Consider the following 58,510-nt stretch of genomic DNA (forward strand, 5'->3'; position numbering starts at 1 on the left):
GATCAACGTATTTTGACGGGACTTGATTTTTAGGAGTCCTGAATAGTCGCCGAGTCCAATGATACCAAACATGCCAGATTTCGCCTTACGGTTAGCCCTGCGCAGCAAAACAGCACTTAAAAAACACGCGCGAATATCTCCGCGAGCGTAATTCTGATCGACTCGAAAACATCATAGGAAGAATATTGCATTACCTTCTGAACAAAAAGTTCTATTGGCGTTGTATTAAAATTTTCATCAGAAATGGCCGAAAATTGCAAAAAACGAAAAATTACCTTTAAATTTTCTGTTTTTACACATAAATGCTTATAACTTCGTAACGCAAAGAGATTTTTTCACCATATTTGATACGCTGATGTACGACCACAGTCTGAGGCTACACAAAAAAAATTGTATGGTTGCACCACTAGTTGGCCTTATAATTGAACAAAACCTTTGAAATCAAGCCACCCTATGGTCATACAACTGTTTCTTCACTAAACTAAAGTGTATAGTCATAAAACTAGCTAGATGTAACACAGTTATGACCTGAGGTTGCATGCACGAATTTTGTCATTGCGCCACCTACTGGTTTTGAGATAGAATATGGCATTTTTGCCTAAAACTACTCCAACAGTACATCTAAAATCTTGGGTCATCATGTATTATTCCTTTCATGGCTTGGAGATCATTGATGCATGCCAATTAACTCCTTAGCAACCAATTAGGATACCTTATCAATCCTTTTTACAAGAGCTATATCTCTGCATGAGAACATCGTAGAGACATGGGGGTGGTCTCTTTTGACTCATTAACACCACTGTAACATTTTGTGAGCTGAGAATTGCCACTGCAAGCACCACTCACATTTTCTTCAGTGTTCTAGTTGTCAATGCTCCTCGAAAAGAGAGGGAGAGATGACACTGAATGAAAACACAGCTTTTTTGCTGATAACTGTTATATTATTTAGTCTGAAATCAAGAGATTTTCCCAGGTTCTTTAAACTGCTCATCCGAATTCAACTTTACTTTCTTATGTGCCCTTTTTGGCTTGACCCCGGCATTGCTGCTTGCAGCTATATTGGCAATTGTTTCTGTTAATACATTTTTCTTCTTCCGCCATTGCGGTCTATGGCAGCCCATAGAACCGTACGTAGGAAAGTTATGAAATTTGGCACACTGACAGAGGACAGTCCAAATAATATCCACTGCAATTTTGGAGTCTCTATCTCAAACCCGCTAGCGCCACCAACAGTCCAAAGTTGCACTTACGTTTTTGCTTATAACTTCTGATCCGTAAGTCCTAGAAACGAAATTCTTGTTTCCTCTGATTCCTTGGCTCAAGACGATTCGATTAAACCCTATGACGTTATTTTCCGTCATGAAAATTTTTCCGCCATTTTGAATTATTCGTAAAACCTACTTTTGCGAACTCGTCCTAGAGTTTTTACCCGATTGTCGTGAAAATTGGTATGTAGCATCTAGAGACCCTCACGGCAAAAAGTTATCAAAAGAATTTCGATAAACCAATCCGTTGTCGTATAGCGCGTCAACAAAATTTTCTTAGAGCGCAAAAAAACAGATTTTAGGCTGTATCTTCGTCAAACTTAGGCCTATTGACACGACACTTGGTACTTGTGATGCCAGTCAGGAACTTTCGTCGCAGCGCAACCTAGTGGCCAGACAGATGTTTTTACACCTATAACTTTGGCTGTGATCAACGTATTTTGACGGGACTTGATTTTTAGGAATCCTGAATAGTCGCCGAGTCCAACGATACCAAACATGCCAGATTTCGCCTTACGGTTAGCCCTGCGCAGCAAAACAGCACTTAAAACACATGCGCGAATATCTCCGCGAGCGTAATTCCGATCGACTCGAAAACACCATAGGAAGAACATTGCATTACCTTCTGAACAAAAAGTTCTATTGGCGTTATATTAAAATTTTCATCAGAAATGGCCGAAAATTGCAAAAAACGAAAAATTACCTTTAAATTTTCAGTTTTTACACATAAATGGTTATAACTTCGTAACGCAAAGAGATTTTTTCACCATTTTTGATACGCTGATGTACGACCACAGTCTGAGGCTACACAAAAAAAATTGTATGCTTGCACCACTAGTTGGCCTTATAATTGAACAAAACCTTTGAAATCAAGCCACCCTATGGTCATACAACTTTTTCTTCACTAAACTAAAGTGTATAGTCATAAAACTAGCTAGATGTAACACAGTTATGAACTGAGGTTGCATGCACAACTTTGTCATCATTGGTGCATGCCAATTAATTCCTTAGCAACCAATAAGGATACCTTATCAATCCTTTTTATAAGAGCTATATCTCTGCATCAGAACATAGTAGAGACATGGGGGTGGTCTCTTTTGAATCATTAACACCACTGTAACATTTTGTGAGCTGAGAATTGCCACTGCAAGCACCACTCACATTTTCTTCAGTGTTCTAGTTGTCAATGCTCCTCGAGAAGAGAGGGAGAGATGACACTGAATGAAAACACAGCTTTTTTGCTGAAAACTGTTATATTATTTAGTCTGAAATCAAGAGATTTTCCCAGGTTCTTTAAACTGCTCATCCGAATTCAACTTTACTTTCTTATGTGCCCTTTTTGGCTTGACCCCGGCATTGCTGCTTGCAGCTATATTTATTATTATTATTATTATTTTTCTTCCTCGTTCTTCCGCCGAAAGTCAATGGCAGCCCATAGAACCGTACATAGGAAAGTTATGAATTTTGGCACACATGTAGAGGACAGTCTCAGAAGTTACTATAGCAACATTGGTGTGTCTGACTCAAACCCTCTAGCGCCACCAACAGTCCAAAAATCCACTTATGTTCATGCTCATAACTTCTGACCCATGAGTCCTAGAAACAAAATTCTTGTTTCCTCTGAATCCTTGACTCATGGTGATTCAAATGCACACATTGATGTCATTTGTGTCATGCACATCTTTCCGCCATTTTGAATTTTTTGAAAAACCTACTTTTTCGAACTCCTCCTAGACCGTTTGTCCGATTTGCATGTCCTTTGGTATGTAGCATCTAGAGACACCCAAGACAAAAAGTTATCAAAAGCTTTTTGATAGACCAATGCGTTCTCATATAAATTGACAAAATATATGGCGGTGAGCACGCCAAAACGGACGTGAGGCCTTATCTTCGCAAAACTTTATTGTATCGACACGAAAATTGGTATATGTCATAACAGTCATGACCTGAGGGTGCCTGCAACGTTTCGTCACAGCGCCACCTAGTGGTTACGAGATTCGAAAAATGCTTATTTTCGCTTATAACTACTTCAAACTTGAGTCTAAAATCATGAAGGTGGTCTTGTTAGATTCCTTGAGGCATGCCGAGTCAAACGATACCAAACGGTTTTCGCTCGGCCATTTTGGGTGTCGGCCATTTTGAATTTTCTCATTAAGCTCAGTATTTCACAAACAGAATGGCGTATCGCTACGAAATTTGGCATGGTTCATCAGTGACATGTTCTGAGCGCACCTATAAATCTTTAGGACGGCGCCACCTAGTGGTCAGGATATGTAAAACAATTTTTTTAAATCTTTATATCATTTGATTAAATTGCCACTATGACATAAGACTTCACTCTATTGATTCCTTGGCTCATGCTGAGTCCGACTGTACCAAATATGTCTGAGTCAAACCTACTTCCTGTCGGCCATTTTGAATTATATTGAACAGCTACTTTTTCGAACTCCTTCTAGAGCGCTCGTGTGATTGGCTTGATTTTTGGTATGCATCGTCTATAGACACTCTATACAAAAAGTTATCCGTATATTATATATATTATCCGTATAACGCATCAAAGAATGCGAGAGCGAGCACGTCAAAATGTGTTTGAGCCTGTATCTTCGCAAAACTTATGCGTATTAATATGAGACTTGGTAAATGTCATAACAGTGATGCCCTGAGGGTGCATGCACCATTTCGCCACACTGCCCCCTACTGGTCACGATATATAAAAAAATGTCTATTTTTGCTTATAACTACTGCAAATTTGAATGTAAAATTATGAGACTGGTCTTGTTAGATTTCATGAGGCATGCCGAGTCAAACGATACCAAATGGTTTTTGGTCGGCCATTTTGTGTGTCGGCCATTTTGAATTTTTCTTTAAGTTTAAGTATTTCAGAAACGCAATTGCGTATTGTTATGAAACTTGGTATGGTTCATCAGCAACATGTTCTGGGAGGACTTGTAAACTTTTCGGTGCCCCCTAGTGGTCAAGAGATTTGAAGCTATATCTCTGCATCTCTTTATCGTATTTACACCAAATTTGGTGGGTGTCATCACAAACAAGACCTGAGTCACAATTTATTTTTTGGTCAGTGCCCCCTAGTGGTCAAGTCATTTAAGGCTATATCTCTGCATCTCTTTATTGTATTCACACCAAATTTGGTGGGTGTCATCACAATCAAGACCTGAGTCACAATTTATTTTTGGGCAGTGCCCCCTAGTGGTCAAGTCATTTAAGGCTATATCTCCGTATCGCTTTATTGTATTTACACTAAATTTGGTTTGTGTCATCACAGTCATGACCTGAGGCACCATCTATTCTTTCAGCACAGTGCCACCTAGTGGTCTCAAGATACGAATAAATTGTTTTTTTCATAAAACTAATGCAAACTTAGATGTTAAATCATGGCAGTCATCACGTATGAATCATTTTTTGCCATGTTTGGCTTGACCCCGGTATCGCTGCTTGCAGCTATATTGGCAATTGTTTTTGTTAGTAAATTTTTCTTCTTCCGCCATTGCGGTCTATGGCAGCCCATAGAACCGTACGTAGGAAAGTTATGAAATTTGGCACACTGATAAAGGACAGTCCATTGTGTCCCCACAGCAAATTTGGAATCCCTATCTCCAACCCTCTAGCGCCACCAACAGTCCAAAGTTGCACTTATGTTTTTGCTTATAACTTCTGATCCATAAGCCCTAGAAACAAAATTCTTGTTACCTATGATTCCTTGGCTCAAGACGATTCGATTGGACCCTATGACGTCATTTTCCGTCATGAAAATGTTTCCGCCATTTTGAATTATTCGTAAAACCTACTTTTTCGAACTCGTCCTAGAGCTTTTGTCCGATTGCCACAAAAATTGGTATGTATCATCTAGAGACACTCATGGCAAAAAGTTATCAAAAGAATTTCGATACACCAATCCGTTGTCGTATACGGCCTTAACGAATTTTACGTGGACCACAAAAAAACAGATTTTAGGCTGTATCTTCGACAAACTTAGGCCTATTGACACGACACTTGGTACTTGTGATGCCAGTCAGGAACTGAGGGAGCATGCACAGTTTCGTCGCAGCGCCACCTAGTGGCCAGACAAATGTTTTATACACCTATAACTTTGGCTGCGATCAATGTATTTTGACGGGACTTGATTTTTTGGAGTCCTGAGCAGTCGCCGAGTTCAACGATACCAAACATGCCAGATTTCGCCTTACGGTTAGCCCTGTGCATCAAAATAGCACTTAAAAAACATGCGCGAATATCTCCGCGAGCGTTATTCCGATCGACTCGAAAACACCATAGGAAGAACATTGCATTACCTTCTGAACAAAAAGTTCTATTGGCGTTATATTAAAATTTTCATCAGAAATGGCCGAAAATTGCAAAAAACGAAAAATTTCCTTTAAATTTGTGTTTTTTACACATAAATGGTTATAACTTCGCAACGAAAAGAGATTTTTTCACCAGATTTGATACGCTGATGTATGAGCAGAGTCTGAGGCCACACAAATAAATTGGTATGCCTGAACCACTAGGTGGCCCTATAATTGAACAAAATCTTTCATATCAAGCAAGCCCTATGGTCATACAACTGTTTCTTCACTAAACTAAAGTGTATAGTCATAAAACTAGCTAGATGTAACACAGTTATGAACTGAGGTTGCATGCACAACTTTGTCATTGCGCCACCTAGTGGTTTTGAGATAGAAATATGGTATTTTTGCCTAAAACTACTCCAACAGTACATCTAAAATCTTGGGTCATCATGTATTATTCCTTTCATGGCTTGGAGATCATTGGTGCATGCCAATTAACTCCTTAGCAACCAATTAGGATACCTTATCAATCCATTTTACAAGAGCTATATCTCTGCATCAGAACATCGTAGAGACATGGGGGTGGTCTCTTTGGACTCATTAACACCACTGTAACATTTTGTGAGCTGAGAATTGCCACTGAAAGCACCACTCACATTTTCTTCAGTGTTCTGATTGTCAATGCTCCTCGAGAAGAGAGGGAGAGATTAAACTGAATGAAAACACAGCTTTTTTGCTGAAAACTGTTATATTATTTAGTCTGAAATCAAGAGATTTTCCCAGGTTCTTTAAACTGCTCATCCGAATTCAACTTTACTTTCTTATGTGCCCTTTTTGGCTTGACCCCGGCATTGCTGCTTGCAGCTATATTGGTAATTGTTTCTGTTAATAAATTTTTTTTCTTCCGCCATTGCGGTCTATGGCAGCCCGTAGAACCGTACGTAGGAAAGTTATATAATTTGGCACACTCACAGAGGACAGTCCACATAATATCCACAGCAAATTTGGAGTCTCTATCTCAAACCCGCTAGCGCCACCAACAGTCCAAAGTTGCACTTACGTTTTTGCTTATAACTTCTGATCCGTATGTCCTAGAAACGAAATTCTTGTTTCCTCTGATTCCTTGGCTCAAGACGATTCGACTGGACCCTATGACGTCATTTTCCGTCATGAAATTTTTTTCGCCATTTTGAATAATTTGTTAAACCTACTTTTGCGAACTCGTCCTAGAGTTTTTACCCGATTGCCACGAAAATCGGTGTGCAGCATCTAGAGACACTCACGGAAAAAAGTTATCAAAAGAATTTCGAATAACCAATCCGTTGTTGTATAGCGTGTCAACGAATTTTACGTAGAGCGCAAAAAACAGATTTTAGGCTGTATCTTCGCCAAACTTAGGCCTATTGACACGACACTTGGTAATTGAGATGCCAGTCAGGATATGAGGGAGCATGCACAGTTTCGTTGTAGCGCCACCTAGTGGTCAGACATATGCTTTACATGCCTATAACTTTGGCTGTGATCAACGTATTTTTACGAGTCTTGTTTCTTTGATGTCCTGAATAGTTGCCGAGTCCAACGATACCAAACATGCCAGATTTCGCCTTACGGTTAGCCCTGCACAGCAAAACAGCACTTAAAAAACATGCGCGAATATCTCCGCGAGCGTTATTCCGATCGACTCGAAAATGCCATAGGAAGAACATTGCATTACCTTCTGAACAAAAAACTCTATTGGCGTTATATTAAAATTTTCATCAGAAATGGCCGAAAATTGCAAAAAACGAAAAATTACCTTTACATTTTGTGTTTTTTACACATAAATGGTTATAACTTCGCAACGAAAAGAGATTCTTTCACCAGATTTGATACGCTGATGTATGAGCAGAGTCTGAGGCCACACAAAAAATTGGTATGCCTGAACCACTAGGTGGCCCTATAATTGAACAAAATATTTCATATCAAGCAAGCCCTATTGTCATACAACTATTTCTTTGCTGAACTAAAGTGTATAGTCATGAAACTAGCTAGATGTAATGCAGATATGACCCGAGGTTGCATGCACGATTCTGTCATAGCGCCACCTAGTGGTTTGGAGATAGAAAATAGCTATATTTGCCTAAAACTACTGCAACAACACATCTAAAACCATGAGTCATCATGGATTCTTCATTTCATATGGCTTGGTCTATAATCACTGGTGGATGTGAATTTACTCTCTAGCAACCAATGAGAATACCTTATGAACCGTTTTGAAAGAGCTTTTTCTCTGCATCAGAACATCGTAGAGACATGGGGATGGTCTCTTTTGACTGATTTAACTTGTTGTAACATGTTGTGACCCATGTTATGCCACTGCAAACATCACTCACATATCCTTCTGTGCTCTAATGTTCCATGACTGTCAATAACAGAAGGATTATTGCAGTGGATTAGAACATAGATTATTTTTGTTGATTACTTTTGCATTTTTTCATCTGAAATCATTAGGTTTACCTAGGTTCTTTGGTCTGCTTATCCAAACTCAACTTTACAGCCTTCTGTGCCCTTTTCGGCTTGACCCCGGTATCGCTGCTTGCAGCTATATTTAGGGGTCAAGCCCCGAAGGGGCGTAGAACCCTATTGTTATTGTTAGTTTTCTTATTATTATTATTATTATTATTAGGGGTCAAGCCCCGAAGGGGCGTAGAACCCTATTGTTATTGTTAGTTTTCTTATTATTATTATTATTATTATTATTAGGGGTCAAGCCACGAAGTGGCGTAGACACCTATTGTTATTGTTAGTTTTCTTATTATTATTCATCCTAGTTCTTCCGCCATTGAAGTCAATGGCAGCCCATAGAACCGTACGTAGGAAAGTTATGTAATTTGGCACACATGTAGAGGACAGTCTTAGAAGTTACTATAGCAACATTGGTGTGTCTAACTCAAACCCTCTAGCGCCACCAACAGTCCAAAAATCCACTTATGTTCATGCTCATAACTTCTGACCCGTGAGTCCTAGACAATAAATTCTTGTTTCCTCTGAATCCTTGGCTCATGATGATTCAATTGCACACATTGATGTCATTTGTGTCATGCACATCTTTCCGCCATTTTGAATTTTCCGTAAAACCTACTTTTTCGAACTCCTCCTAGAGCGTTTGTCCGATTTGCATGTCATTTGGTATGTAGCATCTAGAGACACCCCAGACAAAAAGTTATCAAAAGCTTTTTGATAGACCAATGCGTTCTCATATAAATTGACAACATATATGGCGGCGAGCACGCCAAAACGGACGTGTGGCCTTATCTTCGCAAAACTTTATTCTATCGACACGTAACTTGGTATATGTCATAACAGTCATGACCTGAGGGTGCCTGCAACGTTTCGTCACAGCGCCACCTAGTGGTCACGAGATTCGAAAAATGCCTATTTTCGCTTATAACTACTTCAAACTTGAGTCTAAAATCATGAAGGTGGTCTTGTTAGATTCCTTGAGGCATGCCGAGTCAAACGATACCAAACGGTTTTCGGCGGGCCATTTTGGGTGTCGGCCATTTTGAATTTTCTCATTAAGTTCAGTATTTCACAAACAGAATGGCGTGTCGCTACGAAATTTGGCATGGTTCATCAGTGACATGTTCTGAGCGCACCTATAAATCTTTAGGACGGCGCCACCTAGTGGTCAGGATATGTAAAAAAATTTTTTTAATCTTTATATCATTTGATTAAATTGCCACTATGACATAAGACTTCACTCTATTGATACCTTGGCTCATGCTGAGTCCAACTGTACCAAATATGTTTGAGTCAAACCTACTTCCTGTCGGCCATTTTGAATTATATTGAACAGCTACTTTTTCGAACTCCTCCTAGAGCGCTCGTGTTATTGGCTTGATTTTTGGTATGCATCATCTAGAGACACTCTAGACAAAGAGTTATCAAAAGATTTTCGGTAGACCTATCCGTTGTCGTATAACGCATCAAAGAATGCGAAGGCGAGCACGCCAAAATGTGTTTGAGCCTGTATCTTCGCAAAACTTTTGCGTATTAATATGAGACTTGGTATATGTCATAACAGTGATGACCTGAGGGTGCATGCACCATTTCGTCACACTGCCCCCTACTGGTCACGAGATATAAAAAATGTCTATTTTTGCTTATAACTACTGCAAATTTGAATGTAAAATTATGAGACTGGTCTTGTTAGATTTCATGAGGCATGCTGAGTCAAACAATACCAAATGGTTTTTGGTCGGCCATTTTGTGTGTCGGCCATTTTGAATTTTTCTTTAAGTTCAAGTATTTCAGAAACGCAATTGCGTATTGTTATGAAACTTGGTATGGTTCATCAGCAACATGTTCTGGGAGGACTTGTAAACTTTTTGGTGTCCCCTAGTGGTCAAGAGATTTGAAGCTATATCTCTGCATATCTTTATCGTATTTACACCAAATTTGGTGGGTGTCATCACAATCAAGACCTGAGTCACAATTTATTTTTTGGTCAGTGCCCCCTAGTGGTCAAGTCATTTAAGGCTATATCTCTGCATCTCTTTATTGTATTCACACCAAATTTGGTGGGTGTCATCACAATCAAGACCTGAGTCACAATTTATTTTTTGGTCAGTGCCCCCTAGTGGTCAAGTCATTTAAGGCTATATCTCCGTATCGCTTTGTTGTATTTACACTAAATTTGGTATGTGTCATCACAGTTATGACCTAAGGCACCATCTATTCTTTTGGCACAGTGCCACCTAGTGGTCTCAAGATACGAAAAAACTGCTTTTTTTCATAAAACTAATGCAAACTTAGATCTTAAATCATGGCAGTCATCACGTATGAATCATTTTTTGCCATATTTGGCTTGACCCCGGTATCGCTGCTTGCAGCTATATTTAGGGGTCAAGCCACGAAGTGGCGTAGACACCTATTGTTATTGTTAGTTTTCTTATTATTATTATTATTATTATTATATATTATTCTTCTTCTTGTTCTTCCGCCATTGAAGTCAATGGCAGCCCATAGAACCGTACATAGGAAAGTTATGAAATTTGGCACACATGTAGAGGACGGTCTTAGAAGTTACTATAGCAACATTGGTGTATCTGACTCAAACCCTCTAGCGCCACCAACAGTCCAAAAATCCACTTATGTTCATGCTCATAACTTCTGACCCGTGAGTCCTAGAAACTAAATTCTTGTTTCCTCTGAATCCTTGGCTCATGATGATTCAAATGCACACATTGATGTCATTTGTGTCATGCACATCTTTCCGCCATTTTGAATTTTTCATAAAACCTACTTTTTCGAACTCCTCCTAGACCGTTTGTCTGATTTGCATGTCCTTTGGTATGTAGCATCTAGAGACACCCAAGACAAAAAGTTATCAAAAGCTTTTTGATAGACCAATGCGTTCTCGTATAAATTGACAACATATATGGCGGCGAGAACGCCAAAACGGACGTGAGGCCTTATCTTCGCAAAACTTTATTGTATCGACACGAAACTTGGTATATGTCATAACAGTCATGACCTGAGGGTGCCTGCAACGTTTCGTCACAGCGCCACCTAGTGGTCACGAGATTCGAAAAATGCCTATTTTCGCTTATAACTACTTCAAACTTGAGTCTAAAATCATGGAGGTGGTCTTGTTAGATTCCTTGAAGCATGCCGAGTCAAACGATACCAAACGGTTTTCGGTCGGCCATTTTGGGTGTCGGCCATTTTGAATTTTCTCATTAAGTTCAGTATTTCACAAACAGAATGGCGTATCGCTACGAAATTTGGCATGGTTCATCAGTGACATGTTCTGAGCGCACCTATAAATCTTTAGGACGGCGCCACCTAGTGGTCAGGATATGTAAAAAAATTTTTTTAATCTTTATATCATTTGATTAAATTGCCACTATGACATAAGACTTCACTCTATTGATTCCTTGGCTCATGCTGAGTCCGACTGTACCAAATACGTCTGAGTCAAACCTACTTCCTGTCGGCCATTTTGAATTATATTGAACACCTACTTTTTCGAACTCCTCCTAGAGCGCTTGTGTGATTGGCTTGATTTTTGGTATGCATCATCTAGAGACACTCTAGACAAAAAGTTATCAAAAGATTTTCGGGAGACCTATCCGTTGTCGTATAACGCATCAAAGAATGCGAGGGCGAGCACGCCAAAATGTGTTTGAGCCTGTATCTTCGCAAAACTTTTGCGTATTAATATGAGACTTGGTATATGTCATAACAGTGATGACCTGAGGGTGCATGCACCATTTCGTCACACTGCCCCCTACTGGTCACGAGACATAAAAAATGTCTATTTTTGCTTATAACTACTGCAAATTTGAATGTAAAATTATGAGACTGGTCTTGTTAGATTTCGTGAGGCATGGCGAGTCAAACGATATCAAATGGTTTTTGGTCGGCCATTTTGTGTGTCGGCCACTTAGAATTTTTCTTTAAGTTCAAGTATTTCAGAAACGCAATTGCGTATTGTTATGAAACTTGGTATGGTTCATCAGCAACATGTTCTGGGAGGACTTGTAAACTTTCCGGTGCCCCCTAGTGGTCAAGAGATTTGAAGCTATATCTCTGCATCTCTTTATCGTATTTACACCAAATTTGGTGGGTGTCATCACAATCAAGACCTGAGTCACAATTTATTTTTTGGTCAGTGCCCCCTAGTGGTCAAGTCATTTAAGGCTATATCTCTCCATATCTTTATTGTATTTACACCAAATTTGGTGGGTGTCATCACAATCAAGACCTGAGTCACAATTTATTTTTTGGTCAGTGCCCCCTAGTGGTCAAGTCATTTAAGGCTATATCTCCGTATCGCTTTATTGTATTTACACTAAATTTGGTATGTGTCATCACAGTCATGACCTGAGGCACCATCTATTCTTTCGGCACAGTGCCACCTAGTGGTCTCAAGATACGAAAAAAATGCTTTTTTTCATAAAAATAATGCAAACTTAGATCTTAAACCATGACAGTCATCACATATGAATCATTTTTTGCCATGTTTGGCTTGACCCCGGTATCGCTGCTAGCAGCTATATTTATTATTATTATTAGGGGTCAAGCCCCGAAGGGGCGTAGAACCCTATTGTTATTGTTAGTTTTCTTATTATTATTATTATTATTATTATTATTATTATTATTATTTTTCTTCCTCGTTCTTCCGCCGAAAGTCAATGGCAGCCCATAGAACCGTACGTAGGAAAGTTATGAAATTTGGCACACTGATAGAGGACAGTCCAATGTGTCCCCACAGCAAATTTGGAGTCTCTATGTCTAACCCACTAGCGCCACCAACAGTCCAAAGTTGCACTTATGTTTTTGCTTATAACTTCTGATCCGTAAGCCCTAGAAACAAAATTCTTACTTCGTCTGATTCCTTGGCTCAAGACGATTCGATTGGCCCCTATGTCGTTGTTTTCCGTCATAAAAATTGTTCCGCCATTTTGAATTATTCGTAAAACCTACTTTTGCGAACTCGTCCTAGAGTTTTTACCCGATTGCCGCAAAAATTGGTATGTAGCATCTAGAGACCCTCACGGCAAAAAGTTATCAAAAGAATTTCGATAAACCAATCCGTTGTCGTATAGCGCGTCAACAAATTTTACATAGAGCGCAAAAAAACTGATTTTAGGCTGTATCTTCGTCAAACTTAGGCCTATTGACACGACACTTGGTACTTGTGATGCCAGTCAGGAACTGAGTGTGCATGCACAGTTTCGTCACAGCGCCACCTAGTGGCCAGACAGATGTTTTTTACACCTATAACTTTGGCTGTGATCAACGTATTTTGACGGGACTTGATTTTTAGGAGTCTTGAAAAGTCGCCGAGTCCAACGATACCAAACATGCCAGATTTCGCTTTACGGTTAGCCCTGCGCAGCAAAACAGCACTTAAAAAACATGCGCGAATATCTCCGCGAGCGTTATTCCGATCGACTCGAAAACACCATAGGAAGAACATTGCATTACCTTCTGAACAAAAAGTTCTATTGGCATTATATTAAAATTTTCATCAGAAAGGGCCGAAAATTGCAAAAAACGAAAAATTACCTTTTACAATTTGTGTTTTTATACATAAATGGTTATAACTTCGCAACGAAAAGACATTTTTTCACCAGATTTGATACGCTGATGTATGAGCAGAGTCTGAGGCCACACAAAAAAATTGGTATGCCTGAACCACTAGGTGGCCCTATAATTGAACAAAATCTTTCATATCAAGCAAGCCCTATGGTCATACAACTATTTCTTCACTAAACTAAAGTGTATAGTCATAAAACTAGCTAGATGTAACACAGTTATGAACTGAGGTTGCATGCACAACTTTGTCATTGCGCCACCTAGTGGTTTTGAGATAGAAATATGGTATTTTTGCCTAAAACTACTCCAACAGTACATCTAAAATCTTGGGTCATCATGTATTATTCCTTTCATGGCTTGGAGAACATTGGTGCATGCCAATTAACTCCTTAGCAACCAATTAGGATACCTTATCATTCCTTTTTACAAGAGCTATATCTCTGCATCAGAACATCGTAGAGACATGGGGGCAGTCTCTTTTGACTCATTAACACCACTGTAACATTTTGTAAGCTGAGAATTGCCACTGCAAGCACCACTCACATTTTCTTCAGTGTTCTAGTTGTCAATGCTCCTCGAGAAGAGAGGGAGAGATGACACTGAATGAAAACACAGCTTTTTTGCTGATAACTGTTATATTATTTAGTCTGAAATCAAGAGATTTTCCCAGGTTCTTTAAACTGCTCATCCAAATTCAACTTTACATCCTTCTGTGCCCTTTTTGGCTTGACCCCGGCATTGCTGCTTGCAGCTATATTTAGGGGTCAAGCCCCGAAGGGGCGTAGAACCCTATTGTTATTGTTAGTTTTCTTATTATTAGGGGTCAAGCCACGAAGTGGCGTAGACACCTATTGTTATTGTTAGTTTTCTTATTATTATTATTATTATTATTATTATTATTATGTTTCCTCTTCCGCCATTGAAGTCAATGGCAGCCTATAGAATCGTACATAGGAAAGTTATGAAATTTGGCACACATGTACAGGACAGTCTTAGAAGTTACTATAGCAACATAGGTGTGTCTAACTCAAACCCTCTAGCGCCACCAACAGTCCAAAAGTCCACTTATGTTCATGCTCATAACTTCTGACCCGTGAGTCCTAGAAACTAAATTCTTGGTTCCTCTGAATCCTTTGCTCATGATGATTCAATTGCACACATTGATGACATTTGTGTCATGCTAATCTTTCCGCCATTTTGAATTTTCCGTAAAACCTACTTTTTCGAACTCCTCCTAGAGCGTTCGTCCGATTTGCATGTCCTTTGGTATGTAGCATCTAGAGCCACCCCAGACAAAAAGTTATCAAAAGCTTTTTGATAGACCAATGCGTTCTCGTATAAATTGACAACATATATGGCGGCGAGCACGCCAAAACGGACGTGAGGCCGTATCTTCGCAAAACTTTATTGTATCGACACGAAACTTGGTATATGTCATTACAGTCATGACCTGAGGGTGCCTGCAACGTTTCGTCGCAGCGCCACCTAGTGGTCACGAGATTCGAAAAATGCCTATTTTTGCTTATAACTTCTTTAAACTTGAGTCTAAAATCATGAAGGTGGTCTTGTTAGATTCCTTGAGGCATGCCGAGTCAAACGATACCAAACGGTTTTCGGTCGGCCATTTTGGGTGTCGGCCATTTTGAATTTTCTCATTAAGTTTAGTATTTCACAAACAGATTGGCGTATCGCTACGAAATTTGGCATGGTTCATCAGTGACATGTTCTGAGCGCACCTATAAATCTTTAGGACGGCGCCACCTAGTGGTCAGGATATGTAAAATACATTTTTAAAATCTTTATATCATTTGATTAAATTGCCACTATGACATAAGACTTCACTCTATTGATTCCTTGGGTCATGCTGAGTCCGACTGTACCAAATATGTCAGAGTCAAACCTACTTCCTGTCGGCCATTTTGATTTATATTGAACAGCTACTTTTTCGAACTCCTCCTAGAGCGCTCGTGTGATTGACTTGATTTTTGGTATGCATCATCTAGAGACACTCTAGACAAAAAGTTATCAAAAGATTTTCGGTAGACCTATCCGTTGTCGTATAACGCATCAAAGAATGCAAGGGCGAGCACGCCAAAATGTGTTTGAGCCTGTATCTTCGCAAAACTTTTGCGTATTAATATGAGACTTGGTATATGTCATAACAGTGATGACTTGAGGGTGCATGCACCATTTCGTCACACTGCCCCCTACTGGTCACGAGATATAAAAAATGTCTATTTTTGGTTATAACTACTGCAAATTTGAATGTAAAATTATGAGACTGGTCTTGTTAGATTTCATGAGGCATGCCGAGTCAAACGATACCAAATGGTTTTTGGTCAGCCATTTTGTGTGTCGGCCATTTTGAATTTTTCTTTAAGTTCAAGTATTTCAGAAACGCAATTGCGTATTGTTATGAAACTTGGTATGGTTCATCAGCAACATGTTCTGGGAGGACTTGTAAACTTTTCGGTGCCCCCTAGTGGTCAAGAGATTTGAAGCTATATCTCTGCATCTCTTTATCATATTTACACCAAATTTGGTGGGTGTCATCACAATCAAGACCTGAGTCACAATTAATTTTTTGGTCAGTGCCCCCTAGTGGTCAAGTCATTTAAGGCTATATCTCTGCATCTCTTCATTGTATTCACACCAAATTTGGTGGGTGTCATCACAATCAAGACCTGAGTCACAATTTATTTTTTGGTCAGTGCCCCCTAGTGGTCAAGTCATTTAAGGCTATATCTCCGTATCGCTTTATTGTATTTACACTAAATTTGAAATGTGTCATCACAGTGATGACCTGAGGCACCATCTATTCTTTCGGCACAGTGCCACCTAGTGGTCTCAAGATACGAAAAAATTGCTTTTTTTCATAAAACTAATGCAAACTTAGATGTTAAATCATGGCAGTCATCACGTATGAATCATTTTTTGCCATATTTGGCTTGACCCCGGTATCGCTGCTTGCAGCTATATTTATTATTATTATTATTATTATTATTTTTCTTCCTCGTTCTTCCGCCGAAAGTCAATGGCAGCCCATAGAACCGTACATAGGAAAGTTATGAATTTTGGCACACATGTAGAGGACAGTCTCAGAAGTTACTATAGCAACATTGGTGTGTCTGACTCAAACCCTCTAGCGCCACCAACAGTCCAAAAATCCACTTATGTTCATGCTCATAACTTCTGACCCATGAGGCCTAGAAACTAAATTCTTGTTTCCTCTGAATCCTTGGCTCATGATGATTCAAATGCACACATTGATGTCATTTGTGTCATAAACATCTTTCCGCCATTTTGAATTTTTCGTAAAACCTACTTTTTTGAACTCCTCCTAGACCGTTTGTCCGATTTGCATGTCCTTCGGTGTGTAGCATCTAGAGACACCCAAGACAAAAAGTTATCAAAAGCTTTTTGATAGACCAATGCGTTCTCATATAAATGACAACATATATGGCGGCGAGCACGCCAAAACGGACGTGAGGCTTTATCTTCGCAAAACTTTATTGTATCGACACTAAACTTGGTATATGTCATAACAGTCATGACCTGAGGGTGCCTGCAACGTTTCGTCACAGCACCACCTAGTGGTCACGAGATTCGAAAAATGCCTATTTTCGCTTATAACTACTTCAAACTTTAGTCTAAAATCATGAAGGTGGTCTTGTTAGATTCCTTGAGGCATGCCGAGTCAAACGATACCAAACCGTTTTCGGTCGGCCATTTTGTGTGTCGGCCATTTTGAAATTTCTCATTAAGTTCAGTATTTCACAAACAGAATGGGGTATCGCTACGAAATTTGGCATGGTTCATCAGTGACATGTTCTGAGCGCACCTATAAATCTTTAGGACGGCGCCACCTAGTGGTCAGGATATGTAAAAAATATTTTTTAAATCTTTATGTCATTTGATTAAATTGCCACTATGACATAAGACTTCACTCTATTGATTCCTTGGCTCATGCTGAGTCCAACTGTACCAAATATGTCTGAGTCAAACCTACTTCCTGTCGGCCATTTTGAATTATATTGAACACCTACTTTTTCGAACTCCTCCTAGAGCGCTTGTGTGATTGGCTTGATATTTGGTATGCATCATCTAGAGATACTCTAGACAAGAAGTTATCAAAAGATTTTCGTTAGACCTATCCGTTCTCGTATAACGCATCAAAGAATGCGAGGGCGAGCACGCCAAAATGTGTTTGAGCCTGTATCTTCGCAAAACTTTTGCGTATTAATATGAGACTTGGTATATGTCATAACAGTGATGACCTGAGGGTGCATGCACCATTTCGTCACACTGCCCCCTACTGGTCACGAGATATAAAAAAATGTCTACTTTAGCTTATAACTACTGCAAATTTGAATGTAAAATTATGAGACTGGTCTTGTTAGATTTCGTGAGGCATGGCGAGTCAAACGATACAAAATGGTTTTTGGTCGACCATTTTGTGTGTCGGCCATTTTGAATTTTTCTTTAAGTTCAAGTATTTCAGAAACGCAATTGCGTATTGTTATGAAACTTGGTATGGTTCATCAGCAACATGTTCTGGGAGGACTTGTAAACTTTCCGGTGCCCCCTAGTGGTCAAGAGATTTGAAGCTATATCTCTGCATCTCTTTATCGTATTTAAACCAAATTTGGTGGGTGTCATCACAATCAAGACCTGAGTCACAATTTATTTTTTGGTCAGTGCCCCCTAGTGGTCAAGTCATTTAAGGCTATATCTCTGCATCTCTTTATTGTATTTACACCAAATTTGGTGGTGTCATCACAATCAAGACCTGAGTCACAATTTATTTTTTGGTCAGTGCCCTCTAGTGGTCAAGTCATTTAAGGCTATATATCTGTATCGCTTTATCGTATTTACAGTAAAATTGGTATGTGTCATCACAGTCATGACCTGAGGCACCATCTATTCTTTCGGCACAGTGCCACCTAGTGGTCTCAAGATACGAAACAATTGCTTTTTTTTCATAAAACTAATGCAAACTTAGATCTTAAATCATGACAGTCATCACGTATGAATCATTTTTTGCCATGTTTGGCTTGACCCCGGTATCGCTGCTTGCAGCTATATTTATATATTATTCTTCTTCTTGTTCTTCCGCCATTGAAGTCAATGGCAGCCCATAGAACCGTACATAGGAAAGTTATGAAATTTGGCACACATGTAGAGGACGGTCTTAGAAGTTACTATAGCAACATTGGTGTGTCTGACTCAAACTCTCTAGCGCCACCAACAGTCCAAAAATCCACTTATGTTCATGCTCATAACTTCTGACCCGTGAGTCCTAGAAACTAAATTCTTGTTTCCTCTGAATCCTTGGCTCATGATGATTCAAATGCACACATTGATGTCATTTGTGTCATGCACATCTTTCCGCCATTTTGAATTTTTCGTAAAACCTACTTTTTCGAACTCCTCCTAGACCGTTTGTCCGATTTGCATGTCCTTTGGTATGTAGCATCTAGAGACACCCAAGACAAAAAGTTATCAAAAGCATTTTGATAGACCAATGCGTTCTCATATAAATTGACAACATATATGGCGGCGAGCACGCCAAAACGGACGTGAGGCCTTATCTTCGCAAAACTTTATTGTATCGACACGAAACTTGGTATATGTCATTACAGTCATGATCTGAGGGTGCCTGCAACGTTTCGTCACAGCGCCACCTAGTGGTCACGAGATTCGAAAAATGCCTATTTTCGCTTATAACTACTTCAAACTTGAGTCTAAAATCATGAAGGTGGTCTTGTTAGATTGCTTGAGGCATGCTGAGTCAAACGATACCAAACGGTTTTCGGTCGGCCATTTTGGGTGTCGGCCATTTTGAATTTTCTCATTAAGTTCAGTATTTCACAAACACAATGGCGTATCGCTACGAAATTTGGCATGGTTCATCAGTGACATGTTCTGAGCGCACCTATAAATCTTTAGGACGGCGCCACCTAGTGGTCAGGATATGTAAATTTTTTTTAAAAATCTTTATGTCATTTTATTAAATTGCCACTATGACATAAGACTTCACTCTATTGATTCCTTGGCTCATGCTGAGTCCGACTGTACCAAATATGTCTGAGTCAAACCTACTTCCTGTCGGCCATTTTGAATTATATTGAACACCTACTTTTTCGAACTCCTCCTAGAGCGCTTGTGTGATTGGCTTGATTTTTGGTATGCATCATCTAGAGACACTCTAGACAAAAAGTTATCAAAAGATTTTCGTTAGACCTATCCGTTCTCGTATAACGCATCAAAGAATGCGAGGGCGAGCACGCCAAAATGTGTTTGAGCCTGTATCTTCGCAAAACTTTTGCATATTAATATGAGACTTGGTATATGTCAAAACAGTGATGACCTGAGGGTGCATGCACCATTTCGTCACACTGCCCCCTACTGGTCACAAGATATAAAAAATGTCTATTTTTGCTTATAACTACTGCAAATTTGAATGTAAAATTATGAGACTGGTCTTGTTAGATTTCATGAGGCATGCCGAGTCAAACGATACCAAATGGTTTTTGGTCGGCCATTTTGTGTGTCGGCCATTTTGAATTTTTCTTTAAGTTCAAGTATTTCAGAAACGCAATTGCGTATTGTTATGAAACTTGGTATGGTTCATCAGCAACATGTTCTGGGAGGACTTGTAAACTTTCCGGCGCCCCCTAGTGGTCAAGAGATTTGAAGCTATATCTCTGCATCTCTTTATCGTATTAACACCAAATTTGGTGGGTGTCATCACAATCAAGACCTGAGTCACAATTAATTTTTTGGTCAGTGCCCCCTAGTGGTCAAGTCATTTAAGGCTATATCTCTGCATCTCTTTATTGTATTCACACCAAATTTGGTGGGTGTCATCACAATCAAGACCTGACTCACAATACATTTTTTGGTCAGTGCCCCCTAGTGGTAAAGTCATTTAAGGCTATATCTCCTTATCGCTTTATTGTATTTACACTAAATTTGGTATGTGTCATCACAGTCATGACCTGAGTCACCATCTATTCTTTCAGCACAGTGCCAACTAGTGGTCTCAAGATACAAAAAAATTGCTTTTTTTCATAAAACTAATGCAAACTTAGATGTTAAATCATGACAGTCATCACGTATGAATCATTTTTTGCCATGTTTGGCTTGACCCCGGTATCGCTGCTTGCAGCTATATTTAAGTGTTGTTACTTTCTCAAATAATTTGAAATACCTTTAATAAAATGCAACAGACACGTCAAAAGATTATACTTAACTTTATGTGCACAATACATAAAAAACTGACAACTAACAGAAGAGCTTGTTTTTCCTCACACAGAGGGTTCTGATATTTTCAGACATAAAAGAAAAAACAAACAAAAAATGTTTTTATTAATTTAATGTAATTAATTGTTTTTGCAGTGATATGGACCAAATGCTGCATGGCTTAACCCACCACTGTACTGTATTCATTTCATTTTAGGTGAATCTGTCCCCAAATGCATTAAAATATAATTTTATTAATTTGAATTATTATTATTATTGGATGATTGATTTTATTTTTCTAACACCTGGAGGAAACTTTAGAAAAAACATTATGAACTGAAGAATATTCATGAAGCTATTATAAAACTATTTGACAGAGTATAAACTCTTAAAGAGGACATATCATGAAAATCTGACTTTTTCCATGTTTAGGTGCTGGTAAAAAGTGGTCAGAAAAATATTCATGACACAATTATAATGGCCTTATGACAGGCAATGTCAAAACCAACCACATGACAGTTTAATGTTAACCCATAAAGATATAGTTTAAGTTTGATAATTAATTTGCTATGTCATGTGTTATTTTGTCTTAGTAATATCAAGTTGTCATAACAAAGACATCTCAAACAATGTTATCTTTACATTAAAAATTACATAATTGAACGAATGACACTTAATGACAGTTGTCATATTTGTGCATAAAAATCTCCTTCATGTTCATAACAGATGTCATGTCAGTCTTATGAACACAAATTTAAGTAAAGTGTTAATGTGTCTGTGACGTTTCAGCTCAAAAAACCCCACAGATCCTTTGCTATCATGTCCAAAATCACCCTATTTGGTGGGATCAAAAAAGATTTATGTCCAAACACCTTGTTAAAGTGGATTTTGCATAATATGTGCTCTTTAAAGAAATAAGTCATTTTTAAATGCATTTACATATGTTAGATTGCTAAAAATATCCACACAACGAAGACATCACTTTAGTTGTATAATTTATTAAAGTTCAGTGTTCTGTAAAATAAATATATGGTAAATAATAATAATAATTATTATAAAGATAAAGCAAAGATTTGTACAATCCAAACAAATGTAACAGAACCCCTGTTCACAGAAGTCTCACACATTCTTTACCAATCACACGCACGCATTCAGTGGCAATGTGTTTATGACAATCTGGTTCCTTAGTGAAGAATTACAAAAGTACATTAATACTGTCAGTAACCAGTGTGAAAACACATGAGAGTGCAAAGAAAAAGACAGATAATACAGAACCATCATGAGAAGATTATGAAACCATGACACTGAAAAGCTCAACGTCTACACACGCACGCACACACACACACACACGTGCACGCACGCACGCACACACACACACCTTTTCATGTTGTACATACATTGCATCACTTATAAGAAGCAGCATATGGAAAGGTATGAGAAACCCAAAAACACAGGATGCATCAATACACACATTCATACGCACCTGCGTAACCATAGCAATGATCCCATGTGTGTACATAATTCAAGTAGTGCGAGGGCTGTCTTTCGTACCCGTCTAAATTAATACTACGGTAAAATCAATTGTCCTCCAAACAGAAAAGTGCCACATGCAGATTTCTGCCTAAAAACACTGAAAATGAAATCCTTCTAAAACACATCTGTTAACTCTGTCAATCAAAGAGAAGCTCCACCCATCCTGAACTCCTGTGTCACAGATCAGTGACCGACAGGAGCAAACCAATGGGGAAGCAATGAAGAAGATCATAGACCAATAGGAGATTAGGAGGCCTGCTCGTCAGCAAAATTCAATTAGTTAAAGTGTAGTAGCCAATCAGAAAGCACTAGAGGAATCCAATGGGCCAATAGAAAGCGGTTATCATTTTCTCTTGAAGGTGCTCGGCCGTTTGGCCTGCCACAGGACACCGTGGATGGTCAGCGCGTCTACGCTGGCCGAGATGGACTTGGCGGGGATGACGGTGAACTGCTTGCGGTCCGAGCTGTATTTGTATAGTCTGTCGATCATCTTCCGGCTTATGGATCGCGGTCCGGTACCTTTGAGTTTAAGGATCTCCTCTGTTTCAGGTGAATACGTGTACAGAGCTCTGAATTGACATCCGCCGTCTCGGAAAAGAATGATCAGGTGGTTGCACTCGCAGCGTTCGATCTCCTGTGGATACAAGGCAACGATGGGATACGTACTAAACATGTGACTGTCTTTGTGTAAACCAGATTTTATATATATATATATATATATATATATATATATATATATATATATATATATATATATATATATATATATATATATATATATATATATATATATATAAATATATATAAAATAAACTCACTGGAATGTATATTTAATTGAATATATTTGTGTGTATATATAAAATATATACTAAAGTAGAATAGTGCATGATAGTAAAACCGAATGGTTCACCTCCAAAATTGAGTTTTTCTGGGATTCGTTGACTTTTCCTGCGAGACAGCAGTGAGCGATGGCGTTCTGGATAATTGGTTTGTTAGACTTTGCACTCGGCTCCTTAAATAATCTGGGCCCTGGGATTAAGCAAAGAAAAAACACAAAAACACAGCACTGGTTATTAATATTGCACAAATGTTAAAGTCTGTGTCAAGTCATTTTGGAGAATTGTTTCACATATATATGAAAAACCGCTCTGTTGCTGACACACTTGATTCTGAGGAACTACTTTGTTTGGCGGAAGAGTAATACTTGTACTAATATAATTACAACTTATTTGCTTTGTTTTATTTTATAAAATCCTCCTATGCATATGAAGTAACTGTTTTATAAAAGCAATAAGCCCCGCGAAGATGTGGTGTTACAGTGCATTTTATAACAGCTAAGGGGGTTTTAGGCACCCCGCTTTGCGGTTGCTTTATTATATAGATGAAAATCATGATTACTTGTCTGAATTACTCAAGTGTCAGTTCTGTTAATGTGCGTCCACACCGCCACTGGCGAAAGCATTAAAGTGGCCGGAAGCCATTCATTTTCAATAAGATTCATCAGCGAGCTCCGGCGCTGTGCGCCTTGGACGGGGTGAGCGTTGAGGAGAGTTGATATCAGGTCAACTTTATGGTAATGAGCTATGACGTGGTTCGGCAGCAACCAATCAGATGGTGGAACAGTTCGACGGAAACCAATCAAAAGTCGGAAAACAATTCCAGAGAATGCATTCAAGCACCAGAGCGTCCACTATTTTTCTACAAGCTTCATTGGCAGAGCAGAACACTGTTACTTTACCTTGAGTACTCTACCCATGACTGACATGATTATCAGTATACTGTGCATGGTAATGTCTCACCATTGTATTCTGCTACAGAAGTGATGGATGAAGCTGTTGATCCATTGTCCCAATCCCGCTCCATGTTCCGGCTCGCATTCCGACTTAACATGGGAAAAGATTCCACTGATTCCCCCCTGCAACATGCACACAGACACATTTAATGTAACTGGATAACATGCAGTCCACTGTTTCAACAGATTAAAGCAGTTAAGATGCGGGCAGCTGCTTATGTAAAGAGATTTTGGTAAACTTTGACAGATGTCACCTGTTTGAACTGGCTCCTCCTGACGCCACGCTGTCACCTTCAGTAGCAGCAGAAGCCAATGAGAGAGAAGATCCAGACGGAGCAGAACACAGACTAACCGCTGGATTGGTGAAAAGCGACATAGAGAGAGAGAGATAGACGTGACTTAACTTACTTAACTACCAATGTATCAGGTAACAGGCATGTGCACAGCCATAAATACAAAATATAAAGGCAAGAGACTTCTTACGAGCAGAACAGGAAGATTCGGCTCTGTGTAGTGATTTGGGGCGTAGCCTCCTGGGTCGTGGGTGTGGTTTGGCCACGCCCTGTTCCTCTAGTAGCTCTTGTTGTTTCCTGCGCAGATACTCCTGTTTGATCAGCTCCCGGCGAGCCTTTTCTTCCTCTTTACGAACACGATCCTCCTCAGCTTTACGTCTGTCACACAATAAACACATTTACTGCAGACTCCAAGAGAAACTTCTTCATTCTTATACACCAGTGATGACACACCTTCTTTTATTTACGTTTTCTCTTTATTGAGCGTTTTCTCTTAACTCCGGCAATCCGCATTTCTGTTATTACCCAACATATAAAAACCTGGAAGTTTTCCCTCAGGGCAAACAATTCAAACTCTGTGTATGTTTTGAATCTGAATTTGATGAGTCTGAATCTGATCTCTATCAAAAGTCCTTCACAAAAATGCAATTGTCTCAGCTTTTTGCTTAAAATTTTGTATTTTTGAAGGAACCAACCCAATAAAGGTAGGATGAGGTTTTTTTGGTTTGAAAGCAGAGAGTCTGTTCTTTCATTTGACATATTGAGAAGTTACAAAAAAATCACCCCCTCACAGATGTCATGAAGGGCTAAATTAACTATATAGACCAAAAACACTGTGTACCAGGCTGTAAACATATAATTTTTTACTCTAAAATTGGACATTTCAACATAGGGGTCTATGGGAATTGACTCCATTTTGATGCCTCTAGTGGCCAGTAGATGAATTGCAGTTTAAGTCTGAGAGATTGGAAGGTTGCTTCTCAGCTTATATATAGAAGAACATTTTCTGGAAGGCATTAAACTTTGGTAAAAATCATAAAAAATGCTGGTGCTGGCTGGCAACTTTTTTTTAAACGCTGGCAGGGAAAGAGTTAATTACATTGCATATTTACCTCTGCAATTGATTACTATGGTAGCAATTAATACCTAGCTTTGAAAGTAGAAGCCCAGGGCAAAATGACAAAGTGTATTGAAATGTGCATGACATGTATTAAATGAATTAAAATAGATTTATATAAATTATATATTCAAAATAAATTATCACTCATAAATCACATAACATTTTCAAAAAAAGACTTGCGAGACAAAAAATTTTTGGCGGCCGCAAAAAAATAAATGCAGGAAAAACCCTGCAAAAATATATAAAATATTTACAATAAAATAATTTGTAAGCTATCACGGGCCACATAAATGAAATAATTTGTAAGTTGTGGCGGCGGGCCACATAAAACAAAGTGGCAGGCCAAATTTGGCACACAAGCCTGAACTTTGACACCCCTGCACTAAATGGACTGTGATTGGTACCTGGCTTCATCCCGTTTGAGTTCTGACTCCACCTCCAGCTGCTCTTTGCGTTTTCGAGCCTCCTCTGCCTTGCGCTGCTGTTTGAGAAGAAACGCTGCCCTCTTCTTAGCCAAAAAGTCTTCTGCTTTCTGATCATCCTACATACACAACATCAAATCTTTTATTGTGATATGCAGACTAACCAGTCATTATAGCACGCTTTAAAGGATTAGTCCATAAAAAAAAAATCCAGATAATTTACTTACCACCATGTCATCCAAAATGTTGATGTCTTTTTTGTTCAGTCGAGAAGAAATTATGTTTTTTGAGGAAAACATTCCAGGATTTTCTCATTTTCATGGACTTTAATGGACCCCAACACATAACAGTTTTAATGCAGTTTAAAATTGCGGTTTCAAAGGACTCTTAACGATTTCAAACGAGGCATAAGGGTCTTATCTAGCGAAACAATTGTCATTCTTGACAAGAAAAATAAAAAATTCACTTTTAAACAACAACTTCTCGTCTTCCTCTGGTCGTGTGATGTGCCAGCGCAACCTCATGTAATACATCATCACATCAAGAGGTCACGGATGACGTATGCGAAAGTACGCCCCAGTGTTTACAAGTGTGGAGAAAGAGGACCGTTCAAGTTGTTAGATGTCGAATGATACTAATTAATGTCTTTGTGTCAGTTTATTGTTTAAAATGGTCCGCAAATGTGCGTAACACGTGACCTTTTCACGTCATTACGCAATTACGTGAGGTCGTGCTGGTGCGTCACAGGACCGGAGATAGACGAGAAGTTGTGGTATAAAAGTGCATATTTTTTATTTTTCTTGTCAAAAATGACAATCATTTCGCTATATAAGACCCTTATATGCCTCGTTTAAGATCATTAAGAGTCCTTTGAAACTCCGTTGAAACTGCAATTTTAAACTGCATTAAAACTGTTTCATGTTGGGGTCCATTAAAGGCCATTAAAATGAGAAAAATCCTGGAATGTTTTCCTCAAAAAATATAATTTCTTCTCGACTGAACAAAGAAAGACATCAACATTTTGGATGACATGGTGGTGAGTAAATTATCTGGATTTTTCTTTAGAAAATGGACTAATCCTTTAAGTTTAATATACAGCTTTATAACATGGTATAAAATAAAACAATAACCAATGAAAGACCTAGTGATTATACCATAGATAATGTGATTTCAAAGCATGATTATTCATTTTGTTATGCAATATTATAACATCATGAATAAACATTAGATTAGTATTATATATAAAAATGTACCTTAAAAAAGAAACCCAGTCCGGACTTCTGTTCACCATCCGGTTCTGGGCCGGTTTCTGATGGATCAGCCAGTTCAGAGAGGTCCACCTCAATCAACTGTGCTTTTGTTTTGTTTTCCTCAGACAGAACGGGAACGTTCTCTTTTCCAGAGCCACCAGACTCGCTCCTCTCCTGGATCAGAACGACAGGTGATGGTTCCACCACTGGGATATTCGTTTGGGACGAGTCGAGACTGTCGGCATGTCGGTCATGCGGTCTGAACGTGATATTTCGTGTAATTCCCTTGGAGCTTTTAATTCCAACCTCCTCCTCATTCTCGGCCCGGGGGGTCCTGCCGCCCGGCGAGGGCCTGGGGTCACCGCTGGTGGTCGGAGTGCTTGTTTTGGATGCAGGACGAATGTCCTTGCTCAGTTTGAGTTCGCTAGGTTTCGTCCGAGGTGTGCGACTCGAGCTAAGTCTTGGAGGACGCTTGGTTGCGGTGGAAATGGTCTCTGTGAAATGCACGGAGAGTCGGGACCTACCGTCATGCTGCTGCTCGGGTACATGCTCGCTTAAATGCGACACAGTGTTTGCTTTGGTTGCTTGAGTTTGTGTGGGCTCTTGTGGAGACTGAACAGTCTGTTTTATGAGCAAATCCTGCTGGACAGACAATTGCATCATTTGTTGCTGGATTGCTCCAATCGCGTCGTTCAGGAGCTCAATAGAGCGGCTACATTCGCTAAGATCGGGCTCTCCCCCTTCATCGTCCAAAACATCGCCCCTTGGGACACTCAAGCGATTGTCCTTATGCACTAATGATGGGGTTACAGGAACGTCTTTATCTTGACACTGCTCCCTCGCCTTTAAAGCCTCCACACATGCATCATCCTTCGCAAGTGCTTTCTCTTTAGGCGTGATTTCCTGTTTTAGTGGGTGTGGCAATGTGTCGCTCCTCCCCTTTTTAACAACCTGCAGGAATGCCGCTTTACCTAACTGCAAGCGTTGACGTGCCGACAGAGTTTCAATCTTCTTTTTTTGCGTTTCGATGGCACGCCGTTTTTCCTCCAATTGCATGCGCAGGTGGACAAGTTCAGAAGCGAGGCCGGGTCGAGCAGCGGCCACAGGTGTGCTCGGGCTCATGTCGGAGGGAAACTGGGAGCTTTCTGACCCATCAGGAGTGGTTGTTTGAGAGCTGGCGGTGCTATAGCAACCATCAGGCAGTCCGACTTTGTGTCTGCGACGTTCAGCAAAGCTCGTCATGCGTCCAGTGCACGTCGACGTGCTGCTGGCCTGAGATATCGTGCTGGGGCAAGGACTAGCACGCTCACTCTCGCCCTCCTTATCTTCCCGCTCTCGCAAGCAAACGTCCTCTTGAAGCTTTGCAGATTCCTCTTCCACGTCTCCCCTTCCCATGCACTTCCTCCCAGCATGCATCAGCAGTGCTTTGGCAAGTTCCTGGTCCTCCACTGCTTCTTCCTCGAATTCGGAGTCGGAAGTGATGTCCTCCCAGCCTCCCGCTGGGCTACCCCTCACACACTCGGTATCATCGTGCAAAAAGAAACCTCCAGAACGCCCGGGGGACTGCGTACACGTGTCTTCTTGCTCTATGCTGTTTATTGGCATAAATGTTCGGTTCGGCATGCATTCTGTGGGCGTGTACGACTTCCTGTGACCCCGCCCTTCACCGCTCTCTTCCCGTTTACTTATCCCCGTTTTCTCTTTGTTTGGCTGTAAAAGCGCAGGCTGTAACGGTTCTAAGAAGAAACTCTGAGGTCGGGCATCTCTGGATCCAGCCGCACCCTCAGGGTTAATTACAGCCGCTAGCTCCTCATCTTCCTCTTGGTTGTCATAGTGATGAGTCTGGAGCAAGGGCTGGCCGTTAATGCGGTGTCGTGGAGTGATGGAGATGACGTTGGATGCTAAACTGTCTTTACTGATGGAACGAGCCAAGCTGACATCATCGCCATATAAGCGTTCCCAATCCGTATCCATCTGTGAGATGGGTCTGATAGAGAAAACAAGAGGGGATGCTAAATGGGTTTATTTGTAAATGTACTGAGAGTGAATTTTACAAAGCACGTCTGGATTATATTTCATGATGCATTATGGTTAAAGTGAGTTAGTGTATTTTGTACGAGCAGTGCAGTGTTCATGGGTTTGACTCCAAGAACACCTACTGATAAGTATGAAAACTAAAAAAACATAAACATTGAATGCACTGTAGGTCGCAAAGCTAAAGCCAAACACATAAATATATTATTTCAGAATTTTCATGCCAATCAACCAGCCTCTACTTTTAATTAGCATTATTCATAGGCGGAGTCTGGAGCACCCAGTTATAATTTTGTCTGAGTTATTAATTAGGGCTGTGACAATACATCGGTATGAAGCAACCATTGATTTTATTTTTAACAATCCGATGAATCAATGCCACATAAAAATTTTTTATATGAGGTACCTTTATTTTGACACTCTCAAATTTTGTTTAAAAAACTTCCTTTTTTTTATTAAATTACCTCAGTGATTGTCACTATTGCACATTTTGGCACAAAATGCTGAAAGACTTTGATTGTTGCCATCATAAGACATTTTGCCCCTCATTATTAATTTTTTTTTATTTAAAAAAGTGTATTTTTTGTTAGTTTATTGTTGTAAAGTTGTTAATTAAATGTTCATGGTATATATTTGGTTGCATTTGTAAATAAAAATGTAACTGCTTAACTAGGCAGGTAATATCAAATATAGACAAATCAATCGAATCAAATCGCAAATGCACTGAAAAAGCGAAGATGTATGAGAAAAATCGCATCGCTGGCAAAGAAAATCAATATTTTATCACATCATAATGAACTGTCCGATTTACACCCCTACTATTAATAAATAAGAAATATGCGAATATGCATTATATTTGTCTAATCTTAACTCTTTCACTGCCATTAACTCGTCAATTAAAAGAAAACGCTTCCCTGCCAATTATGAGTTTTTCCAGCAATCCGTATTTCCACTATTATCCACCAGGTGGGGCTCTTAAACAACTTATAAAACCAAGAAGCATCCCATTAGGGCAAACAGTTCAAACTCTGTGTATGTTTTGATCATCACTCTGAATCTGATCTCAAACAAAAGTCCTTCACAAAAAAGCAATTATCTCAATTTGGTATTTTTTAAGGAACCTACCCATATTTGAGAGGTGATTAAAAATAGAACAAATGAATATAGGATTAAACTTTTTTTTCAATTTTTTTTATTTACTATATTGGAGGTTTATATATTTAAAGAAGAAAAATTTCTGGATGGCATTAAACTTTTGGTAAAATCATAAAAAATGCTGACACTGAGTGGCAACTTTTTTTTAAAATGCTGGCGAGGAAAGAGTTAATATTTGAGAAGGTAGAATGAGTAACGTAAGGCTAAAATTACGGAGCCCCTAAGGGGACATGGAGCAAAAATTAAATAAAGTTTAGTTTCATGTGCTCACGTGAAACTTTCATGTGCTCACGCGAAACCTTCATGTTCAGAATTTTTTTAAAAAGTTTAGATTTGCGTGCTCACGTGAAGCTATCGTGCGAGCACGTGAAACTATCACGTGCTCACTTGAAACTATCGCGCGCGCACGTGAAAGCGAAATTTTCACGTGCGCGCGCGATAGTTTCACGCGAGCACGTGAAACTAAACTTGAAAAAAAATACTGCACATGAAGGTTTTGCGTGAGCACATGAAACTAAACTTTAGATTTTTTTTACTCCAGTGTCACCTTAGTGGCTCGGTATAAAATAGTTTTTATTAATTTAAAATAAATTTAAAAACCATGAAGCCGCACTCTCTCTTAAAGTATTGTAGTACCCTTGTTTGCCAGTAGGTGCCAAAAAGACGCGAAACTCAGCCTATGACATTTTTTTTAAAAATCCAATAACATTAAAAATGTATTTCATGGCAGCTTTCATCTTCTTCATGAATAACTGGAACAAAACATTTTTTTAAAGTAAAATATCTGGAAACATTGAGAATTTAGGAAGAATATGTGATTTTTTTGGTCATACAAATTGTATTTTTTTATTTCTAAAAAAAGTTGCTCTTTTTAGGTAAATATCCAAGATGTGTACTGTATTCTATATAAATGTCACCTATTTACCAAGTTAAACCTCACCTATGCTTCCTTTCTACCCAGGCCAGCTGTGATCCAAGCATGAGTCCATCCATACGTGACAAAGAGTTTGACCTGTTCCTCAGATCTGAACGAAAGTGAAAGATAATGCAAGATCATTAAATATTTATTTATGCATAACACCGATCCAGTACTTCGAAAGAAAAGTGTCTACCTGAATTCTCTTCACCCCGATTGGCAGTCTGTGGTCTCTGTCGCAGTGGGAGGAGTGGGTGGGAGGGGCTGTGGGCGGGGCTTCCTTTCATTCTGATTAAAAAGACAGCAGCTTAATAAAACACAGTCATTTTGCAACAAACTGCTACACATAAGTGTCAACAAAACTAATTGTTTGAGAAAGATGGACAACATGATAGTGACTGCAACGTATACAATTACATTGAGAGATACATATGAGACATAACAACAAAGAGACTTACACAGATAATGACTCCTCAGGATGCAAATAGTACCTCGTATAACCATCAGGAGTGACGACTGTCGCCAGCGAATCAGCTGAAGGGGATGTTGTCATGAAGCTGCGTTTGGTGGCACTGGATATGGGCACATGTGCATGGGAACTCTTTGGCTGAAGAGATGCTCTTACTGTGAAATGAAAGTGAGAAAGTTTTACAAAGCTATTAATGACCAAAAAATAACTAAATCAACAGTGAAGATCACGTTGATCCAACAACAACTTGGTTCTTACCATCTTTAATCTCTTGAAGGTCTCTTGGTTTGACAAAGTCGGGCTTCACGACCTCAAACCACCAAAACAGCTCAGCAATAAAAACCATCACATTTTGCTGAAATAAAAAGACAGAGTTATAGTCTAATGAAAGCCCCGCTCTTTGTGTTAAGCTGACAGACAGGTGTGTGATCAGACCTTCAGTACAGGTGGACTGTAGATCAGATCTTCAGTGTGCAGATAGAAACATCTGTTCAGATATTCATTGGAGAACTCCTTCAGCAGATGGATGTTATAAACACTGTCTGACAGCGAGGGAACCTCTTTCAGGCATACGTCTAAAAAAAACACACAGGAAAAAATGGTATTTACCGGCAAGAACTGCATTTAATAATAAAGGGCACCTATTATGGCCCTTTCTACAAGATTTAAGTCTCAGGTGTGCCCAAAATGTGTCTGTGAAGATTCAGCTCAAAAAACTTCACAGATCATTTATTGTATTATGTCCAAAATGCCACCATTTTGGTTAAAGCAAAAATGCATTGTTTTTGTGCCTGTACCTTTAAATGCAAATGAGCTACAGCCAAAAGTGAAAATGAGCTCTTTCAGTTAAAGGTGCAGTGTGTAAATTTTAGCAGCATCCAGTGGTGAGGTTTCGAATTGTTGCATTGGTTTTGAAACACATAAAGTAGCTATGGTACCCGCCACTGGAAAAACATGTAATTGACGGAGACAACTTAGTAAAAAAAAGTTTGTCTGTTAAGGGCTTCTGTAGAAACATGGCGGCACAAAATGGCAACTTCCACGTAAGGGGACCCTCGGTGTGTGTAGATAAAAACGTCTCATTCTAAGGTAATTAAAACATAACAGTTCATTATAAAAAGGTCTTTACACACCCCTGATTATATAGTTTTGTATATTATTTTGCATTTCTGTCAAGAGATCCTTCTAAAAATTACACACTGCAGCTTTAAAATAGATCTGATTATTACAGTCTGAGACAATTGTATCTCACTATTGAGATATAGGGAAAACTATGGTAATACAGGACTGTCAGTCAGTGGCCGTGGGCAGGGCTTTATCAGTGTGACATCACATTAATAAGAAAATCCAAACAGCATGTCTAATGAGACTGCTTTGGTTTAAAGGGGATTAAAAAAGGGACTGGTGGATTTTTTCACAGTAGGTTTGTTGAGGTCAAACATGGCCAACACACATTTAAGTTTAAACAGTAAAAGACGATTTTGCATAATACATATACTCTTATTTACGACTCGAGGCTAAAGAAGTGTGTATGCACCGTCTAGTCTCATATATTCAGGGCAGTAGAAGTGGACGACTGTCAGCAGTGCCGCCCCATCACATACATCCTTCATCAAATCCTGCATCGCAGCCAGGTGAGGAAAAGGACGTCCAGACAGGTGATCTCTACGATACCGTACCTGAGACATAACAGAAAGATTTATGATCAATTTAACGCAGACAGTCCTTCCTAGACTACATGACACTCTCACAACAACACATGTTAAAAATATTTTCATGCAATTTTTATTTTTCAAAAAGTATCAAACATGTTGCAGCTTTGTGTTTATCACTGATACAGTGAAGTTGGATTTTACTGTCAAAATCTTGAGGTGAACTCGTGATGATGATGTGTGATTGGGTGTTTGGATATACAGATGGTTGAGATGCATGGTTGAAAGTGTGTGCATGTGTGTGAGGTCTTCTCGGGTCCAAAGAAATGTACCTGACCCGAAACGACCCGAATCACTTCTAAACCGTACCCGACGTGCATAAATCATTCTTCTTAAAAAAAAGACCTGACCCGAGACAAACCTGAGATAATTAAACCCGAGTCCAACCCAGTCAGACAAAAAGAAACCTAGTGGCTTCGCAACCAAATTTACCCACTCCTTTTCATTTATTATCTATCGACGACACCAAGGTAATTGCAAAATTGTGCATTAAAAATTGATTGACAGGTCTGGCTCTGGTTTTGGGTCGGGCTTCAGGTTTTCGGATCTAAGTGGACCCATGAAGACCTTTAGGGTGTGTGTGAGTACTGTACCACACGAGAGAACTCCACTGGCTCCAGCATGCAATGGGCCAAAGCATTCATGAGATCGGGCTGAGACCACAAAGGGAGGAAGGGAGGGAGGTAGAAAGAGCGGAGGGATGTGGACAGAAAATGATGCATGAGATGTCAGATGTAAAACTGTTTTGATGGCATCACACAGTAAAGCATTTGTCCCGGCAGACACACAGGGGGCGCTGTGGCACTTACAGGCAAAAGCTTCCAGTACCATTTTGAGGGAGACTATCCAACACGAAGGGGCGGGGCCAAAGACACAAACAGGAAGAGCACAGAACAGGTCATAATGCTGATTAAATGTTAAGCAGAGAAACAGATGCTATGTTCAGGCAGGAATACTAGCGTACTATATCTGCAGTATATAGTGTACAGTATATATACTGTGTGTAGAGTAGGAGAGGACATGGCATGTAACATTTTATCCCACAATGCAATGCACTTGACTTTTCATTTCCAGTGCACCAGTTATTATAACTTCATTCTTGACTTTTAATGTGAGTAGAGGGACAAAAATGAAGATACTTTTGCATAACTGGCTCAATCGAACATGGCAGTCATTGCATACTGTTTCAAATACCCCCTACCGAAAAATTCAGCTAAGACCAGCATAAGCTGGTTTTCCAACTTGGTTTTAGCTGGTATTGCTGGTGTAGCAAGCTGGTATAACTGTGTTTTGGTCACTTTTTGAACTTAGCTGGTCATGCTGGAAAACCAGCTGACCCACCAGCTTGACCAGCTTTGCCAGGCTGCGAGGACCAGCTTAGACCAGCTACTGCCACCTTAAACCCGCTAAACCAGCATTCAGCTTATGCTGAATTTTTCAGTAGGGTTGGAAAGTAAGCATGCAAGTATTTCAGTCAAACTACAACAATAACTTGGACATTAAACAAGGAGAATACAGGCCTGTGTGCTAATTGTCGGTATTCCTCTACTATTAAGGCCTGTTTACACAACAATGCTTTTAAACAAAATACGTATATGTTTTTTTTTTTTTTTTTTTTGGTATTTTGACTGTTGATTGACATGACAACTGCTTTTTTGGGTCCTGAAAACATAAACATTTGAAGATGTTAAGTCTCCGTGTAAACTAAATAAAAGCGAATCTGCGATAACGTTAATGGCATGCGCATGTTCATTCTGTCTATAGGCAGAACCAAAACAACAACCGACCTACATGACTGTGATTGTGCTGCTCAAAATACTAACTGTGGGTTCGCACCAGATGCGAGTTCAACAATTTGCGCGAGTAGATTACATTTAGATCAATTAGACGCGTCTTCGCGTAGGGCGATGCGTATTCGCCTCAAACGCGTCTTCGCCCAAGTTGAAAATATTCAACTCGAGCGAAAAAATTCCAGCAAGTAATCTAGAGCGAGTAACGCGATGCCCCGCATTTGGTGTATACATTTATTAACGCTTCTCCAACAAAGTTTACAAAATGTTGGCGCTTTATTCCCCAGGATCACATAAAAAAACCTTATAGTGCTGTAGAAGAATGTGTTATGTGCGCAGATGCGTAATGTTTCTTTACAGGTAACAATGCCACCTGCTGGCCTGGCATGCATAATAATAGTCATAATATTACGCTGCGTGACATATGTCGTCATAACAACAAGTTAGTCGTCAACTGGAATGCATTAAACATGCGCAATTTAACCACAAGGGACAGCTGTTTAATATATGTATTTGCAATTAAATAGAGTCGCGGACATTTTTGAATAAAACAACTCTTCTCCATCTTCTTCATTAGATAACTTCACCTCCGGGGGGCTCACGGGATAGTAAATTGCGGAAGTAATAGGTCATCCGGGTACTTTCCACCTACTACATACTAGTATGGAAGTAGGCATTTTCGAACGGATTTTCGCGCATGTCATTAGCTGGGTTTCCAGTAAAACTAAAAGCAAATCTTTTAAAATTCGCAAAAAATAAAATGCAAATTAGGTGCGTTTCCATTAAGTTGTTCGAGCGAATGAAGGTGTTATTGGTAACCAACAATAAATAAAACAAGGCACGCTTAGAAAATGAAGAAAGGACTGCATTTAGTCATGATTGGGCAAGTTATAAATTACTAGCAGTGCAACTTGTTATTGCCAAACTGAATGCTGTGCACATAAGAAGGAATGCAGCATTTTTGATGCAGGCACTAGCATCAAGGGCATTGTAACGACGTTGAGCACCATATATGATAAAGACAATGACAGCTGATACAGCTAGACGATCAGTCACCTGGGTTTAATGTTCGCTACGTCAGAATTTATTCAGCAACTGCGTTTCCATCCCCTATTATTCGCATTATCTCTTTATCATCACATAAGTCAAAAACCAACTCAAGCGAGTGTAAAAATTAAGGGATTTTTATTGGACATTTGGCTTTCGCAGAACCGTGTAAACTTGTTGTCATGTGTCTGAATTTTTTTTTTAACTACATTGTTGTTGCGTAAACAATTTAATTGGTCAGACCTTCTGATGGCACGGCGAATCAATGAGCGGCTGTTTCATTTTGAGTTCTTTCTCAGAAAGCTCTCTGGTCTTCAAAATGACCTGCAGCACATAACAAGACACCCATTAAATGTCAAATCATGCTTTTAATGTAAAACATTATGTACTTCAACATAGTCAACTACTTGTAGTGTCATACAATATTACCACGGTAACAAAAACAAGACAAATACGCTGACCTTGTTGATCCAGAACAGCATGGCGTCCTCCATGTCGAAAGGAAGATCTTTAGATGCACAGAAGGTTGAAAAGCGCTTGACGCTCGACACAACTCTCTCCATGGCCATCATCTCCACTGTGTAAGCCATCATCAACGCATCGATCAGTGGAATATGAGAACTCTATACAAACACACCAATGACAAAATGCAATTATTATCAAAAGAAACTTGGAGTGGGCAACTAGTGGAACCAAAAAGATAACTAACAAGAAGTAGATGTTTACATGCATACTGATAAACCCACCAGTCATGATGCTAAAATGTTTTATAGGTTTATGTTTATAACACCGAGACTGAAGGATGAGATACATGCCAAAGTAGCTTGCTTGATCTCTGATAAGAGGTTTTCGCAGTCCACTTAGATCCAAAAACCCGAGGTCCAATTCAAGCGGGTTTGGGTCTAAATGTTTCACATGTGCCTTGGACACGGGTCGGGTATAATATTAGCGGCTTGGGGTAAATTAAAATGAATGCATTTTGCTGTCAATCAATTTTGAATGCACATTTTAGTGATTACCTTGGTATCGCCATCAGATAAGTGAATAAAAAAATGGAGCAGCAGGGCAAATTGGTTGTGAGGCCCTTGGGTTTCTTTCTGTCTGACTGGTGCGTGCCAGGCTGCAGACTACACACACGTCGGTGCCGTTTATTAAAACGGTAAAAAAAATGCCACTGGGTCAAACTTGGGTCTAATTTTCTCGGGTTTGTATCGGGTCAGGTCTTTCTTTTAAAAATAATTATTTATGCACGTCTTGTTCGGGTAAAAAGTTATTTGGGTTATTTCAGGTCGGGTACATTTCTTTGGACACGACCCGAGAAGACCTCTAGTTCAGGAGTGATAAAAGCATTTGCTAAATGCATTATGTAATGTAATGTAATGTAATACTCTCTCTCTCTCTCTCTCTCTCTCTCTGTCTCTCTCTCTCTCTCTCTCTCTCTGTCTCTCTCTCTCTCTCTCTCTCTCTCTCTCTCTGTCTCTCTCTCTCTCTCTCTCTCTGTTGCGCGTGTGCGTGTGGGTGGAGCGAGTGGAGCGTGGTTGTGAGAGCGAGTGTGCAGGTGCGTTTGCAAACTTTTTCCTACTTTTTTCTGTCTATTTGTTTATATTTGTTAAGTTTGTTTTGTTGAGTGTAATTAAGGATTGTTTGTGAGCGGGGCGCCGTGCCGCTTTCGTTTTACGCGAAAGCATGGCGGGTGCAGGTGCGGTAGTTTTAGAGTCACTTACTAGGCGTCATGGTGTGAAAGTAGCGTCCGCTACAAGTATAGAAGAATGTTGTTTAGCGGCAGGTAAAGTGGTGGGTTACGACTCTATTCTGTCGGCGTCCAGAATGAACAATGCCATTGTAATGTTTTTGAGTACAGTGGAAAAAGCTAATGATTTAGTGGAGCATGGGGTAGTATTAGACGATGCGTTTACCCCCGTGCTTCCACTTTCAATGCCGTCTAAGAAAGTGACTTTATCCAATGTGCCACCTTTTGTGAAGGATGAATTTTTAGTAAACGTGCTATCTCGCTATGGTAGATTGGTTTCACCAATTAGAAAGATACCACTTGGAAATGTTTCTCCTCTCTTGAAACACGTGGTTTCTTTCAGGAGATTTGCTTTTATGATACTAAATGACAATGCTGAGCTTGATGTGTCTTTTAGTTTTCGTATGGATGATTTTGACTATTCGATCTATGCTACAACTGATAAGATGAGATGTTTTGGCTGTGGTAAGGCAGGTCATCTGGTGCGTTCGTGCCCAGATAAAGCAGAAAATGTTGTGAATGATGAAATAGTTAGACCACAGACATCATCAGATTTAATGCCGGAAACAGGTGTTGATGTGCTTCAGGTGAATGTTACAAAAGATGCAGGAGAAAACTCAGTTGAGAATATGAATGTTGAAAAGAGTGTACCAGAGACTGTAAACAAGACTAAGTCTTCCGATTCTGTACAACCAATGGATGGTTTGGTTGTACAATTGGAAAGTGAAATACAGAACAGAAATGTTCAAGAAGGAAATAAACCATCTGTTGTTTGTGCTGATGTGAATCTCACAGAAACAGAAAATTCACAGTCTTTTAAAGTACCCCTAAAAAGGAAGATGACAAAAAATGAAGGGGCTGTGAAGATAGTGAAAAAAGTAGATGTGAGTGAGATGGTGGAAGAGGAAGAGGAAGATGAAAGTGATGAATATTCATCTGATTCTAGTAGTGTTTTGTCTCAATCTGAGTGTCAAGTTCAGGGTTATGACGTTCAAAGCATTAAACGGTTTTTGAGAATCACAAAGAATAAACGGAATGTAAATGTTGAAATTTTTTTCCGGAATACTCTGTTGTTTGTGGAAAGGTCAAGGGTTTTAATGAGTGAGGGATGTTTTACCGATAGAGAAATGTACCGACTGAAGAAAATTGTCAGAAAGCTTAGTATCGAAAATAGTAATAATGAAGACGTCTAATTTTTTAGTCTCTATGGTCCCAGCTGCTATGCTTGTATGGGGCTTGTTTTTGTTTTTCTTTTCTTTTAATATGAGTAATATTAATATTGCATCCCTGAATGTCAATGGGGCAAGGGACAGCAAAAAAAGAGCAGAGATCTATGAGGTGGTTAAGCAAAAACGTTTTGATGTTGTGTTTTTGCAAGAGACACATAGTGATACACAGAATGAAGTAAATTGGGCTATGGAATGGGAGGGGCTCTCTTTTTTGAGTCACAAAAATTCACTTAGTGCAGGGGTTGCTGTTCTCTTTTCTAAATACTTTACTCCGGTTTCTTATGATGTGGAAGAAATTCTAAAAGGCAGAATTTTAAAGATTAGGACTGTGTTTGAAAATGAAGTTTTTGTTTTTATTTCAGTATATGCTCCAACTGCATCAGCTGAAAGAATTGTCTTTTTAGATACTTTATGTTTAGCTTTGGAAAATTGTAGTAGTGATGAATTTTTAGTTCTTGGTGGTGATTTTAATTGTACTGAGCAGAATATTGACAGAAATCACCTTGAACCTCATATGCCATCACGTAAAAGGCTAATACAACTAATTAAAACTCATGAACTTAATGATGTATGGAGAATTTTTCATGGGAATAGTAGACAGTATACATGGTCTCATTTTCGTGACAAAGTTGTGTCTTTGGCAAGATTAGATAAGATTTATTGTTTCAAACATCAGACAAATGTTTTTAGAAGTTGTTGTATTGTTCCTGTAACCTTTTCTGATCATTGTATGGTTCAGTGCTCTTTATATTTGAACTGTGTAAAGCCAAAAAGTGCATATTGGCATTTTAATAATGCGCTTTTAAGTGATAAAGGTTTTAAAGATGCTTTTGAGTTTTTTTGGAAAAAATTTAGAGACACAAAAACAACCTTTAGCTCAATACAACAGTGGTGGGACTATGGAAAGGTCCAAATTAAACAGATCAGTCAGCAGTATACAAAGAATGTTACAAGAAATGTAGAAAGGTCAATGAAAGTTTTAGAGATGGATATTATTAATTTGGAGGAACGTTTACAATCCACTGGAGATTGGACATTTACAAGGTGTATTTCTGAGAAAAAATCCAAATTGAATAAACTTTTAGAAATGAAAGCAAAAGGGTCATTGGTTAGATCTCGCTTTCAAAGCATTGATGAAATGGATGTACCATCTAAATTTTTTTTTGGCCTTGAGAAGAAGAACGGTCAAAAAAGATTTTTCCATTCTTTGAGATCTGAGTCTGGGAGAATGTTAACTGATGATAAGGAAATTCGTAAAAGAATTGTTGGTTTTTATAAAGAGCTATATAAATGTGAGCTGACAACAGAAGACAACTTTAATTCTTCTTTTTTGGAAAACTTACCTAAAGTCTCTACTGAGTCAAATAAGGACCTTAGTGGTGAAATACGTCTAGAGGAGCTTAAAAAAGCACTTCAAAGCATGGAATCTGGAAAGGCTCCGGGAATAGATGGTCTGCCAGTTGAGTTTTTTAAAACGTTTTGGTCAGTGGTGGGGGAAGATTTGCTCCAGGTTTTAAATGACAGTTTTAAAAATGGATATTTGCCTTTGAGCTGTCGCAGAGCTATTCTTACCCTTTTACCAAAAAAAGGAGACCTTACAGAGATAAAATCCTGGAGACCAGTTTCGGTATTGTGTTCCGACTATAAACTACTCTCAAAAGCACTTGCTAACAGACTTGGAGGTGTATTGGAGCAGGTGATTCACGCTGATCAGACATATTGTATCCCTAAGAGATCAATTTTTGATAATATATCACTTGTAAGAGATGTATTTGATCTTGCACAAATGAAGGATATTGATGTGGGCCTGATCTCTTTAGATCAGGAAAAAGCGTTCGATAGGGTTGAACACGTATATTTGTTAAAAACCCTGGAAGCATATGGATTCACACAAGATTTTGTTAAAAAAATCAGAGTGTTATATAATAATATTGAGAGTATTGTTAAGGTTAACGGTGGCTTATGTGCTCCTTTTGATGTGCAAAGAGGTGTGAGACAGGGTTGTCCTCTGTCGGGCATGTTATATTCTGTAGCCATTGAACCTCTTTTACACAAGGTAAGAGAAAGTATAAAAGGTTTGAGTTTACCCTATTCTGGAAAAAATGTTACCCTGTCGGCCTATGCTGATGATGTAGTGATTTTAATTAGTGATCAAAAAGATGTTGACACAGTGGAAAATTGTTTAAATGATTTTAATGGGATATCATCAGCTAAAGTAAATTGGGCCAAGAGTGAGGCTATCTTGGTTGGCCATTGGTTAAAGGGTATTCCAAAACTTCCAAATGGTTTACTTTGGTCTAAAGGAGGTTTTAAGTACCTGGGTGTTTTTCTTGGAGATGAATCCATTGTGAAGAAAAACTGGGACAATGTTCTAGAAAATGTTAAAGGAAGATTAAATAAATGGAAGTGGTTGATTCCAAGAATGTCATATAGGGGGCGTATTCTTATTATAAACAACCTTGTGGCCTCCTCTTTATGGCATCGCCTAGCTTGTCTAGACCCTCCTTTAAGTCTAATTGTAGAGATTCAGAAAGTCCTGGTAGGTTTTTTTTGGGAGAAATTACACTGGGTATCCCAAAGTGTGCTATTTTTATCCAAAGATGAAGGAGGTCAAGGCCTTATCAATGTGCAGAGCAGAATTGCAACTTTTCGTATGAGTTTTATACACAGACTCTTGTATGGTCCTTTTGACTCCAACTGGAAAGATGTTTCTTGTGAGATTTTAAAGAGTGTGGGAGGCTTAGGCCTCGATAAAACTCTCTTTTTAATGGATCCTGTGAAAATAAACACATCAGATGCACCAATTTTTTATAAGAATATTTTTAAAGTTTGGAATCTGTTTAATGTTTTTGTTGGTCAAAATCCAAGGACACTTCATTGGTTATTGCAAGAACCATTGATTAATGGGACTCGGTTTGACAATGCAGGAAATGTTTCTTTTCTTTCTGCAAGTGCTGGCAATTTAATCAAAGCTGGCGTAGTGACACTTGGACAATTGATAAATACTGCTGGACATAATTTTGAAAATCTTGAAGAGACTGCTTTAAAGCTGGGCATTAAATCCATAAGGTTGGTTCGGCAAATATTAACAAAATGGAAGTCAGCATTGTTAGAAGAGGAATTAAAAATCCTCGCAGACTTTTGTCAAGGAATTTTAAATCCTAATGAGGAGGACATTTTCTATACTTTAATCTTGTCTCCTAAACTGGAGGAATGTGATGGTCCTTTTTTGATGAAAAGAGAGATATGTTTTTGTGATGATGCTCTGAATGTTAAAGAAATGTATAAAAGTTGTGTGAAAGTTTTTAATAAGAAAGTCTTGAATAACAGATGTGATACTCCTTGGCGTAATGTCCTTGGGTTAAGCATAGAGTGTAAACCAGAATGGAGAGCACTATATAAGCCACCGTTACCCAAGAGGGGAGGTGATATTCAATGGAGGATTTTACATGGGGTAATAGCTGTAAATGCTTTTATTTCAGTGGTGAATCCGGAAATAAGTCCTGATTGCCCTTTTTGTGGTCAAAGAGAAACTGTTTTTCACGCATTCATGCATTGTTGTAGATTGAGACCTTTATTCTGTGTTTTAGAACATTTTTTAACATGTTTCGGTGAGGTTTTTTCTATGCAAATGTTTATTTGTGGTTTTAAATACGTAAGAAAAAGGTCTTTTGAATGTCAATTGCTGAATTTTGTTCTGGGTCAGTCAAAAATGGCAATTTATGTGAGCAGACAAAATAAGGTTGAAAACATATCTGGACAAGATGTTCTGTTGGTTCTTACTAATTTGATTAAGTCAAGGGTAGTTACAGATTTTAATTATTTTAAGGCCATGAATGACCTGTTGTCCTTTGAAATGAAATGGTGTTGTAATGAGGCGTTGTGTTCTGTCTGTGAAGGGATGTTAGTCTTTGCATCTTTTTTGCAGTAAGGTTTTGCTTTGTATTAGGAAGAGGTTGTTTTGCATGTATGTAAATGTTTAATTTCTTGTGAATATGTTATGTGTATATATGTTATTATGTATGTTTTGTGAAGAGATGTATTAGAAGTAACCTTTTTTGTCATTAAATGGACTTTTAAATTCAAAATTCTCTCTCTCTCTCTCTGTCTCTCTCTCTCTCTCTCTCTCTCTCTCTCTCTCTCTCTCTCTCTCTCTCTCTCTGTCTCTCTCTCTCTCTCTCTCTCTCTCTCTCTCTCTCTCTCTCTCTCTCTGGTCGTAAACACACCCACAGTTCTTACAGAATGCAGAGTCATGCAATAACAGCGTGTGTGTGTCTGAGAATTGACTATAAACCTAAAGCCCATCTCCATCTGCTTTATGATCACAGAAGCAGAAGTCTTTGGTTTAAGCAAACACTTGCAAGCTGTGAATGCATCTGCTTCATCATATTGTGAATGAACGTATACGGAAAAAAAAGTAATTTGGGCTCACTCACGCCTGGATAATTCATATTTAGCAAAATAGCAAAACAAGGGTTCAATGTTTAAATTAGCATGGGTCATTTATGATGTAGTTATGACATACATCTATGCTTGTAAATAACACACAATTATTATTTCTATGTTGACATAGAGCACCACATAGACATAATTAATGCCTAGAGGGGGCGTTGTGAGCTTTGGTCCACTACTGCGATACGCTATTGTGCTTTTTAAAGAGAAACCACATGCCCCCCATTCACTTTTGTACAGTATGTGTTTATGGGGGCACTCATGCCTGGACCAATATGGTGGCGCATGTCAATTCACGCGAATGGGTCGTTGTCAGTGCCACAAGCATTTGTAATATGCAACGTAATGTGGAATAAAATCTTTGTTTTGCTTTTTTTCTCATTGCTTTATGAAATTAAGATTGAACACATGCAAGGACATTAACTATTTTAATGATGTCTTTACTCTGCAGGGGTCGCAAAATCTCTACTCCGACGTTCCGGGGCTAACCGTGGGTTCACACCAGCCGTTCGAGTGTACCGCACCTAGTTTGCCGCTTGAACAGTTTGAGTTTACTAGCTTCATTCGCGCGTGAAATTCTTGTCATCGAGACATTCGCGTGGATATTCGCGTCATGGGAGAGGCTGTTGCGACTCCGCTTGCTTCCTGTAATCACATCACTACTAGAGCAAGCTCCTGATTGGTTTATGCGGCGTGTTTTTCCACCAAAATTCTAAATTTTCAACACGCGCATTTGCCACGGCAAACTAAAAGCGCGAATGAGGCAGAATCACGTCTACCGCGCTAAACACCTCATTTGCGCCACGAGACCTCCAGACACGCGTCAACACGTCTTCACATTGACTAAACATTAAAATCACTCGCGCTTGACGCCTCTACAGCGACTGGTGTGAACGCAGCATAATTGTGCCTTACAGTCTGACTACAAAATGCTTTTCCGTCCTGCCCGTCGGGGCTATCTTGACTTATAGGAAGGAAAAATATATTTAAAAGCATTTGTTTGGGTAATTATGGTGTATGTAATCATGCATTGGGTAATCATCTGTATTGATGATTGTAATCAGATTATTTATGTGTTATTTGTGTTTTCATAGATGTTTTGAGGAATCGAAAAGCTCTTGGATTTAAAAAAAATCTTCATTTGTGTTCAGAAGATAACCAAAGTTTTTACAGGTTTTGGCTGAAATACCCCTTTAAATGACAGGTAAAATATCCATTAGGGGACATTTTAAATATCTAGGGCAATCGTGTCACTTTCAGTAGCATTTGTGCCAGGTTGATTTCAGTATAACCAAACCCGCGCAAGCACAAATCTGACCAGAAAACACAACACACCACAGCAGATTCTGAACAGATGGTCATGCTGTGATTAATTCTGTCCTCATATGTGACCCTAGACCACAAAACCAGTCTCGAGTCTCACGGGTATATTTGTAGCAATAGCCAACAATACATTGTATGGGTCAAATTATTGATTTTTTTATTGATGTCAAAAATCATCAGGATATTAAGTAAAGATAATGTTCCATGAAGATATTTTGTAAATTTGCTACCATAAATATATCAAAATCTATTTATTATTAATAATACGTGTTGCTAAGGACTCAATATTTAAGATTTTTTTGCAACCTCAGATTCACAATTTCCACATAGTTATATCTCAGACAAATATGGTCCCTTTCCTAACAAACCATACATCAATTCAAAGCTTATTTATCCAACTTTCAGATGATGCATAAGCCTTATTTGTGGTCCAGGGTCACACATACACATTTTTGAAACACAACACAAAAAACTCCACAGACTATATTTACTCTCTAACCATTTTAATCGGAGTGGAGGAGAGGTCATCGTGGGATACGGGCGTGTCGTCGGGTTCTCTGACATAAATTCCCCGGCGTGCGAGCGTCTGGATGACAGACTGATGGGAGGTCAGTGATGACACCTGGTCTCCCTTAAGAAGCAAAGCACAGACCCTGCAGTACAGCTCAGAGGACTGCAGGAGACTCAGGACCGGAGGCTTTATGTGTTCCACGCAGTACTGATCTGTGTAGAAGGGATCCCTCAGGTCTGTGGGGATGTGCTCTGTGTGTGTGTGAGAGAGAGAGAGAGAGAGAGAGAGAGAGAGAGAGAGAGAGAGAGAGAGAGAGAGAGAGAGAGAGAGAGAGAGAGACATGAGGAAAGTGAGACAATCGATGATGCACAGTTACCTATAAAGTTAAATACTATAATACAGGGTTCCCACACCTTAGTTAACTTCAAATTCAAGGACCTTTCAAGGAATTTCCAGGTCCAATATCCTCAAATTCAAGGACTTCATGTGGGGACACATTTCAAGTGAGAGCAAGGTTACATCGTGTTACCTTTTAAGTTACATTGTTACAGTTCCCTTTAGAGGGAACTTGCGCTGCGTCACTGCGGTGACACTTTGGGGACGCCTCCAGGGGTAAGTGTGTCTGAATGTGTATATCAAATTCAACTGGGAGCCAGGAAGTATATCGCTATCTGAAATATGCCAAAGACGGCGTTACAGGGATGCAGGAAGTATGGCAAGGAAGACGCAGCGTCTCGTTCCCTTCTCTGGGAACAACAGTTACATACGTAACCCGAGACATTTTCATGTGTCAAACACAACTATGCAAAAAAGCATTTTGGTATGAATCAACATTCGCATACAGAAGATATAAACATTTAAAGCGAACAGTTTAGCACGTGTGCTTAAAAAGTCTAGAATTTTTATGACATTATCCTACACTACACAGGGAATAATATGGATTTTTTTACAGAAAACTTCTCGCATAAAATAGTTTCAAGCACTTTCAATGACCTGCATCTATTTATGTATATTTCATACACTGAATTTTTCCCCCAGACTGACAAACTGTCAAGGATTTCAAGGACCCGTGGGAACCCAGAAAGTATTATAATTTACAAATATACACACACACACCATATTTTCCGGACTATAAGTCGCACCTTTTTCATAGTTTGCCGCGTCCTGGAACTTCTAATCATGTGCGACTTATACGTCAAAATTATTTAATATGAACTAAGAGAAACAATTACCGTCTACAGCCGTGAGAGTCGGCTCTATGCTTCTCCTTTATTTATGTAATTCAATGGATTCAGTGATGCAGAATGACTTCGGGACCTTTTTGAACTTAATTTGGCTTGTTGTGTAATTAGCCAATTCAGCCTTCCAGGTATGTTCTGTATGCTATTGTGTTCGGTGAATAAATAGTAATATTACGTTAACATGTACAGACTACAGACACCTATTCAACCTGCTGTTCTGCTGTACCAAAGTATTTATAAAAAAATTTCTCTGTAACTATTTTTCTCATCTGTAACTATTTTTCTCATCTGTAACTGTCATTTATTTTAATGAAAGAAATGACACAGACAGGTGTCAGTGTGAAGATGAAGGAGGATGATGGGAATGTCACATAAACGTCAGACAGGTGATTTTGAGATTAGCTGCTTTTAGCCACACGTCAACGGCTAAACTCTTGCTAGCTGAAGTAGGAACAGACTGACGCATGACATTGTTGTCATGTTTTTGTCGTTGTACCAATGATATTTTCATCCCTTTATCCACTATTGCAAATGATAGTTAACAGCTATACTAATGCTGCTAAGCGGTGACTGTTGGTTTTATGCATTTGACATTTGTTTGATATAAAAACAAGAAAGATTTGAGTTTATAAGCAGCTCTTGTTAATTTAAACATCATTTCTGTTAACATTTACACATCTGGCAGATGCTTTTATCACAGCAACTTAAAATAATATACCTTTAAACAATATTTAAGAAAATTGTAATATGCATTAACTTGCAACATGTGATATACAATATGTGGTATGAAAATGCTTTATGTTTGTTCAATCAGTTTGTACTTTATTTCTATAACAAACATACGCTTCACATTAATTTTGATCAATGATCATTAGAACACACAAGGATGAACAATCATGTGTCAGGTTCCTTGCTAAAACTTTGACTACAACCTTTTAAAGTATTAAATGTGCCAGAGAATGTAAACCATATTTACGTTGCCATAGATGAATAATAAAAATTCTGTACATGGTAATGACATATCGTGAGCCTCAAACATGATCGTTTCCTTATTCTATGCATGCAAAAAACTGCTGAAAAACAAGCCGATCTCAACATAACACAAACTGTGTGTGACGTTACAGTCGTGATCCACGCCCCCTAGTGTTGTCACGGTACTAGAATTTCAAACTTCGGTACCATACCTGGAAAGATTTCGGTATTAACCTGGATCATTACAGGTAAAAAAAAACAGGACAACACGCATATCAACAACAATTTGGGATGTCTAGAATTAATACTTAGTGATGATTATCAATCTCTCGTCTGTGTGTCGGTCCTTCAAAATGTTTGCTAGCGGCGTTAGCACACGGCGTTGTAGCAATGCATATTTGGCTTACTTCACTTGTGTCCTTCGGCTTCCCATGTTTATTTAACAAAGCTGTGACTGCTAAGTTTGTGCTATATGCTAGTTAATGCTATATGCTAGCATTTAGTTTGAAGTTCTACTATTGACGTTACAAGTACTTTTTGCAGGTCCATACTACAAAAAAAAAAAACACAAACTTACCACTCAGAAACATCCATTAACAATCTCTGAATAATTAATTATTCCTCAAAATCTGTATCTTCATCTGATACAGACTCAAACATAAGATCTGTTTACACACACACAGAGCTACTGAAGGAGCTGCTCTGAGAAACAGAGAAATCAGAGCAAAGCTCAACATTATTATTCATGACCCTTTTAAATAAGGTAATAATAGACAATCTATTCTAAAGGCAAATCTAGGGTTGTAAATGGATGTGTAAAACCATCTCTTGCACTTAAAGGTGCAGTGTGTAATTTTTAGAAAAATCTCTTGACAGAAATGCAAAATAATATACAAAACTATATTATCAGAGGTGTATGAAGACCTTTCATAATAAACTGTTATTTTTTTATTACCTTAGAATGACACGTTCTTTATCTACATATTGAGGGTCCCCTTAGATCGAAGTCACCATTTTGTGCCGCCATGTTTCTACACAAGCCCATAACGGACAAACTTTTTTACTAAGTTGTCTCCGAAGATGACATGTTTGTCCGGTGGAAGCTACTGTAGCTTCTCTATGCGTTTCAAAAGCGAGGGGTGAGCAGTGGACTGAGCCATTGGTTGTAATTCGCAACCTAACCACTAGATGCCGCTAAAATTTACACACTGCACCTTTAATAAAGTCACATACCTTCTATTGATATAGGAGAACAATTTAACAGATTATTACAATGCATTACAATGCACCTTTAAAATAATCTATTTACTATCATTTGCATATATGCGATATGCACACCTGCGCTATTACACTGTTCAATATATTGTGAAGTCCTACGTGTGTTCCCTTGAAATCAAACCCACATCTTTTGCGCTGCTAACCTGCGAAAGCTCTACCAAGAGAGCTACATGAACACTGTTTCTTTGCAATATGGATTAATTTCTCCTGTGCATGTTCATTTTCCTATCCACCAGGGTCATTCTGAGGTTTTGCTAAGTTAGGAGGTCAAAGGTCAACCAATCAGATCAAAGCCTGGGGTGGATTAAAAGTGGCAGACTGTCTAATATCCTCGTGTGTGTGTTTTAGAGATTCAACATACACTGCACTAGATATTTCTCAGGACTGAACACTGGGATTACCATGGTATCACTTTAGTTAACCACAGAAATGTCTCTCTGCTTTCTTTTTTTTGTGAGATACACACTAAACCACACCAATGTCATCTCCTGAACTGGCTGTTGGTAGTGCAGAGAGTCACTGGAGCACGGACATGAGTTTTTAATGGTGTGTGTGTGTGTGTGTGTGTATTCATCACTGAATGGATGTGCACCATTTCTCATTAATAAATAAAAGCTGACAGTCAGAAATGGGTCACACACACACTGAGGGTTTCCCTTGTAAGGACATGCGATCAAATGTATAAACCTGGACAAACCAGCACAACTCAACATACACCAAATGTAGGGTCCTATGATTTCTGCGATGCGGAAAACACGGACGGAATCACAGAGTACTTACAGATCTATAGGGAATAATCAATACGGGAATAATCAATACAGTAATGAAACAGCTCATCTCAAGCACAAGTGTACAACACTTCTATAAAATTGACAACAAAACTAAAGAAACAATATGTTTTTCAGTGTTATACACACATACAACATTCATCATTCTCTCTCTCTCATGATCACACACAGCTATATCTGTCTGTAGGATTAGTGATGTCACACTAATGCTGGTATTTCTGTCCCTTGAGTAAGCTGCTAAAAGAACACAAACCACCATCATCTTCACCCTCCTCCTTACTTCCAATACTGATGCTGTATTAGTGAGGATCTCTTATAAACAAACCAATGGTTTTTGCCACATCTGTACACACAATCTCTCATTACCTCATTACAAATCCAAACACAAGCTCTGTTACCTTAGAACAACCTCGCCAGTCATCACATCTCACTGCTATCATCCCAGAGCATTCAGGTTAGAGAAGTAGACGAGTATGGGATGTGCTCTTACCTTCACCATAAGCTTTGGCAAAGAGCCAGCGCAGGTTTGCCTCTATCTTAGCCCGGGCTGAATCATACATCTCCAGTGGCACAATTTCAAGGCCTCCCTCCACCGAATCCACTCGTCTGGGTCCTCCATCCCCACCTGCAAGAGCACCTACATCCATCCTAAACACACAGTTATCACATGACTTTGCAATACAGAGCATGACCAACATCTTTTGGCTTTGACAGAAGCAGTTTATGTCAACATGAGAGAAAACAACAGATATTTGAACAATTTCATTTAGGCCCGGTTTCACAGACAAGGCTTAGCTAAAGCCAGGACTAGGCCTTAGAAAAATTAAGCTGGCATTTCAACGTTGATGGACAAGGTTGAATCAACGTTGAATTACCTTTTGATTTTGCTAATTAATTCAACATTAAACCAAGAACTGACATTATTTCAACCAAATTTCAAAGTTGATTTTTAAGCACTTTATTAACCTTTTGCATCCGTTTAGCATTAACTGTTGCATCAACGTTTTTTCAACGTTGAAACAAGAACTGACATTAATTCATCCAAATTTCAACATTGACTTTTAAGCATTTTATTAACATTTTGCAACCGTTTAGCATTGCATCAACGTTGTTTCAACATTGAAACAAGAACTGACATTATTTCAACCAAATTTCAAAGTTGATTTTTAGGCTTTTTATTAACCTTTTGCAACTGTTTAGCATTAACTGTTGTATTAACGTTGAAACAAGAACTGAAATTATTTCAACCAAATTTCAACGTTGATTTTTAAGCATTTTATTAACCTTTTGCAACCGTTTAGCAATTTACTTTGGCATCAACGATCTTTCAACATTGAAACAAGAACTGACATTATTTCAACCAAATTTCAACATTAATTTTTAAGCATTTTATTAACCTTTTGCAATCATTTAGCATTAACTGTTGTATTAACGTTGAAACAAAAACTGACATTATTTTAACCAAATTTCAACATTGATTTTTAAGCATTTTATTAACCTTTTGCAACCGCATAGCATTAACTGTTGTATTAACGTTGAAACAAGAACTGACATTATTTCAACCAAATTTCAACGTTGATTTTTAAGCATTATATTAACCTTTTGCAACCGTTTAGCAATTTACTTTGGCATCAACGATCTTTCAACATTGAAACAAAAACTGACATTATTTCAACCAAATTTCAACATTTATTTTTAAGCATTTTATTAACCTTTTGCAACCGCATAGCATAAACTGTTATTTCAACGCTGAAACAAGAACTGACATTATTATTTTAACCATATTTCAACGTTGAAGGTCAGCCATATGTCTGCTGGGTTAAGCATTTTTCTAAACATGTCTTAGAAAAATATGATACTGGTGTGTATCTTGAAACAAAACAATGGAACTGGCATATTTAAAGATCTGTATGTGCAAGTTATTTTCAGTTGAGACAGATCAAACATGTATTTTAGTCTAGGACTAGCATTGAGGCTTGTCTGTGAAACTGGGGTTAATCTTTTATGGGGTGGTTTCCAGACATGGATTATCTTAAAACAGGACAAGGCCTTAGTTTAATTAGAAAATATAACTAGTTTGAACAAACATGCCTTACTAAAAACAGTACTTGTGTGCATTTTGAGGCAAAACAAAGGGCACTGATGTATTTTAAGATATGTCAGTGCAAGTTCTTTTCAGTTTGGACAGCTCTTACTTTTATTTTAGTCTAGGACTAGTCTAATCCCGGTCTGGGAAACCACCCCTATATGTAAAGTCTATGCACTAACAAAAATGTACCACAATGCTTTTATGGCTTTCTGGACATAAAAACAATTTGGCAGCATGTGATACCACATCACTGCTACTGCACTTTTTATGGGTGATAGCCTTTAATATTTAAAGAAAAGAGTCTGAGCATAATAGAGTAATACATAGCTATTGTCCAGGCCCAGATATCAAGCAGACAGTGCTAAACCAACATACTGATACTAAGAGTGAGTGCTTATCACAAAGATTTATATTATGTTATTGATGGAGAAGTACTACGTTTCAGTTTTTGGTGAAGAATCCCCTCCCATCAAACACAGGACACGATAATGAATGACTATTCAAAAGTGATGAATGCATGCTTGTGAAATAATCCAATTATAAAACAGGTAATCAAATATTATTTTCACAGCGCATCTGGGTGTAATCTTTATAATGCATGCACTGATAAAGAGATATGATGAATGAATGAATGAATGAATAAATGAGGTTGCTTTACTACCGCTATACATTGCTACTATATGTGCACCTGTCACACAGGTCAATGACAGATTCAGTTACCTTCAGCCCTGCGTCAAATCCACAGTCCAGTTTTAAAAACACATGAATATTCCCGATGCTTTGTTATTAAAGATCCGTCTGATTTCTCCCCTCCCCGCCCAGCAACGCGATGCGATACGACGCGCCGCGGCCTCGGCTACATGACAACCGCAGGACGCGCCGCCGTTATCTCCGGGAATTATGACGTCAAAGGGTAAATGAGTTTAAATAAATGCTGCCGTTTTAAAAACGCATGTTTGCTCGCGACTCTCCCGCCATACAGGCGCTGTTACATTGTTTCGGTTGTCACGGGAAGACGCCATGACGCGAGGCGGTCGGATTCTTGACCGGTGTTATTGTCGCTATGGATATCTGCGCTCTCGGCGCCAGTGCGCATGCGCGCATCCCGCATCCGTGAGGGGGAAAGAAACACATCATGCGATGTCAGCCTTTACATTATAATATTTTTAAGGGATTTACAAAAGATGTTTCATTTACTTTAACCTTAAATTACAATTTTAAACTGATTTCTAACATCTAAATGTTAAAACAGGAAACTTTTACTTGTACAATTTGCCAACTGTATGTATTTTTGTATGAAATCTGACCAATATCTACTAACATATTCCCTACATGAAAAATATTATAGTAGGTAAACATTAGTATCCACTATAATAAACTGTAGCATGTTATATAAAATATATATATTTTTAATGTATAGCCTAGTATAGAATTCTGGACTGTATCAAAATGGGGTAAAAACTGTAATATACTTTAATATTTATCCAACTATTTTGAGGTTAAATATGCTATATCTAGGAATGCTTTATACAAATTTGATAAAAGCCATAAACACGAAATCACAACATTCTCACAGTCACTGTGTGTAATGTATTATATTATTTTAACACGCAGCTCTACAGCGCCACCTGCAGTAAACGAGGGTTGATGCTTTGCTTGGTCACACAGTGTAAATCAGGACATCATTCAATCATTTAATATTGACTCAATCTCTTGTGCCTTATTTACCAAACCCCTGCTGAGAATACTGGAAAATATTGATTCATGTTACATGATGTGATGTAGTTTAGTGATGTGTGTCAGTCTGTGATGTGTGTCAATTGTGTTTGGGTGTCCCTATAATATATTTAATCACTGATATCTTTAACTTTGTCACACATTCAATAGATTTAAATCTATTTACTGTGTAATGCAAAATACATAAGTAAGATAACACTTCTTTTTTTTTTTTCTTTGAGCAATCTGCCAATTTTTATTTACCAGTTCTTCATCATTAGATTAATGAGCTATACGGAATTAAAAAATATGTTGATAAATACATAAATCAGGATATTATTATTTAAAGTTACAATATCCGAGTCAAGCACAACAAATCCCATACAGCAAAAATATATTTTCAAAAATAATTTTAAATACATTTCAAAATTTACATGAAATATATATGCTGAAATATTTTTTTGGACTTTTTTGTCAATTTTGAGATACACATATATATATTTTTGAGATACAAATAGCATTTTTTTTCAATTCAATTCAATATATATATATATAAAATAAAAATAGATATATTTTAAAGCATTTAAAAAGCATTCGGTAAACAACAGGATTGAAAAGGTTAAAATAAAATATGTTTAACCTGCAACAATATACCTTTATGAATTTTATACAGTCTTGTTCAAAATAATAGCAGTACAATGTGACTAACCAGAATAATCAAGGTTTTTAGTATATTTTTTATTGCTACGTGGCAAACAAGTTACCAGTAGGTTCAGTAGATTCTCAGAAAACAAATGAGACCCAGCATTCATGATATTCACGCTCTTAAGGCTGTGCAATTGGGCAATTAGTTGAAAGGGGTGTGTTCAAAAAAATAGCAGTGTCTACCTTTGACTGTACAAACTCAAAACTATTTTGTACAAACATTTTTTTTTTCTGGGATTTAGCAATCCTGTGAATCACTAAACTAATATTTAGTTGTATGACCACAGTTTTTTAAAACTGCTTGACATCTGTGTGGCATGGAGTCAACCAACTTGTGGCACCTCTCAGCTGTTATTCCACTCCATGATTCTTTAACAACATTCCACAATTCATTCACATTTCTTGGTTTTGCTTCAGAAACAGCATTTTTGATATCACCCCACAAGTTCTCAATTGGATTAAGGTCTGGAGATTGGGCTGGCCACTCCATAACATTAATTTTGTTGGTTTGAAACCAAGACTTTGCCCGTTTACTAGTGTGTTTGGGTCATTGTCTTGTTGAAACAACCATTTCAAGGGCATGTCCTCTTCAGCATAGGGCAACATGACCTCTTCAAGTATTTAAACATATGCAAACTGATCCATGATCCCTGGTATGCGATAAATAGGCTCAATCTATAGTAGGAGAAACATGCCCATATCATGATGCTTGCACCTCCATGCTTCACTGTCTTCACTGTGTACTGTGGCTTGAATTCAGAGTTTGGGGGTCGTCTCACAAACTGCCTGTGGCCCTTGGACCCAAAAAGAACAATTTTACTCTCATCAGTCCACAAAATGTTCCTCCATTTCTCTTTAGGCCAGTTGATGTGTTCTTTGGCAAATTGTAACCTCTTCTGCACATGCCTTTTTTAACAGAGGGACTTTGCGGGGGATTCTTGAAAATAGATTAGCTTCACACAGACGTCTTCTAACTGTCACAGTACTTACAGGTAACTCCAGACTGTCTTTGATCATCCTGGAGGTGATCATTGGCTGAGCCTTTGCCATTCTGGTTATTCTTCTATCCATTTTGATGGTTGTCTTCCGTTTTCTTCCACGTCTCTCTGGTTTTGCTCTCCATTTTAAGGCATTGGAGATCATTTTAGCTGAACAGCCTATCATTTTTTGCACCTCTTTATAGGTTTTCCCCTTTCCAATCAACTTTTTAATCAAAGTACGCTGTTCTTCTGAACAATGTCTTGAACGACCCATTTTCCTCAGCTTTCAAATGCATGTTCAACAAGTGTTGGCTTCATCCTTAAATAGGGGCCACCTGATTCACACCTGTTTCTTCACAAAATTGATGACCTCAGTGATTGAATGCCACACTGCTATTTTTTTGAACACACCCCTTTCAACTAATTCAACTAATTGCCCAATTGCACAGCCTTAAGAGCGTGAATATCATGAATGCTGGGTCTCATTTGTTTTCTGAGAATCTTCTGAACCTACTGGTAACTTGTTTGCCACGTAGCAATAAAAAAATATACTAAAAACCTTGATTATTCTGGTTAGTCACATTGTACTGCTATTATTTTGAACAAGACTGTACGTATACATTTTATATACATTTTACATTTTATACAAACTTTTAATATTTTGGCCAGGAATTATTATTATTTTTTGCCATATTGGTTGTAAAATTAGAAATGTATTTGTTGCCCCTGAAATACATTTTGAAATATATGTTAATATATGAAGGTTACAATTAAATATATTTTCAAATTTAAAATATATTTTTACTTTTTACAAAATGTATTTACCATATATTTAAAACATATTTTGGCCAAAGTATTTTTATTTTTTGCCGTATGGGAACAGTTGTATTAAAAAAATTACATTTGAAAGCAACTATGAAATTAAATGCTTTTATTGTCTATATTTTATTATGATTATAAAGAAACAAAACTATGATGATTGGTCATTACAGTCCTGCTACTTTAATAAGACTGAGATTAAAGTTTTTTAAAAACCTTTTTAAAGAGATTATTGTATATGTGTGAGAGATTATGTTCTGACAGTTCACAGAAGTCTACATGTCCATTTAAAAACCACAATTGGGTCCACTGACTGTCAGATAGACTCTGCTTAATGATTTCTGATAAATCAAACACTTCCACTTCACTGAATGAGTTTTGTTATTGATTAGACAGTCAAACAGTGACAGAAACAAACTAAAAGTTCTTATTGAAATCACTTTGTGATGATCAGTAATGATCCTCTAACCGGAACCAAACCATCTCGACATCTCTAAAATCTAAGATCTGAGGAAACTATAACATCAAGAACATTATAAATCTCCATTTTAAATTTTCCAATTTTTCTATACACACAGAGTTTAAAGCTTTAAAAAGCTATGGATGTCTTTGTGTGTAAAAGATTCATTAAGTGAGCGTCACAGTCTCTACTCGGAGTAATATGAGAGAGAAGCTAAAACCTATTATAACCCTTTGAAATATTTACACTATTTTACACAAGAATACCTTATCAGCAGAAATACATTACAAAAAGTAACCATACTGCAGTTAAACCAGAAAACCATGGTTACTGTAAAACCATAGTTTTGCTAATAGTTATCAATACACACAAAAAACATAGTTAACCGGTTAGTATTAGGTGCGTCAGAAAAGACCAAATATGGTCAATAATCAGAAAAAAACAAAAGATCCGGCACACTATCAGTCTGGCAACAATATGATTTATTTTAAATATATATATATTAAAGCTCCAGTGTGTCAGTTTTAGTGGCATCTAGTGGTGAGATTTTGAAACGCAAAGTGAAGCTACGGTAGCAGCCACAGGACAAATTATGTCTTCCCCTGAAACAACGTAGTTACAAAGGGCTACGGTAAAAACATGGTAGTGACTTCCATGTAAGTGGACCTGCGGTGTAACTTAAAAACGGCTCTACTAATAAAGCAAAATAAATCACGCTATTCGCATGTAGTCGCACGCTTGAACATTTTGAGTTAACTCGCTTCATTTGAGCTTGAAATTTGCGTCATTTGCCAACGTGAAATTCAGACGCAAATACACTCAATTTGCCGGCTTAAGCTAGCTCAATATGTATACACAGTATATACAGTAGGCTATATATAGCTCAAATTGAGTAAAGAGTGTTTTTTACAGCTCACCATATTGTCCAACCTCCTCACTCACTTTCTTCGAAGCAAGATCCTTTTTATTCCCATTTCAATAAAAGTACGAAAACATGTCGTACAGCTCCGGGTGTCCAAATATGGCGACAATGATTTTGTCCTCCATTGTTGTTTCTTATTTCTGCCTCAGCTTGCTATGTCATAATCATGTCACTAATAGAGCAAGATCCTGATTGGTTAACGAGGCGTGAATATCCGCCAAAATTCCGATTTTTCAATTTGTGCAATTTACGCGTTACCTGCCCGAAACGCTTAATTCTTTGCATTGATTTAACATGTAAATCACTCGCACTTAAGGCTTCATTCGCGACTGGTGTAAATGCACCATAGTTGCTAAACGCAAAGCATCGCGTTCCTCGCTCTAGATTCTCGCTGGATTTAACTTTGTGTCATTCAAATTTTTTGCTTGAGTTGAACATTTTCAACTTGCATGAAGACGCATTTGAGGCGAATAACTCATGTTTTCTCGGCATTTGCGCTGCCCAATACGCATCATTTGCATCGCCCCCATGCAAGTTCATGTCTTTTTTTGTATATTTTTTGGCCATTTTTGCCTTTATTTAACAGTGAATGAGGAGAGGACAGGAAAGTACAGGGAGGAGAGAGGGGTATGGGATTGGCAAATGACCACGATCCGGGAATCGAACTCGGGTCGCCGAAAGCACCACCCACTACACCATCAGCTCCGACGAGTTTGCGTCTTTGCATTGACTTTGTATGTAATCTACTTGCGCAAATAGTTGAATTCACATTTAGTGTTCCCAATTAGGTAATAAAAAATTGCGTATTAATTGCGTATGGTCTTTTATACACCACTG

The 58,510-nt window shown here is 38.4% G+C and overlaps 1 protein-coding gene across 3 annotated transcripts; it reads right to left on the reverse strand.

Annotated features, from left to right (window-relative positions):
• Positions 1 to 20,919: 20,919 nt before the first annotated feature.
• Positions 20,920 to 53,147, reverse strand: camsap1a (calmodulin regulated spectrin-associated protein 1a). Of its 3 annotated transcripts, none has more exons than XM_065243742.2 (19): positions 52,792 to 53,147; positions 50,473 to 50,630; positions 45,692 to 45,954; positions 36,900 to 37,061; positions 36,682 to 36,762; positions 34,411 to 34,443; positions 33,427 to 33,568; positions 32,325 to 32,464; positions 32,148 to 32,244; positions 31,912 to 32,044; positions 31,617 to 31,708; positions 31,445 to 31,529; positions 27,319 to 29,302; positions 26,048 to 26,184; positions 24,714 to 24,901; positions 24,485 to 24,584; positions 24,238 to 24,353; positions 23,349 to 23,467; positions 20,920 to 23,072 (listed from the first exon to the last, which is right to left on the reverse strand). In XM_065243742.2, exons 2-19 carry the CDS (start codon positions 50,627 to 50,629, stop codon positions 22,782 to 22,784), a joined length of 4,320 nt encoding a protein of 1,439 aa, XP_065099814.1. In that variant the 5' UTR covers position 50,630; positions 52,792 to 53,147; the 3' UTR covers positions 20,920 to 22,781. The 3 variants fall into 3 exon arrangements, with proteins under 3 accessions (XP_065099814.1, XP_065099815.1, XP_065099813.1); XM_065243741.2 differs by having other exon boundaries at positions 20,921 to 23,072; positions 31,879 to 32,044; XM_065243743.2 differs by lacking the exon at positions 34,411 to 34,443 and having other exon boundaries at positions 31,879 to 32,044.
• Between the last annotated feature and the right edge of the window lie 5,363 nt (positions 53,148 to 58,510).

The sequence above is a fragment of the Paramisgurnus dabryanus genome, chromosome 18 (genome assembly GCF_030506205.2).
Source record: "Paramisgurnus dabryanus chromosome 18, PD_genome_1.1, whole genome shotgun sequence".
Lineage (NCBI taxonomy): Eukaryota > Metazoa > Chordata > Actinopteri > Cypriniformes > Cobitidae > Paramisgurnus > Paramisgurnus dabryanus.

What these genes read in the sequence shown, in the direction of transcription:
- camsap1a (XM_065243741.2), bottom strand. Translation starts at nt 50,629, where the DNA reads ATGGATGTAGGTGCTCTTGCAGGTGGGGATGGAGGACCCAGACGAGTG. An exon ending in CCTGAGGAGTCATTATCTGT is followed by an intron (nt 31,709 to 31,878) that starts GTAAGTCTCTTT and finishes CTTTTTAATCAG; the next exon opens with AATGAAAGGAAGCCCCGCCC. An exon ending in GACTGGGTTTCTTTTTTAAG is followed by an intron (nt 26,185 to 27,318) that starts GTACATTTTTAT and finishes TTGTGTATGTAG; the next exon opens with GATGATCAGAAAGCAGAAGA.